The sequence below is a fragment of the Cervus canadensis genome, chromosome 13, assembly GCF_019320065.1.
Source record: "Cervus canadensis isolate Bull #8, Minnesota chromosome 13, ASM1932006v1, whole genome shotgun sequence".
In the NCBI taxonomy this organism is placed as follows: domain Eukaryota; kingdom Metazoa; phylum Chordata; class Mammalia; order Artiodactyla; family Cervidae; genus Cervus; species Cervus canadensis.
In genome coordinates this window covers 35,106,415-35,178,503 of record NC_057398.1, presented here as the reverse complement: position 1 = coordinate 35,178,503, position 72,089 = coordinate 35,106,415, and the positions used below count along the sequence as shown (strand labels likewise).

Sequence of the window (72,089 nt, the reverse complement as noted above, 5' to 3'; positions counted from 1 at the left end):
GAAGAAGCAAAGGAAAGTGTCTCCAAGGCCTGGTAAAGCATGTGAGTCAGGAGAAAGGGACAGGGCCTGGTGAGGAGTCAAGATAAGGACCAAGAGTTGACCACTGGCTTTGACTGCATGGAGGGCATGACTGACCTTGACAAGAGCAGCTAAGGGGAGACCTGGAGACAAAAGCTTGACTGGAGTGGATTCAGGGAGAATGAGCAGGGTGAAGGAGAGACAGCTTTTTGAAAGTGTTTTGCTACACAAGGGAGCAAAAAATGAAGCTTAGTGAAAGAGGAGTGGGTTGTGTTGGCTTTTTACAGGGCGAGAGTCATGTATGTATTGTGTTATGTGTGTGTGGGGGGGTGGGTGTGCACCCAGTTGCTAAGTCGTGGTCAATTCTTTGGACTGTAGGCCGCCAGGCTCCTCTGTCCTTGGAATTTTCCAGGCCAGAATCCTGTATTGGGTTGCCATTTCTTCCTCTAGGGGAGCTTCCCAATCCAGAGATCAAATCCACATTTCCTGAGTATCTTGCATTGGCAGGCAGATTCTTTACTACTGAGCCACTTGGGTTGCCCTTATTGTGATGAGAAGGATGCAGTAAAGATGGGCCAGTGATGCAGGACAGATAGGGAACATGTCCCTGAAAGGGCAAGAAGAGGAGCCAGTGTCTGTTCCCATTCATTTGGGTATATGAGTCCTGCAGTACTTTAAACATCACTGTCATTACAGGAGTTCCTTGGTGGTCCAGTGGTTAGGACCCTGTCCTTCCACTGCAGGGGGCATGAGTTCTAGCCCTTGTTGGGGAACTAGGATCTCGCAAGCAACTCAGTGTGGCTAAAAAAAGAAAAATCAATGTTATTAGCTTTTAGCTACACTTTATTCTGCTTTATAGGAGCTACTGCAGTAGTTGCTCAAGGATTATATATATTATACTAATATAATTATTACCATTGAAGGAACACTTATTCTCAATGTACCATCACTATATATATTACAGTGATTGCTGTCAAATTCTCTATTAAATACATATTATTTCTATAACTGATGAGAAAACTAAGGCTTATAAAGACAGAGCTCACACAGTCATACTATTAATAACAATATTTCTTATGTTGCCTCTTGTACAGTAAGTCTCTATGAAGTGAATTTTAACAGCAAATTTGTTTTAAAAAAAAACTCTACACCAAGACATATCATTGTACTTTAAAAATTTTTTTTGACCATACCGTACAGCTTGCAGGATCTTAGTTCCCCAAGCAGGAATCGAATCCAGGTCCCCTGCAGTGGAAGAGTGGAGTCCTAACCACTGGACCACCAGGGAAGTCGCAACAGTGAATTTTTAACAGCATTTTGTGCAGTCTGGTTCCTCATCTCACCCCATTGTACAGTAGGGTTTTTTAATCTCCAGCAAACAACAGAGAATCAACTGTGTCCTAAGAGTCCTGGCAGAAACATTCTTTAGTACAATGCTGCTGCTGGAGGCAATTAAGAATATTACCTCTTGGTCTCTCATGAGTTGCCCAGTATTCTTGGCTGTAGATAGGGCAATGTCTTCCAGGTCTTCAAGTCCTTTTATAATGAAACCTAGTTCAGGCAACATGGAGCCTTCATGGAAAGTCATGCTACTGCAGGGGTCCTGCACTGTGTCTGTTTCCTCTGGGTGGCTCAGTGGGGTCAGCACTAGTTTTTGGCCTGCTGGTTGATAAATGTGATAGGTTGAGGGGGAGGGGCTATTCTCACTCAAAATTCACATCAGTAAACCATGATGTTCTGGTGATCATGCATGTGATAGGGAGCTGTGTGACCTTGAAAATCAGGAGGCCTGAAGTCCAGCCCCCACTTTGCCATAGATATCATAACCTTAAAGGAAGTCCTTGAATTTCTTGGGATTTCTCCCCCTTGTCAGCTGCAAGGGAACAGCAGCCCCTCTGTCATCCACCTCGTGGAGGTGGTTCAGCCTTTGAGAGCAAAGTCTGGACGGTACTCAGCAGAGGGGCCTCATCAGTGCTTCTAGCAGGTGTTCAACAAATGCTTGTTGATTGGGTTTAATTCGAGGTCAGGTGACCCATGGCTCCAAGTTATAACAGCTGCAGTCTCTCCCTGTGCAGCCTCAATCATGTTGTTCTCTGAGGTGTGGGGTTCAGACTGGGTCACTTTACATGGCCCTGACTTGTGTCTTGTTTGAGGATGAAACATAGTTCTTATACTTTGCTTGGTTTACAGGGACTCACTGATCTTTACCCCTAAGCCCAGTTGCTGCAAAGACATGACTCAGCAGATAAGGAGGGATGCCCGGGTCAAGGTTCCCAGGAAGGAAGTGAGCCAAGGGCTCACGGTTAGGTCCCATGGGATTCCATTTGACCAGGTCTCACTCTTTGGAATTCACAGTTACACTTGGAGTTGACATGTTGGCATTTTGAAGGGAAGGGTGGGAAGTCCTCTAAAGAAAACTAGATTTTAAAGAACCATATCAATTCAGTTTTCATACATGAAAGAAAATATTGGGGAATTCTCTACCAGTCCAGTGGTTAGGACTCCTTCCTCTCACTGCCGGGTGACCAGGGTTCAATCCCTGGTTGGGGAACTAAGATCCCATAAGTGACAAGGCGTGGCCAAAAACAAAAAGACGAAAATATTAGCAATTGAAAGTCATTTATTGAAACAGGACTCATATCACCTCTTCTTATAGTTACTTGATTAAGAATTAATTTTCGGGACTTCCCTAATTGTTCAGTGGTTAAGACTCCTCACTTCCATTGCAGGGGGCATGGGTTTAATCCCTGGTAGGGGAATGAAGATCCCACATGCTATGTGATACAGCCAAAACAACAAACAGACAAACAAACAAAAAACCTGACTAATTTGCCATTTGTTGTAAACTTGAATGCAGGAAATATTCACTATATTGCAATTATGCCATAATCCAGACTTTTTGGAATTCAGAACATGCTGTTCTCAGCTATACCAGGAGTGACTGGATTGTTCCAGAAGCTTGTCCCCCTCCTCCTTGTCTGAACCCAGTGTCACAGAACTTGGAACTTCAGAGATGGCTTTATCATTGCCCTCATTCTGCAGATGATGACCCTGAGACCACTGGTGTGATGGAGCTGGCCTTGTCCTAGCGGGGTGTGGACAAGCCCCGAGCTAAGCTAAGCCTTCCTGTCATCAGGAAGGGGCTCGTGTGGGCTCTTTTTTCTCTCTGGGCCTCAGGTCTCCGGGCCAGCTGGTCCTCTGCCCTGAATTAGAGCTCTAGTGGCAGCTGTCTCAGGGGTACAGCCGCCCCAGGATGAGAAAAGAGGCCTGAGAAAACCAGTCTGTGTATCTGATGATTCATCAGTGTTGCCTGGCAGGGGACTTTGGTAGAACTCTCACAACTAACCCCACCGCCACCCCAGAAGTGGCGTCTGGGGCTCTGTTTAGAGATCTCTGCTCCCCCACTCCTGGCATCAGAGCCCCACCCCCCGGCTGCTGCACCTGGGTCAGTCAGGGTCCTGATGGTCCTCAGAGGTGGGCAGTGTGTGAAGACATCACCACGGGTGGTGCAGCCAGTGGCCACCCCTATAGCAGGGGCACCATCTTCCTGATCCACTGCTGTTTTCTCCCTTGGCAAAACCAAAGCCAAATGTGGGTATGAGGGGGCAAGGGAGCCACTGACACAAGTCAGCATGGGGCACAGAACACAGTGGGAAAGATAGGGGTGGATCCTGGGGGGCCAGCAGGGGACATCCAGCATTGTTCTATTTTTCAGACACCTCCTCCTTTCCTTCATAGACTCATGGGTCTTCAGCATTCAGTTCAGTTCAGTTCAGTCACTCAGTCATGTCCGACTCTTTGCGACCCCATGAATCACAGCACGCCAGGCCTGCCTGTCCATCACCAACTCCCGGAATTTACTCAAACTCATGCCCATCAAGTCAGTGATGCCATCCAGCCATCTCATCCTCTGTCGTCCCCTTCTCCTCCTGCCCCCAATCCCTCCCAGCATCAGGGTCTTTTCCAATCAGTCAACTCTTCGCATGAGGTGGCCAGAGTATTGGAGTTTCAGCCTCAGCATCAGTCCATCCAATGAACACCCAGGACTGATCTCCTTTAGGATGGACTGGTTGGATCTCCTTGCAGTCCAAGGAACTCTCAAGAGTCTTCTCCAACACCATAGTTCAAAAGCATCAATTTTTCGGCACTCAGCTTTCCTCATAGTCCAACTCTCACATCCATACATGTACACTGGAAAAACCATAACCTTGACCAGACAGACCTTTGTTGGCAAAGTAATGTCTCTGCTTTTTAATATGCTATCTAGGTTGGTTATAACTTTCCTTCCAAGGAGTAAGCATCTTTTAATTTCTTGGCTGCAGTCACCATCTGCAGTGATTTTGGAGCCCCAAAAAATAAAGTCTGACACTGTTTCCAGTCTCCCCATCTATTTCCCATGAAGTGATGGGACCAGATGCCATGATCTTAGTTTTCTGAATGTTGAGCTTTAAGCCAAATTTTTCACTCTCCTCTTTCACTTTCATCAAGAGGCTTTTTAGTTCCTCTTCACTTTCTGCCATAAGAGTGGTGTCATCTGCATATCTGAGGTTATTGATATTTCTCCCAGCAATCTTGATTCCAGCTTGTGCTTCTTCCAGCCCAGCGTTTCTTATGATGTACTCTGCATATAAATTAAATAAGCAGGGTGACAATATACAGCCTTGACGTACTCCTTTTCCTATTTGGAACCAGTCTGTTGGTCCATGTCCAGTTCTAACTGTTGCTTCCTGACCTGCAGACAGGTTTCTCTTCAGCCTCTTCAGCATTAGACATCATCTAATCCAACTCTGTCTCCTACCTGTCTTGGGGCTCCCATGTTCAACATTCCTGACAATCTTTCTTGTCTAGTCTTAACTCTGCTTGATTACCACCAGTGACAGGAAACTCCCCACCTGTAGAGACATCCCATTCTCTTTCTTTCCCTACTATTTTCAATCAGCTCCAATTGTTAGCATGCTCCCACTCCCCACCCAACTCCCGCTGACCCCAACCTCACTCTCTAGGACCTCTGCCCACCGTCTTGCTTTCTGTCCTTCCCAGCCATCAGCCCTTCTCCGGCACATTCTTGACACTTCTGTTGTGTGATAGATGCCCTGGAGAATAGGAGTTGGTGTTGGGAGAGCTTCTGCCACCCCAGCCCCCTGCCCTCTGGGCTCTGCTGTCCTTCCAGACAGGGACCCTGAAGATCAACAGTGTCTTCACCATCATCCCTGCCATCCTGATGGGAGTCAGCAAAGTGGCCAAGGCTTTCAAGCTGATCATCTTTTCTTGAGTGGTGCTGGGAGTCTGTGCAGGTACCTCAAGTGATGGCTGAAACCCTAGGCCATTCTCAGGGTCATCCATGGAAGAAGGTGCCACTAGTCCTTTCTCCTCTGAGATAAGCTGAAGATCTCTGGACAAATTTCCAGTTCCCAGGGAGGGCAGTTGGTGGACACAGCTCAGGTCAGGAGCCTGCCAGGCTCAGGCGTGACCATTGGTGGCATCACTCTCAGGGAATGTGGTTCTTTTGCTATAATTGCATCTGTCAATGGTGTGGGAAGATGAGTGGAGCTCTCCCAAAACAGAGATGGGGGCAGCTTCCAGAAACATCCAAGACTGGATAGGTAACCCAGATAGTGCTCAAGGAAAGTGTTGGAAAGAGGTGGCATCCGGCCCCCGGGGACTCAGGGATGCTCAGCAGGAGACATCGAGTGACGCACAGCACAGGCAGGAACCATAGCAGGTGTGGCTTTTGGAAGTGCTGCATTGCCCACATCCTTAGGGCTGGGCCAGAGGAGAAGCTGAACTTGGGGTTGGTGAGGCTCAGGGTAAAAGATGGGGCCTGAGATCGTAGACTAACAGAGCAACAGAGGGAAACCACTTGGGGTAGTCGAGCTCCACTTCACAGATGCAGAACCCGATGCCCAGAGACGGGAAGAGATGTAACCTGGGCTCCAGCAGAGCCAGGCTCCATCCTGGTCTCCTGACCTCAGGTCCCAGCTCTGTTCTCCCACCTGCTGCCTCCTTCCTGCCAAAGGGGTCCCCTGGGCTTTCAGGACTGTGTATTTCAGTCAGGAATCAGCCTGGGCCTTTGAGCCTCTCTTTACAGCCCCCATGCTTTTGTTTTAGGTCAACTACTACAGGGACCTATGCAATCACTGGTGTCGAGGCTTGCTCACTCCCCCTGTGTAACAGTGGGTGCTGGTGTGGTCAACATAGTGATTACCAGCATCTTGGTGAGAAACCCCAAAGTGTCCTCCCCAATGGGCATCTCTGAGCCAGTCACCCCCAGGTAGACAAGAGCCCCCCAGAGTCCACTGAGAGGTGCTGGTCCTGGGGTTACTGGGGGACATAGACTTTCAGATGTGCACATACTTACCACTTGTCTGACCTTGACCAGGCCCCTTGAAGTGAAGTGACAGTCATTCAGTTGTGTCCGACTCTCTGCGATCCCATGGACTGTAGCCCGCCAGGCTTCTTTGTCCATGGAATTCTCCAGGCAGGAATACTGGAGTGGGTTGCCATTCCATTCTCCAGGGGATCTTCCTGACCCAGGGATTGAACCTGGGTCTTCTGCATTACAGGCAGATTCTTTACCATCTGCGCCATAGGGGAAGCCCAACAAGGCCACTTAAATACCTTCAAATTCATGTTTCTTCTTTTGTACAATGGTTATGGCGATAATACTACCTAGCATACTGATGTAGGTATTATTTATTTTTGGCATAAAACTACTATTTCTGAGTTGTATATTTAAAATCTGAACTACTTTTGCCTGCATTAAAAAAGTGAATTGACAGAGGTGTGCTCATTTACAAGGTCAAGTGACCATGATGGTCCTTTCTCTAGAACTTTTCCATGTTATCTCACTATGCTTTTGGTTCCTGTTTCTTGAGTTACCTTGGAGGTGTTTTAGAAAATTATTTGATACTTATCTATATTTTCCCCAGAGCCAGTTTAAGCACCAATCAACTTTCAGAGTATTTAGCATGATGGGGAGGACCAAGTGAAGGAAAAGATCAGGAAATGGGAGGATTACTGGAGGGGGTAGGGGACCTCCAGGTCCAATTCTCCACCCTTCCTGGAGTATGTCCACCCCTTCCTCCTCCTGCTTTTAGGGCAAGGTCCACCCTCTGTCCTCATAGCCCCCTTCCTCTAGGGTACATCATGACTAGGACCCTCTTCCCCAACAACCTACCTGGAGAAACCCAAGCCAGAAAGACAGGGCACATGGTACTTACCTGGTGGTCCAGTATTTAAGACTCCCAACTTCCAGGGCGTGGGGTGCCGATTCAATCCCTGTCAGGTGAACTAGGATCCCACATGCCTCAGGTGAGGCCAAAATAAGTAAATTAATAAAATAAAAGCAATTAAAAAGAAAGAAAGAAAGGGCACCCCTCTCTCTCCCTGAGGAGCAGCATCTGGGTACTAAGCTTAGGAGCTGAAGTTGGTCTTAACTTGTAACTTGTTTACATAGTTTTCCTCCAGGATTGCTGTTCGGCTCTTGTTGGGCCCTGGCGAATGGCAGTGACAATCCCTGTCTGCAGGGTTTTTGGGAGGATGGAAGGGACACGTGTAAAGTGACGGTACAGGACCTGACATGATGATGACGGAGATGGTGATGCCTGGATGACGGCACTGTCGTGGATGCTGCTGGGGGCATGGAGTAGGATGATGACAGCATTAGAACAAGAAGGAAGTGAGGCAGGCTGGGCTGGAGCATGGCCCAAGCTCGGAATATCCGAGAAGGTATAGGCTGAGCAGGAGGTACATGTGGAAGAGGAAGTGTATGGAGTGAACAAGACCCTTATGTTGGGAGGCCAGATTCTGGGTAGTTTTGGTGTGAACTGAAGCTGCAGGTTATAGGAGGGGGCTATTTTAAAAGGTAGGTTTTATTATTTGGGGGGGTTGTGAGATGGTTGCCACTGAAAAGACAGTTTGTTGCTCACTGCTCCCAAGGGAGAGAGGGGCACACAGGGCCACATGGAGAAGCACCTGGGGTGGGGGCTGGGGGGTCAGGAGGTAGTGGGTTGGCACCTGGGCAAGAGCCTTCATGGTGGTTTCCGTGGGAAGGAACAGGCAAGGTAGGTTAAGCAGGTTTAGGACTGGCTAGTTTGAGGGATTTCAGAGATTTCCAGGGCATCGGTGCTGGGCTGTTCCTGGTTGTCCGGTACCTGCCCTGGGTGATCAGGCAGCGGGCACTGGCTGGGGCTGGGAGTGGCGGCGAGAGCCCGATGGAGCGGAGGGGGCTGCTCTGGGTTGGTTTCATGTGAAAGGTGCACACACAGGTTGAGTGGTCTGCTGTCTCTAGAAACTGGCTAACGGTAGGAGGGCAGTCCCTCCAGCGTCAGCAAGGCCCTCAGATGCCAAAGCTTCAAACTAGAAAACTTAGTAATTACGGTGGGGCGGGGCACGGAGCTGAGATCCAGAGTCTGTGGATGCCAGAGACAGGGAAGGGTATGGTGAGGAGTCTACACCACGGACCTCCGTTCACATCGGGATAAGGGCCTCTGCCCCACCGAGCAGGCAGCAGGGGAGAGACGGCACTTAAGGCGGGCTGAGGAGGGAGTGGGGGGCCCAGGCCCAAGAATTCGGGGCGCCCTCCGCCCCCACCCCGTGCCATCACCGCCCTCTCTTCTTCACTTGCAGGCCAGCACTGGCGCGCGACGGGAGCGGCGGCGCCTCCTGCTGGTCGGCCCCGGCATGTGCAGCGCGGCACAATAAAGAGCCCCCACTCCACAACTAAGCCCCGACACAGCCAAAAATTAAAAAATAAAATAACCCCCCAGGTTAAAAAATAAATGAAAATTAAAAAAAATTTTTTTAAGGGGAAATTCCCTGGCGGTCCAGTGATTAGAACTCGGCACTCTCACCACCAGAGCCCGGGTTTGATCCCTGGTCAGGGAACTAAGATCCTGCAAGCAGTGCAGTCAATAAATATAATAAATAAATAAACCCCCAGGTTATAAATGGGGCAGAGCTCTTATTTGAAATTCTACCACGTGTCAAGATGTATGTCAGTCTCTAATATAAAAATATCTCGGAGCCCAGATCAGAAAGAAGTGAGAAAAGAAGCAGTGAGAAACTACGGAGTAACTGGGAATTCCCGTGTGGCTCAGACGGTAAAGCGTTTGTGTCTGCAATGCAGGATCCCGGGTTCGATCCCAGGCTCGGGAAGATCCCCTGGAGAAGGAAATGGCCCCCCCACTCCAATATTCTTGCCTGGAAAATCCCATGGACCAAGGAGCCTGGTGGGCTACAGTCCATGGGGTCGCAAAGAGTCAGACAAAACTGAGCAACTTCATTTCAAGAATAAAATGGGGCTTCTCAGGTGACATTAGTGATAAAGAACCCACCTGCCAGCTGGGGAAATGTAAGAGATGCCGGTTCAATCCCTGGGTCAGGAAGATCCCCTGGAGAAGGGCTTCCAAGCAATTTGTCATTTTCTTAGCATATATTTATTATCTGTGTCCTACAAAAGTTTTGAAAATACATAGGATGGCCATTGTATGAGATATTCTGAAAACAGTGAGCATTTTATATATCCTTGGCTGCTTCTGCCCTGTCGTTGCTTTTGCAGTAGTTGAACCTTTACAAGTAAAGCTATTTACTTTACCACGAGGAAGCACAGGGCTTCCCTCGTGGTCCAGTGGTAAGTGGAGGTACACTGCCAATGGAGGAGACATGGGTTTGATCCTGGTCTGGGAAGATCCCACATGCCGTGGGATCTAAGCCTGTGCAGCACAACTATTGAACCTGTGCTCTAGAGCTTGGGAGCCACAACTATTGAGCCCACATGCCACAACTACTGAAGCCCACACACCCTGGAGCCCATGCTCCAAAACTAGAGAAGCTATCACAACAAGAAACCCACCCACAGCAAATAGAGTAGCCCCTGCTCACCACAACTAGAGAAAAGCCCAAGCAAAGCAATGAAGACCCAGCGCTGCCAAAAATAAAAAAAATAGATAAATAAATAAAAACTTAAAAACATTCTTCAAAACTGTGCACAGATGGAGTGAGTTTGTTTTTTGTTTTTAAAAATTATATACAGTTCCTCCTTGACTTACAAAAGGGTTACATCCCAATAAATCCATTATTTGTTGTTGATCAGTTGCTGAGTCATATCTGACGCTTTGGGATCCCATGGACTGCAGTGCACCAGGCTCCCCTGTCCTTCACTATCTCCTAGAGTTTGCTCAAATTCATGTCCATTGAGTCGGTGATGCCATCCAACCATCTCATCCTCTGCCACCTCCTTCTCCTCCTGCCCTCAATCTTTCCCAGCATCAGGGTGTTTTCCAACGAGTTGGCTCTTCACATCAGGTGGCCAAAGTATTGGAGAAACCCATCATAAGTTGATACTATTGTAAATCAAAAATACATTTAATACCCCAACCTACTAAACATCATCGCTTAGCCCAGTCTACTTTTAATGTGGTCAGAAAACTTACATTTGTCTACAGTTGGGCAAAATCACTTAACACAAAGCCTATTTTATAATGAAGTGTTGACTGTCTTATGTAAGGTATTGAATATTGTCTGGAAAGTAAAAAACAGAATGACTGTCACTGACCCTGGTGAGCACGTGGCTGCCAGGAGCTGCCCAGTATCACAAGAGAGGATCGTACTGCTTGGCGATAGCCCAGGGAAAAGATCAAAATTCAAAGTACAGTTTCTAGTGAATGTGTATCATTTCACACCACTGTAAAGTTGAAAAGCTGTAAGTCGAACCTGCTCGAGTCAGGGGACTGTATTTGAAAACACAATCATATTGAGAGAGTCAATTCTTAGGTAGGTTGATAAGAAGTCCGGGGTCCCCGAGGAGGAGAAAGGGGTATGGAACTCTTCAGGAGGAGAAAAGGACAAACTTTTTTCCTACATTCCTTCATCTTAGTCACATAAAACATTTTTTTCTTTAAGCCCAGAGCTAAACAACTCATCTTGCTCAAGGATATGTTTTTCCTTAAGCTCTGTGACAATAACTAAATAACAACGATGTATCTTGCCTGAGGACGTGTTTCTCCTTCTTAAGAATATTCTGACTAATTTGGTCATCTTAAAGTATATGTTGTGGGAGTGGGTCTGGTAAGACTTTTACAACCTTGAGACATTCTTTTGATTTACTGTAATAATCAATTGAAAAAGTATATAGTTCCTTTCCTAAGACTAGTGAGGGGGGTACTCTCTGTCCCTCTTCTTTTTTTTTTTACTATAAATTTATTTATTTTAATTGAAGGCTAATTACTTTACAATATTGTATTAGTTTTGCCATATATTGACATGAATCCACCACGGGTGTACATGTGTTCCCCATCCTGAACCCCCCTCCCACCTCCCTCCCCATCCCATCCCTCTGGGTCATCCCAGTGCACCAGCCCCGAGCACGCTGTATCATGCATCAAACCTGGACTGGCGATTAGTTTCACATATGATAATATACATGTTTCAATGCCATTCTCCCAAATCCGTCCCTGTTCTGATGTCTATATCAGAAGCTTTCTCTGTCCCTTTTTGTTTATTTTTTGTTTGTTAATTTTTTTAATTTAGGTTAATGTTTAATATCAAATACCAGACAAATGTAAACTATGCAAGATGAAAAGTAAGTTTAAAGCAATACAATATATACATATATATATGTATGTATGTATATATATATATATATAAATTCTGCAATGCAACCTAAAAATTCTATCAGTGTAATTACTGTTATGCTACAGAAGGGATGAAAGAAAGGAAGAATCATCCAAAATCCTACCACTTAACCCAGCCACCTTGCTCTTTTGGATCATTTAGTCAAGGGGAAGCCAGCTGCCATGAGTATACATTCATGCTTTGTTGGTGGTGGTGGTGATTTAGTTGCTACGTCTTGTCTGACTCTTGAGATCCCATAGATTGTAGCCTACCAGGTTCCTCTGTCCATGGGATTTCCCAGCAAAAATACTGGAGTTGGAGTGGGTTGTCATCTCCTTCTCCTTCTCTGTCCCTTTTTATACTTTAGTAAAACTCTGCTACACAAAAGCTCTTGAGTGATCAAGCCTAGTCCCTGGTCCCAAAGCTAAATCTTTTTCTTTGGAGATCATGAATCTGACACTGTTCATCATAAACTATCAACATGTGAAGATGAGAATGTGTCAAGAGATTATTCTTGTAATTCAGAGACAATGTCTTCATGCTTTGCCTTTTTTGCGAAGCCATCCTCTCTATCATGATTTCCTCCTTGATTCCTGGGTGCGTGCAAAGCCCTTCAGGTGGATGAAGCCTGGTTGTGTTCACTGAACAGCAGGGCCTGTGGAGGAACAGGTGAGGTGGAAGGTGATGATGAAGCTGGCAAAGAAAATACTAGTTACAGTCCTGTTTCGGTTTAATCAATGTTTCCCTTTTGTGGGGGGTGGGGCACATCATGCGGCATGTGGGATATTCCCCCACCAGGGATTGAACCTGTATCCCCTGCGCTAAAATTTGGAGTTCTGACCACTGGACCAGCAGAGAAGTCCCAAAGCATCCTTTTTAAGGACTTTATTTTCTCATTTTAAAACCAATTTAAGTTCCTAGTAAAACATTTAGGGACTTTAGACAAGTGAAAAGAAGTAAATAAAACCGGACTTTATCTACAGAGATAATTGCCAGCTGCTTTTGGAACCCTCAGTGACGTCCCCTGAGTCTTCTTTTCTCTCCCTCTCTCCAACTCATCGTCCAGTCCTGTTGGCTCTGCCTGAAAACATATCCAGCAGCTGCCCAGATGGCACCGGACCCAGAATGGCCCCTCCAGTCTCAGCCAACTTCTCTTTTGCTTCAAGTCTTGAAATGGACGCCATCCTGCTCACCTGCTTGCTCCCGCTTCTGCCCACAATTGTGTCTGTTGAATCAGAGCCTCTGCTCAGCAGCCCCGCTGGCTCTTCATCCCCAGGCCATCCATTCCGGGAGGCTGCCCCTCCCTCAGCTCATCCCCCACCTTGCAGCTCAGAGACAGCTTCATGGAAGGAGCAGTCCACCTCCATTGCTAGCCCTGTGCCAACCCCACCCTTGCAGCCTTTTTCATAATTGTAGTAAAAGGGTTACCTGCTCGGTTAGTTGGGTTGCAGTCTCTTCACCCCGAGTTCGTGCCATCTGTTGCCCTAGTAGTGGAGAGCTGGGAGAGATGGGGGTCTCTCTCCTGGCCCAATGGCTTCTAGAAGGATCCCGTCAGATGGGGCAGAGTCCCGGTCCCAGCTCCATGCCAGCTGATTATCTGACTTGAGCCATTGCTTGACCCCCTGAGGGACCCAGTGTCCTCTCGGGCTGTGTTCAGGCTCTCTGCTCTGATGCCATGGCTGCAGAACTGAAACTAACACCCTCACTCAGAGGGGATCGGGAAGATGGTGATGTTTGTGTGCTTAGTCACTCAGTCACATCTGACTCTGCGACTGCGTAAGAAGAACTGTACAAAAAAGATCTTCACAACCCAGATAATCACGATGGTGTGGTCACTCACCTAGGGCCAGACATCCTAGAATGTGAAGTCGGGCGGGCCTTAGAAAGCATCACTACATACAAAGCTAGTGGAGGTGATGGAATTCCAGTTGAGCTATTTCAAATCCTGAAAGATGATGCTGTTAAAGTATTGCACTCAATATGCCAGCAAATTTGAAAACTCAGCAGTGGCCACAGGATTGGAAAAGGTCAGTGTTCATTCCAATCCCAAAGAAAGGCAATGCCAAAGAATGTTCAAGCTACCACACAATTGCACTCATCTCACACGCTAGTAAAGTAATGCTCAAAATTCTCCAAACCAGGTTTCAGCAATACATGAACCATGAACTTCCAGATGTTCAAGCTGGTTTTAGAAAAGGCAGAGGAACCAGAGATCAAATTGCCAAGATCTGCTGGATCATCGAAAAAGCAACAGCGTTCCAGAAAAACATCTATTTCTGTTTTATTGACTACGCCAAAGCCTTTGACTGTGTGGATCACCATAAACTGTGGAAAATTTTGAAAGAGATGGGCATACCAGACCACCTGACCTGCCTCTTGAGAAACCTATATGCAGGTCAGTAAGCAACAGTTAGAACTGGACATGGACCAACAGACTGGTTCCAAATAGGAAAAGGAGTATGTCAAGGCTGTATATTGTCACCCTGCTTATTTAACTTATATGCAGAGTACATCATGAGAAATGCTGGGCTGGAAGAAGCACAAGCTGGAATCAAGATTGCTGGGAGAAATATCAATAACCTCATATATGCATATGACACCACTCTAATGGCAGAAAGTGTAGAGGAACTGAAAAGCCTCTTGATGAAAGTGAAAGAGGTGAGTGAAAAAGTTGGCTTAAAGCTCAACATTCAGAAAACTAAGATCATGGCATCTGGTCCCATCACTTCATGGGAAATAGATGGGGAAACAGTGGAAATAGTGTCAGACTTTAGGCTCCAAAATCACTGCAGATGGTGACTGCAGCCAAGAAATTAAAAGATGCTTACTCCTTGGAAGGAAAGTTATGACCAATCTAGATAGCATATTAAAAAGCAGAGACATTACTTTGCCAACAAAGGTCCATCTAGTCAAGGCTATGGTTTTTCCAGTGGTCATGTATGGATGTGACAGATGGACTGTGAAAAAAGCTGAGTGACGAAGAATTGATGCTTTTGAACTGTGGTGTTGGAGAAGACTATTGAGAGTCCCCTGGACTGCAAGGAGATCCAACCAGTCCATCCTAAAGGAGATCAGTCCTGGGTGTTCATTGGAAGGACTGATGCTGAGGCTGAAACTCCAATACTCTGGCCACCTGATACGAAGAGTTGACTGATTGGAAAAGACCTTGATGCTGGGAGGGATTGGGGGCAGGAGGAGAAGGGGACGACAGAGGACGAGATGGCTGGATGGCATCACCGACTCGATGGACATGAGTTTGTGTAAACTCCGGGAGTTGGTGATGGACAGGGAGGCCTGCTGTGATTCATGGGGTCGCAGAGAGTCGGACACGACTGAGCGACTGGAGTGAACTGAAGGAGGTAGACCTGGACTGTAGCCCTCCAGGCTCCTCTGTCCATGAGATTCCCCAGGCAAGAATACTGGAGCAGGTGCTACTTCCGATCTTTCCCACCCAGGGATCGAACTCACGTCTCTTGCATCTCCTGCACTGACAGGCCGATTCTTTACTACGGGTGCCACGTAGGCAGCACCTTTTGTGAAGGGCAGAGATTAGATAAGTGATAAGGGCAGAGGATAGATAACATTCCTCCTGTTCTCTCAAACAGGTATGGCTCATGGAAGTCCTTGTCGACTAGAATGCTAGGTATCACTCACTCTGTTGCCCTCAGAGCCCTGGGGGCCCATCAGGTGCTCAGAAATCCAGGCGTGGCTCCTCCCTGTGGCAGGAAGGTGGGGCCCACAGGTGGGCCCTTCTGCACGCGGGGCTCTTGGCCTCAGGCTCTCAGAGGCCCCAGGCCTGGGCCTCTCAGGCTCAGACAGCGCTTCCTCTCCCCACAGAGCTGTCTTATCTCGGTGTCATATGCATCTTTGCCTACATCTGGGACGTTGCATCGGGGCATCAGGCCCAGTGAGGACCTGCTCCCCCACAGCCCTCCAGGGCCCAGAAGCCCTCCAGGCCCAGCACATAGGAGGTGTCTGGTATTTGCTGAGTGAATGAATGCTCATGACTGGTGATACTATCATGTCCTCTCCACCTTCCCCCCTGTTCCTATACAAGCCCCACCCTCACTGGAATTTTCAGTTCAGTTTACCTTTTTCTTGAAAGGACATTCCAGCTCACATCCACTCATTCAGCAAACATTTCCTAAGTGCAAGCCAGTACCATGACCAAGCTGGGGCCACCCCGTCTCCTGTGACTCCCAGAGGTGCTGAGCTTCAGGTCCAATGCCCAACAAGGAGAGGGAGCTTGTGCCAGCCAGATGGCACTGGGGGACCCTCGGTTCACATCCAAACACTCTACACACTCATATTAGCCTCCAAGCCCACTGCCCACACAAGGCTCAGTTGTCTTTGGCCCCCTGGCCTCCAGCTACAGTTCCTTGATTCAGCCCTGAGTCCATATGCTGGCAGCCTTGGGCCTTCACCTGCACCTAGCTTGTGGGCAGACTCTAGAATCCCCCTCCTCTCTTTGTCCTCCTGAGAATCAGATACAGTTCTCGCTGCCTGGGGAAAGACCCCTCTGACTCCTAAGACTAAAATATTCCCTGCAGAATCTTGGTTTTGAAAGAGCTGTCCATAAACCAAAATAAAGGTACTGATTCACAGAACGCTCAGGCAGCTGTGAACCAGACCGACAGAGTTGAGTTCAAGGATATTTAAGTGGGATTTTGAGTTTCCCTAGTCACTCAGAAGGTAAAGAATCTGTCTGCAATGCGGGAGATCTGGGTTCAATCTCTGGGTTGGGAAGATCCCCTGAAGAAGGGAATGGCAACCCACTACAGTGTTCTGGCCTGGGGAATTTCATGGGCCCTATAGTCCATGGGGTTGCAAAGAGTTGGACACGACTGTGCGACTTTCACTTTCACTTTCCCCCTTCCGTGTTGGCGAATTTCAAAATGATTCCAACACGGGGGAGAATGGCATTGGTGTGACCTTGAGGCCCTCAGAGGCTCAGTTTGGAGCTCAGTGGTGAGTGTACCCAGGAGAAGCCGGTGGGGTTTGGGGATGGAAGCAGTGGGCTGAGAGACAGGAGCTCCCTCCTGGCCATCCAGAACATGTGCTTCTTCGAGGGCCCTCTGCACCCCTGTCTGCTCCACTGGCCCAGCTCTCTGCCCCGAGGTCCCACCCTCTCCAAGTTCTTCCTGTAGCCCTCGCTGGCCACCTACCTTCATGGTGGATGGTGTGTGTGTGGGGGGGCGCAGCGCAGGGGCTCACCACCTTCATTGTGGGCTTCGTGTTCCAGTCCGTCCAGGTGAGTGGAGGCGTCCTGCAGGGAGCACGGGGGTGGGGGGCACGGCCCCTTGCCCCTACTTCCTGCTCCACCTGCTCCCCGCCCCTAGGCAGATGGGACTCCAGGAAATAGGCAGGGGTCCCCCTTCTACTAAGAACATCTGTTAACTTGACAAGAGAAGGGGCGGCTCTCCAAGGTCCATAAAACAAAGGTAGCACCATCTCAGTCAAACCTACTCCAGTTTCCCACCTACTAAAGGGAGCTCGGGCACTCAGACCGTGAAGGGTTAAGTATGTAGGGGCTCTGGTCTGTCAAGTTCAAGCAAGCTAGAGCCAGGGGGGATCCCCCACCTCCCCACCCCCACCCCCCAATTCTGAGGGTGTGTAGTCAGATCATACTGTTCATACTGTCCCCGTTGTCACAAGGCTGAGTCCTTTCTGACGTGAGGCAGGATCTAATTTTCTAGCTATTCCACTCCCGGGAAGTAAAGCGAAACCAGCCACTGAGAGACTCCTGTGTGACTCACACAGGCCTCACCTGGCGTTGGCCCTGGAATGTCTTTCTTCCTCCATCCCCTCCTGTGTTCTTGTCTCTTGGCCCAGTAGGTCACTGGTGCCTACAGCCTCATTATCTCTGCTGCAATCTGCCTCCTCACCGCTGTTTACATCTACTTGGTCATTCCTGAGACCAAGGGCCGAACATTTGTGGAGATAAACAGAATTTTTGCCAAGAGAAGCAGAGCAGAGTTTCTGGGGGAGAAAGAAGAAATCGCAGATGCTGAGCCTCACGTACCATCCCTGTAGGCCACGGAGACTTCCTTTTGTGGCTGTGCACGTCCCCAGATGCCTCAAGACTTCCTTCTTGAGGATGTTCAAGACTTCCTTCTTTGAGGAAGGGACTCCCTGCCCCAGGCTGCGAGGGAGGAGAACCACTGAGGAATTTCTGAGCCCCTAGTGGTGGCTAGAAGATTTTGGAAAGTTTGGTTCCTGATTTAGTTGAGAAGCACTAAGCTTCCAATGCTGACCTGGGGAGGAATGACCTGGAAGGACAGGCAGGTATGTGAGTATTAATTAGCAAGAAGAGACTCACTGATTCTACAGCAGCATCAAGAAACTCAAATGATGGAGGCCCATGTTCTAACCCTGGACAGGGAACTAGATCCCACATACCGCAGCTAAGAGTTCGCATGCCTCACCTAAAGATCCCGAATGTTGAAACTAAGATCCAGTGCATCCAAATAAATATTGACAAATAAATTTTTAAAAAACAAGTGAAGGATGAATTTTTTTTTTCTTTTTGGCTGTGTTGGGTCTTCATCACTTTGTGCGGTTTTTTATATTGTGGTGGTGGTGGTGGTGAGTGGGGACTACTCTTTGTTATTGTGAGTGGGCTTCTCTCGTTTCAGAGCACAGGCTCTAGAGCTCGGGCTCCATAGTTGTGGTGCATGGAACATGTGGAATCCTGCTGGACCAGGGATTGAACTCATGTCCTCACTGGCAGGCAGATTCCCATCCACTGAGCCAACAAGGGAAGTTCTGGACTCACTTTTTTAAAGTATAACTTTTCGAGTTCAGTGTTTGATATGGAGGCCTAAATCCTGATCAAAGTTTTAAAAATTTTGAGAATTTAGAGAATTCAATCAGAATTTAGAGAATTCCTCCGAATTCAGTCAGTTAGAGAATCGAAGAACCAGATGCAAGGCTCTAGATTCCATTGCCTTTCTTGGGTGGCTTCCTCTCTCTGTGTGGCTGTGGTTCACGCAGATAACCTGGGTCAGCATTACATATTGCAGGATTCGTTCACTTGCATTTCTGATGGTTAATGCTGGCTGAAACTGACCCATGATTTTGGCTTCCTCATATTTGCTAACTGGATTCCTGTGGGTGGGAGGAGAGAAACAAAGCTGTAGGCACACTCACACCCCTGGGTTCAGATGTAGATAGCATCAGTTCTGCCACATTCCGTTCTTTAGAAACTCATCACTAATTCCAGCCCACCCTGAGGGTGGGTGGACTCAGACTGCAACACTTGAACAGAGGCGTGCCAAAAAATGTGCCAACATCATTTAAAACCACCTTAGGACCTTTTGGGTGGAGGGGCAACATTTTTACCTGCTCTGGTCCTTAATCAGGAAGGTTAATCTTGTTTGGCTTCAGTCTGTGCATCTCTGAGTTAAGGCTGATCATTCTTGCCTCATATAAACCAGGTGGAAATGCTAGGTAAGTTAAGAAGCATTTTATTAATGTCAGGGGCTATTTTTTTTTAAGCATAAGTAATTTTTAAAACTTTTATATATTTATTTATTGGTTGTGCTGGGTCTTCATGGCTGCTCAAGGGCTTTCTCTAGTCGCTGAGATCGGGGGCTACTCTCCAGTTGAGGTGCACATGCTTCTCATCGTGGTGGCATCTCTTGTTGCAGAGGGCCGGCTCTAGGTGAGTGAGCTCAGCAGCCATGGCACACGGGCCTAATTGCTCTGAGCCATGTGGGATCTTCCCGGACCAGGGATTGAACCAGTGTGCCCTGAATTGGAAGGCAGACTCTCAACCACTGGACCACCAGGGAAGCCCAGAGATTATCTTTATGGTTACTATTATAGCCTGTCTGCCAGCTGAATCCCCCAGCATGCTCATCATAGAACCCTTCCCCCCACCTCCCCAGGCCTCATTCTCTTTACAAGGATGTGTTCAATGCTCTGTGGCAGTGACGGAATGTTCAGGAGATTCAAGATGTGGCCCCAGCTGGTGCTGTGGCTCGTCCAGCCCAGGTACTCCATGCAGGAATTCCAGGAGCTCACCAGGACTCCCCCGGCCCCAAACGATGATTCCTCCCTCCTAGATCACATACCCGCATCTAGAGGTCTTCTCCACCAGCGTTTCCCACGACCCACAGATAAGCCCGTTCTGAAAGGGAAGCCCAGGTCTTATGCTGTTGGGCCCAGTTAGTGGTGCAAGAACAAAACCATAAAAGAGACACCTATCACAATGTTGGTGAATGATCCCAGGGTCGTCCAACACTAGCTGCCTCTGGAGTAAAACAGAAGACAGTCTGATGCATTCGTCGTTGGAGTGCGAATATAGTCTGGGCCTGAACAAAGCTGACTCACTGCTAGTCGATAGAATACAGCAAGGAGACAGGATAAGAAGGGGATATTATGAACAGTTCTGTGCCAGTAATTTGGTGACTTAGCTGAACTGTGGTGTTGAAGACTCTTGAGAGTCCTTTGGACTGCAAGGAGATCAAACCAGTCAATCCTAAATGAAATCAGTCTTGAATATTCATTGGAAGGACTAATGCTGAACCTGAAACTCCAATACTTTGGCCACTTGATGCAAGGAACTGACTCACTGGAAAAGAGCCTGATGCTGGGAAAAATTGAAGGCAGGAGAAGGGGATAACAGAAGATGAGATGGTTGGATGGCATCACTGACTAAATGGACAAAAGTTTGAGCAAGCTCTGGGAGTTGGCGATGGAGAGGGAGGCCTGGTGTGTTGCAGCCCATGGGTATGCAAAGAGTCAGACACAACTGAGTGACTGAAATGAACTGAATTAGATGAAATAGGCTCCTTAAAAGATACTAAGTACTAAAGGTTTCTCAATCTGAAATAGATTATCTGTTATCTCCATCAACTAAAGTCAGGACATTTCTGGTGGTGTAGTGGATAAGAATCCACTTGCCACTGCATGGGTTCGATTCCTGGTCCAGGAAGATTCAACATGCCATTGGAGCAACTAAATCTATGCACCACAACTACTGAGCCCTCACTCTAGAGCCTGGGAGCCACAATTACTGAGCCTGCGTGTTGCAACTGCTGAAGCCTGAGCATCCTAGAGCCTGTGCTCCACAACAAGAGAAGCCATTGCAATGTGAAACTCAAGCTTCGCAATGAAGAGTAGCTCCCACTTGCTGCAACTAGAGAATAGCCCGCACAAAGTAGTGAAGACCCAGCACAGCAATAAATGAATAAATAAAATTTAAAAAAAAGAAAAAAAAAACACCTTCTTACAAAGGAAACTCAAGGCCCAAATGGACTTACAGGTGAATTCTGCCAAACATTTTAGGAAGAAATAATACCAATTTGACATGAATTCTTCCAGAAAATTAAGAGAAAGGAATACATTCCTCATTTTAGAAACCATCATTTCTCTGATACCAAAACCAGAGACAGAAAACTATAGACTGATACCCTCATAAACATAGATACAAAAATTATTTTAAAATTTTCACAAATAGAATACAATAATGTGTTATAATAATAATAATATATCCTGATATATACAGCTCAGATGGTAAACAATCATTCTGCAATGCAGGAGACCTGGGTTCAATCCCTGGGTTAGGAAGATCCCCTGGAGAAGGGAATGGCAACCCACTCCAGTATTCTGGCCTGGAGAATTCCATGCACAGAGGAGCCTGGCAGGCTACAGTCCATGGGGTCACAAAGAGTTGGACATGACAGAGCAACTAATACTTTCACTTTCAATTATTTTATGTGTGGTTTAATTTGAGGTCAGGTGACGCATGGCTTCAAGTTATAACAGCTGCAGTCTCTCCCTCTGCAGCCTCAATCATGTTGTTCTGAGGAGTGGGGCTCAGACTGGGTCACTCCTCATGCCCTTGACTCATGTCTTGTTTGAGAATGAAGCATAATACTTGTACTTTGGTTAGTTTACAGGGACTCACTGATCTTTACTCCTAAGCACAGTTGCTGCAAAGATGTGACTCTGCAGATAAGGAGGGATGCCCAGGTCAAGGTTCCCAGGAAGGAAGAGAGTGAGCCAAGGTCTTGGTGAGGCCCTGTGGACTTACATTTGGCTGGGTCTCTCTGGAATTCACATTTACACTTGGACTTGATGTGCCATGGTTGTCAGTTTTTAGGGAAGAATGGGAAGTCCTCTAAAGAAAACTAGCTCTTAAAGAACCATTGTTGTTGTTTTGTTGTTGAGTCATGTCCAACTGTTTGTGACCCCATGGACTGAAGCATGCCAGGCTTCCCTGTCCTTCACCATCTCCTTGAGTTTGTTCAAACTCATGTCCATTGAGTTGGTGATGCCATCCAACCATCACATCCTCTGTCCCCTTCTCCTCCTGCCTTCAATCTTTTCCCAGCATCAGGATCTTTTCCAGTGAGTTGGCTCACTGAATATTCAGTACTGATTTCCTTTAGGACTGACTGATTTGATCTTCTTGCTATCCAAGGGACTCTCAAGAATCTGCCTTCTCTAGCACCACAGTTCAAAAGCATCAGTTATTTGGAGCTCAGCCTTCTTTATGGTCCAATTCTCACACCTGTGCTTGACTACTGGAAAACCATAGATTTGACTATATGGACCTTTGTCAGTAAAGTGATGTCTCTGCTTTTTAATACACTGTCTAGTTTTGTCGTAACTTTCCTTCCAGGGAGCAAGCGTCTTTTAATTTCGTGGCTGCAGTCAGCATCCACAGTGATTCTGGAGCCCAAGAAAATACAATCTGTCAGTGCTTCCACTTTAAAGAACCATTCTAGTTCAGTTTTCATGCATAAAAGAAAACACATTGGTAACTGAAATTGTTTAAAGCAGGACTCATAGGACTTTTTTTGTCTCAGCGTGCAGCATGCAGGATCTTAGTTCCCCAAACAGGGATCGAAACTGCACCCCCATGCAGTGGAAGTGCAGTGTCTTAGTCAGTGGACCACCAGGGAATTCCCAGAACCTCTTCTTGTACATGCTTGATTAACAATTAATTTGCCATTTGTTGTACGCTTGAATGGAGGAAACATTCACTATATTGTAATTATGCCATTGTTGTTCCGTTGCCCAGTTGTGTCTGACTCTTTGTGACCTCATGGCCTGCAGCATGCCTAGCTTCCCTGTACTTCACTATTTCCCAGAGTTTGCTCAAACTCATGTCCGTTGAGTCAATGATGCCATAATACAATTATGCAATTATGCCATAATCTAGGGTTTTTTTGTAATTCAGACTATGCTGTTCTCAACTAAACCAAGATTGACTGAACTGTTCTAGAAGCTTGGCCTCCTCTTCCTTGTCTGAACCCAGTGTCATAGAACTTTGTCAGTGGAGGAAACAGATTGGTCCCATCTCCTCCATCATTTTCAGGTGAGAATCCCAAGCCCAGAAGGAGCAGGATGGAGTGAACCTCATTCCAGTGGGATCAGAGCTTACCTGGGGCAAACACGGCTCCTGGTCATCAGAAACTGCTGGCAGACTGCACAGCTAGCAAGGTTTGAGCTCTGCTGAAACCCAGGGAGAGAAACTCAAAGTATGGAGCCAGGTGGCCACTGGAAAACCCACTCATTTGGGCCACATGATGCGAAGAGCTGACTCATTGGAAAAGTCTCTGATGCTGGGAAAGACTGAGGGCGGGAGGAGAAGGGGGCGACAAAGGATGAGATGGTTGGATGGTCACTAACTCAATGGACATGAACTTGGGCAAACTCTGGGAGGGTCAGGGAGGCCTGGCATGCTGTAGTTCATGGGGTCACAAAGAGTCAGACACGACTTAGTGATTGAAGAACAACAACAAAGAGAGACCCAGGCTTTAGTCCTTATTCCCCTCGCAGCCTGTTACAGTCCCTACATCTCATTCTTAGGTCCTGAAAGTCTCCAGTCTCCTCAAACTCTTAGACACATTCCAGTAATGATATTTTTTAAACAAACTTGCCATATTTCCTCTTCTCCATTTTCTTTGTGGAAATATTTTAAAGTAAATTACAGACATCATGCCATTTCATCCCTAAATATTTTTATGGCTTTTTAGAAAAGCTATCTTTTTATTAAATACTTTCTTATTCTTTTTTTTTTTTTCATCTCTGACCATGCCTCATGACATGTGGGATCTTAGTTCTCCAACCAGGGATTGAACCTTCGTCCTCTGCATTGGAAGAGCAGAGTCATAATCACTGGACTGCTAGGGAATCCCTTTATTAAATTCTTCTATTTTAAATACAAAAATTTTAAATAATTCCTTCATATCATCTAATATTCTTGCCATTTTCAAATATCTGCAATGGCCCCCAAAATATTTCTGGGTTTGTTCCCATCAGGCAGCAGGAGGTACCATTGAGTTTTTAGTTTCTTTTTTCTTTTTTGGTTTAGCTGTGGTTTTTTTTTTCCCTATTGTCTTCATTTATGTCTCCTTTTAATATATAGATAATGTGAATGTGAACACTAAAGTCAGGGAAGGGCCAGCTGGTGCTTATGGATATTTGCTCAAGGCCCACCTTCTCACCCTCCACCTCTAACTGAGACCTGAACACCTTCTCCCTTTATTGGGTGGACTTCATCCCTCTCTCCCTTTTGCTGAAGGCATTTTCCCCAGGGTCCCACTGTAGATACGGGGTCCCCATTCCCGTTCTCTGCCTTGGTTGCTAAGCCCAGAGGACCGAATCCTGGCGCTTCTGGCACCCACCATGAGGGAGCACTTTGGCTGTGAGATCAGGGCCAAAGGGAGGATGAACTCAGTTCTGATGATATCATGTGAGCTGGGATCCCACTGAGCCTGAATTTCTTTTGTGCTTCAGCTGAATGTCTTTTTTGTGCTTCACCTGAATTTTTCAGTTCAGTGAGCCAATAGATTTCCTTTGTTGCTGAACCTGCTTGATTTGGGTTTTCAGTCTCTGAAAACAAGTCTTGAGTGAAATAGGTTCTTTTCTTCTTAAGGAACAAAGCAAGTCACAGAAACTCTTCACAGTTGGCTGGAGGTTTAGACCCACACCCCAGTGCAGACTTCTGGTAAACTACATAAGCAATGCCAGTGATTCTTGACTACAGTGTCAGTCAGAATAACCGGGGAACTTGTTGGAAATACAGATTCTAGCCCCTCCACTCCCAGACCTGCTGAATCAGAAACTCTGTAGCAGAGCCCAGGAATCTGTGTTTTAACAAGGCTGACCTAACCCTAGGACTTCACTCAAATCTCACCCTAGGACCCTGTCAGAGTTCTATCTTAGAAAGGTTGTTCTACAGCTTGATTGGAATCAAGCTATCAAGTGTAGAAGTAAGGAGACTAAGGAGAAGTCTAGGGAAGAGACCATGGACTTGAGAGGTAATAGGAGAGAGTTAAGAGATATTTAAGAGATCAGATCAAAGGGATGGTGGGTGAAGAAGATGGAGATATTAAAATGTTTACTGTTTTGTTTTTTTACAACCTTCATTGGATGGCTGGTGGTACCATTTAGAGTTTGGGGTCACAAAAAGAATACTGGGTTTTATGGAGGAAAATCATGAATTTAGTTTTGTCTGTGTTGGCTTGAGTTCCCCCAGATTCTGGGATTGTCTCTGAATAGGCTACCTGGAAGCAATTCTTGTGGCCAGCAGGATGGATAGAGATGCTGACTGACCACCCCACCCAAAATTCATGGACTGAGCATTGGGGAGGAGGAATAGAGTTAACGGCTCTATTTTCACAAGACCTCTAAGGAAAGGGTGTCTGGCTCAGGATTCCTGCTGCCCTCAGCCAGTGCTAATGAAGCACCAACTTGATCACACCTCAACATCTCAAATACCCATATAGCTACTGATTCAACTTATTAATAGATTTAATACTCTTAGTCTTGAATTCTATATGAATATTGATATTGCCATCAAGACTTGCTTTTTGTTTGCATTTGCTTAGTATGTATCTACTCACCCCTATATTTTTAACTTCACTGTGTCTTATACTTTAGACGTGCTCTGAATTTTTTGTTCTTTGATTTAATCTGAGAGTCGGCCTTCAAATATCAGAGTTTAATCCATTTATACTTGTTGCAATCTTTGACATCTTATTTTGTGGTTTGCTTCTTATATGTTCTTGCTATTTTTTTTTTCAATTTCCAATCTCTTGCTATGCTGAGTAACTTTGCTTCATTTCTTCATTCCTTCTTCTTTTACTATTTTAATTTTTAATAGAATATAATTGCTTTACAATGTTGTGTTAGTTGCTACTGTACAAAAAATTGAATCAGCTATATGAGTCCCTTGGACAGCAAGGAGATCAAACCAGTCAATCCTAAAGAAAATCAACCCTGAATATTCATTGGAAGGACTGATGCTGCAGTTGAACTCCAATACTTTGGCCAACTGATGCGAAGAGCTGACTCATTGGGGAAAAAACCCTGATGCTGGGAAAGATTAAAGGCCGGAGAAGAAGGAGCCGACAGAGGATTGAAATGGTTGGATGTATCACTGACCCAATAGACATGAATGATCAAACTCTTGAGAGACAGTGAAGGACAGGAAAGCCTGGCATGCTGCAGCCCACGGGATCACAGAGTCAGATGTGACTAGCATCCGAACAACAACAATATGTATACAAATATCTGCTCCTCCTATTTTTGGCCACACCACAGGGCATGTGGGATCTTAGTTCCCTGACCAAGGATGGAAACTTCGCACCTCGCAGTGGAAGCTCGGAGACATAACCACTAGACCGCCAAGGAAGTCCCTACTGTGCTTCATTTTTACATCCACAATTTGAAGCCTTACATCCTATTCTTATTTTACTAACGATGCCCACAGAGCCCCTGAGGCCCAGGTAACTGCTCAGAACCACTCTCAGGTGTGGTTCCTTCCCCCTATGACAGAGGGTGGGACCCACAGGTTGATCCATGCACTCAGGGCACGCAGAGGCCCCAGGTCAGGCCCCCTCAGTCACAGACAGCCCTGCCTCAGCCCACAGAACCTGACCTCTGAGTTTTCTGACCTCAACTGTGTCTTCACACCCATTTCACTTGTGCTTCCCCTACATGCGCCCACCCCCTTCCAGGAACAGCTCTAGCAAACCTTCTCCTGTGGTCCTAGAGGCTCCTAGAGTCATATCCAGAGCCCAGTGAGGAGATGAGGCTCAGTATGGTGGCCTCAGAGCCCACTAGCTGCATGTGGAGGTCCCTCCAGCTCAGTTCTGAAGTCCTCTGAACCCTTGGCTCAGCTGATAGACCATGGCCACCACAAAGGAAACAGTTTCCAGCACTTTCTCACCTTCTAGACCTTTCATCACCATATCCATGAACCCTCAAGTCAACAACCTCAGGCCCTCACCCATCAATCCTAGCCCTGCTGGAGCAACCTGTGATAACCCAGATTACTCTTACCTCTTCCTCATCGAAAGCACCATTCTAAACCTAAAGGAAAGGTATTACGGTCCTTCATCCTGAAAATATTTATAGGTTTGAACTGTGCATTTAATTCATACTAAAATTGAAATAACTGGTAACAGCCTAATCTATGAATTCTCCCCATAGTGTTTCATTTTCAAAGAGAAGCTTCTTGACCATAAAGGATTTTAAATCACTGATGATATAAATTTCTGACGGGAGCCCTATGGTTCTCCTCAAATGAGAAATTAGTAGAAAGATAACTAACCTAAGAAACAGGAGACCTGGTTCTAGATCTTGCTCTCCCATTTGGTACCTGAAGCACCTGGAGCAAGCTGCCTAACCTTCTCATCTCTAGTCTTTGCTCTTAAATGTGTATCATTGCTGCTGTTCAGTAGCTCAGTCATGCCCAACTCTATGTGACTCCATGAACTGCAGCACACCAGGCTTCCCTGTCCTTCACTGTCTCCCCGAGTTTGCTCAGACTCATGTCCATTGAGTCAGTGATGCCATCCAACCACCTCATCCTCTGTCACCCCTTTCTCCTCTTGTCCTCAACCTCTCCCAGCATCAGGGTCCAGCATCATATGGGTGGGCGATCTTGTAGGCAAGGATACTGCACCCTGAAGGATGACATGGAGCTCACCAGGTGGAGAGGGGGTGACAGAGCGAGAAGTACATGTAACACCCTCCTTGGATCCTTTCATTCTTGGCAAAGGCTAGTGGTCCCATGTGGTGATATTTTTGACCCGGGGCCTAGTGATGGCTCTGTTTGCCCACCGTCTGCCTCTAAGCAAGATGTACATCAGCAGGCTTTCCCATGTCCCGCCATAGAGGGGCCAGTGTGTGAGCACCCACTGTGGAGCTGGCGGGGGCCCCTCTCTCTCAGCTTCCACCCCCCAGCAGCCTGTTATGCTGTCAGGGGTGGGGTGGGGAGCTCTGGAGCAGGGGCCAATGGGGCAATTTACCATGCATCTGGAAGATTCTGGGTACTGACACCCTAAAACTCACCCCAGGGATCTTCCTTGGTGGAGCTGAGGACACTGAATTGAACTCCTGAAAATAACCCCCTGCCTCTTCCTGACTTGTTCCCTAGGCCAATTACAGTGTTCCAAGGGGTCAACAAGAAAGTGGTAATTACACAGTACTTGGAGGTGTGTTCCTTGATATTGTTCAGTTGCTAAGTCCTGTCCAACTCTCCCAGAGTTTGCTCAAATTCATGTTCATTGAGTCCATGCTGCTATCTACCATTCTTTTCATCCTCTGCCAATCCCTTCTCCTTTTGCCTTCAATCTTTCCCAGCACCAGGGTCTTTTCCAATGAGTCAACTCTTTGCACCAGGTGGCCAAAATATAGAGGCTTCAGGATCAGTCCTTCCAATGAATATTCAGGGTTGATTTCCTTTAGGATTGACTGGTTCGATCTCCTTGCGGTTCAAGGGACTTCCAAGAGTCTTCTCCAGCACCACAATTTGAAAGCATCAATTCTTTGGCACTTAGCCTTCTTTGTGATCCAATTTTCACATCTGTTGAGTTCCTGCTTCCCCACTAAGATGCTGTGTTGGAGCACACTATCTGGTCCCAGTTAACTCAACTGGAGATAATCAAACCAGGTCCTCCAGCTGTTTGCTTTCTGAAGCTCCAACAAAATAAGAGACATGTTGTGTTTTAGTTGGGGATCGTGTGTTTGTGGAGAGCAAAAATGCAATCAACCTGTTCAGTCGAGGCCTGTGGCCAAGGGACTTCTAATGGCAGGAAGTACAGCCCAGTCCAGCGTTCACCACCCACCACTCTCAGCCACACTGAACCACCTCTCTGAGATGGGAGGTCCTTCTGTGCTTCTCTCCAGCAGCTTCTCTCTGGACAGCAGCTGTCCCTGGGAGGGCATGGCATCTGCTCCCCCTGTGTGAGGTTCGGGGTTGCCAGGTGCCGTCCTGGGCCCCTCTGCATGGCCTCGGTTGGACGGCAGCTGGGCCTCATGTCAGCTGGGCTCAAGTCGCCAGCTCAGGCCTGAGAGAGGGCATCTGAGTTGCCAGCCTGTCCATTCAGCAGGGGTGGGGGAGGTGGCCCCCCAGGTGACAAGAGGGTAGTTGGGAAGGGCTGGGTATCTATCATCCAGGGGTGATGATGCTTTGAAATTCTAAAAGCAGGACATGGAAGTAAGAGGGACCAGAGCCCAGTGAGTGCAACTCCACGTCTTTCATTGTGTGAAAAATGATGAAGTCCAGGGACTTGCACTGGAATGTTTGTCCCTGATATGCCTGTAACTTACAGAAGAACTCTCAGAGGTCCTTGGGCCTCAGGTTACCAACAGGAAAGATGGGAGAGGTGGAGGGGCTTGCCAAGGTCCCCTGGGCACAGGCCCCGCCATTCTCACAGTGGCCACTGGAGGGCAGCAGCTTCCCTTCAAACACAGCCGGTCCGCTCAGCCCTCTCTAATCCGTCCTTCACCAAAACCTTTGCTTTAGTTAGTCCCTCACAAAATGGCACCGGCACAGAAGGCCTTTGGGGAGATTCTGGCACTCTTGAGAGGAACGTCTACTGAGAGCACCGTGGAACAACTAAGGGGCTGTTTCTAAGGGATGTCTTGTTTTTCAAAACTTCTCTTGAGAACCACGAACTCATGGAAACCAGTTTTGGAATTCTGAAATCGCAGAGCCTGCAAAGGGGGTCCTCCCAGCGCTCCTGGGGGACCCAGGCTTGCCCCTGAAGGGGGCGGGTGGCCAGGTGGCTTTCTTCTCACTGACAGCAGGAGGCTGTTTTTGTGGCTTTTTAAAGAGCCACACTTTCTGCTGTCACTAGGATGCAATGTGCCCTCTGTCCTCCGCATCTCCCTCCCAGGACAAAACTTTTGGATCACAAAGTTGACAGCAATTTAGTTTTAAAAGGCTTCCCAGGTGGTGTAGTGGTAAAGAGTCTGCCTGCCAATGCAGATAGTTTTTAAAATGTTCACAATGACAATCTAGAGAAATAACATTAGCCCCAAATTAATATCACCTGAAACCATTTTACTTTTTTCCCTTGAGTGTTTTTGGCTTTTGTTGTTGTTGTTGTGTTGGTTTTTTTTTTAGTTTCAAGAACACTGGAGTGGGTTGCCATGCCCTTCTCCAGGGGATCTTCCCAACCCAGGGATTGAACCTGGGTCTCCTGTGTAGCAGGTGAATTCTTCCCTGGTCTGAGACACCAGGGAAGTCAGTTTTTAAGCTAAACTCAGCCAAATTCCTACTCTGCATTGTTGTAATAGTGAAAAGTTGGAAGCATAAATTAACAATAATAATACAAACAAACAATAGTACTTACAGTTTTCATAAAAGTTATAAAAATATCAGTTGTTGATTGGAAACTTTCATTTTTAACCTTTCAATAATGTCGGTGGGAACTTTTGAAAAAAGCTGGAAATCCCTCCCACCTTCATTTCTACCCCATCACCTGGGTCCCTCCCGATAGAGCAAAGAAACAATATTTGAAATGGCACAAAGGAATAGAAAAGATAAGTTTTTAAATAACAAATTTCCAAAGTTATTTTATTTCATCTAAATGCTATCAGGATTTCAGGTTGATTTCTAATTAAGACAAATTATTGTATGTGATTCGAGAGGAGGGTAGTTAAATTTCTATTCCAGTCAATTCCCATTGGTATCTTCTCGCTCAAACCCTTATGCATTTAAGCCATCTCACTTCCGTTCATGGATGATGGCTTCTCCTGTTTTAATCGTAAATTAAGCAGCTGCCTTGGTAGACGTGGTATGATCTGGACACCCAGGGCTTCTTGGACAGAAGGCAGGGCTCACTCTTCAGTGCCAATACCCTTGTCTTTTTCTCTTTGTTAACTGCTGTTCAATAAATCTTCTCAGGTACTCAAGGTTTTTGTCAATGTTGTTTAGATAAAAGTGGAGTTTGGAGCCTGAAGTATGTTCTATAAAAAGAAGAGTTAATAGGAAAAAGTCAGATCCTTGAAGAGATTCATGAAAACAGGGGACACAGGACTGCCAGACACCATTCCCTACATGTATACTTAGGAAAAATATTTTTGATTCCTTCATACGCCCGCCATATTCCCATCCCATTGGCTTCAGGCATCCTTGCTATGTCTGAATTTAGGCTTGTAAGCTGCCAGAATCCAAGGGGTGACATGTCAAAGATGGTTCAACTCTTGACCCTTGGTTTCTCATGTGAAGCTCAGTAGCCTTTACCTTAGAAAACACAGGTGTTTTCTAATAAATAAGTTGCAAGAAGGCCGATTTTGCTATTCTCCTGTGTTTATAACTGATCTTTGTTTCTCGGGTCATTCATCTTTGATGAGTTGATCATATTAACCCATCTGGTATGGATTCTATAGAACTATGAAATATCATGTGGATTGTGCAGTTGGGTTGCTACATAGAAGTCTGGGTCTGAGTAAATCTGGAGTGAGATGATGCCTAGTTCTCTGTTCTTTTCTCAGTAAAGGAAGGGCATTGTTCAGATCCCTTGGCTGGGGTTGGGAGGAAGCCCTCTTCCTATCTACTGGGAGTTGGTATGTTGTTGCTATTGTTATCATTGTCATTAGTTGCTAAGTCATGTCTGACTCTTTGTGACCCCATGGACTGTAACCTGCCAGGCTCCTCTGTCCTTGGGATTTTCCGGGCAAGAATACTGGATCAGGGTGCCATTTCCTTCTCCAGGAAGGAAACCCAAACCAGAGATGGAACCTAAGTCTCCTGCATTGGCAGGAGGATTCTTTACTACTGAGCCACCAGGGAAGCCTGGAAGTTGGTGTACTCCTCCTAAAGAGCAAGTCTCAGAAGTGACGGCAAAAATGACATACCTCCAGATGGAACATTCTGGACTAAGAAGTGGTTATTAGAACCTCTGAGATCGCTCATGAGAGTACATTGAAATGACACTCCTGCCCTGCTGCAATGGAAAGAGCATTTGAGAAGTGGCATATGGAGAATGATACAATCTGTGTTTGTTGCAAGAATAGCATAAAATGTTAAACAGGGACCATAGCAAAATTAGAACAAGGAGACAGATCAATGGATCTAAGCTCCCTTTGTTGAGTCTGCTAGATTGGACCTGTTTAGGAGGATGTCATCCTTTAGAAAAAGAAATTGTGACTGCTAACATCCAATACTTTGGCCACCTGATGAAAAGAGCTGACTCACTGGAAAAGACCCTGATGCTGGGAAGGATTGAGGGCAGAAAGAGAAGGTGGAGACAGAGATGAGATGGTTGGATGGCATCACTAACTCAATGGACACAAGTTTGAGCAAGTTCTGGGAGGTGGTGAAGGACAGGGAAGCCTGGCATGCTGCAATCCATGTGGTTGCAAAGAGTTGGACATGACTTAGTGACTGAACAACAACAATATTGTATAAAGTATAATATGGGGAAATTAAAATTATAGTTGGTGTCATTTTTCCTGTTAGTATTGTATGAAAGGAGCAGACTGATACAAGGGAAAATAATAAATGAACCAGGAGAGATGGGGAGAAAACTATAAATGGAGCTTTATTGTGCTGGGGAGTATGTATGGAAATTTTTAACTTTTGCAAGGTACATGTAGAGATAGGGTAATATTGACTGGAGACCAGGTCTATTTATTAGAGAATATAAAGTCATCCATGGAATTTTCCAAGCAAGAATACTGGAGTAGATTACCATTTCCTACTCCAATAAAGTCCTCAGGAATGGTTAATAGGAATATACTGTAAAGACAATGAATTCAGGGAATGTGTGTAGTTCACCACCACTTTACAGAGAATTGGACAAAATAAAATGGGAAATTGCAGAATATTTACATTCCTGTGACCACAGAAATGAGGTAAGTCAAACCAACACAGTTGAAGCCCCACCTCCTGGACTGGAAGGTCCAGGGGAAACTGGACCACTTATACCCTCTTCCAGCGTCCTGGCGTCTGCGGCTTCACCTGTGTGCATGCAGACGCGTCCATCACTTTGTGACCCTATGGACTGTAGCCCACCAGGCTCCTCTGTCCATAGGATTTCCCAGACAAAGATACTGGAGTGGGTTGCCATTTCCTCCTCCAGGGGGTCTTTCTGACCCAGGGATCTGACCTGCATCTTGCGCTTCTCCTGTATTGGTAGGCAGTTTCTTTACCACTGACCCACCTAGGAGGCTCAAAGGCCATTTGGTGGCTAATCCACCCCCAGTTTGATCCGCAAGAAAAGGTAATAAGCAGTATGTGGTCTAGTTAACCCCACCTTGAGGGAATTTATGGGAGGAGTTGAGGATGGGTTTGTAATGCAGACCAAGATAGAAGTGTGGGGGAAATAACTGAGTTGGACATGATGAGGTTAACATGAGCCGACACTCTATGGGAGCATCTTGTGTTACTGATATCTTGCTCCTCCCACTGTCTCTGGCCAATACTAGGTAATATTATGGAGCTGGTTCATTCTCATCACCCCCTCTGTCCTACTCAGTAGTACCACTACCTGGACTGGGAAAATGAGTCATCCTCTTTGTCCAAGCCCCATTCTGATTGGTCCAACTGAGCCCCCTGGTCCACCTGAGCCCCCTGCCGTTCAGATGACTCCCCTTCCCTTACTGTGGCCAGAAGAGATGGGCTTACCCAGAGAAGGAGGGAAACAGGAAATTATCATTGCATAGGGCAAAGAACAAACCAGAGTTGATCCCACTCACCCTGATGAGGGTGAGACACGAAGTTGGCCTCCACCACTCTGTGGTTCAGGGGCTGAGTCGTGCGGTAATCATTCTGGATGGTCTTGTTCTGGTGATTCAACAAGGAATTCTCTAGCTTCTCAACCTGCCAGCAACACGAAAGGAATTAATGAGAGGAGAGGCACTGGGTGACTTTTTTTTTAATTTAGTTAACAGTTGAACCAGCACTTGGATTTATATAACTCTGATAAAGGAGATCTCAAGTCCAGCAGTGGTTCTGGGCACTATGTGCCTTGGCATTCATCCACCCAATCATTCTTCTGACAATATCTTTCAATCTTTTTCTATGGGTATTTAGCCGATAGCAGAGAAGAGAGAAAGAAGTAAACAGAGACATACCAAGTAGCAAGCTCAATTTCTGTTTTTCTGAACATTCCTGTGTTTTTGTCTACATTTTTTTTTTTTAGAGTAAATTCTATTTAATTATTTTTGGCTCTGCTGGGTCTTAACTGCTGCACTCAGGCTTTCTCTAGTTGTGGCCAGTGGGGGCTACACTTTGTCGTGGTGTGAGGGCTTCTCAGCACAGTGGCTTCTCTTGTTGCGGAGCCGAGTCTCTAGGTTCACAGGCTCAGTGGTTGTGGCGCACAGGCTGAGTTGCTCTGAGGCATGTGGGATCCTCCAAATCCAGGGATTGAACCTGTGTTGCCTGCACTGGCAGGCAGATTCTTAACCACTGGACCGCCAGGGAAGTCCCTTGTCCACATTCTTGAGAGACATTTTTGCTGCCGTATGACTCGAGGTAAGCTACTCATTTCTCTCAGGGCTTTGAAAAAGTTGTTGCACTGCTTTTGACTTTCATTGTTGCTGCGTTGAATTAACTCTCAGTCTGACTGTATTTCTTTCATGAAAATATATCTTTTCTCTTTGGCTGATATTTAAATCTCCTCTTTGCTTTGATAGCTTGTGGCTTCACTGTGATGTGTTTAGTGTGGGCTTCTTTTTGTTTTCACTGACTCGTTGGGCTTCCTTAATATATAACATGGTGACTTTCAACCCTCTGGAAAATTGTCAGTCAACATTTCTCAAATTATTCCTCTTCTCTATGCCACCTCTCTTCTCCCACTATAATTTCAACTTGACATTTTTCAGGTCTTTCTGGTATTTTCTCTATACCTCTCTACTTTTTCATATTTCTACCTCTTTTTCTCTTTGTGCTGCATTTCGCATAATTGTCTCAGCTCTGTCTTTCAGCTTACTAATTCTTTCTTGAACTTGTCCTACATGCTATTAAACTCATTTGTTGGATTATTAATTTCAGTGACTATCTTTTCATTTCTAGAAATTAACAATTTACTTTTTTTCAAGTTTATGGTCATTTTTTTTTAAATATTTATTTATTTATTTGGCTGTGTCAAGTCTTAGGTGAGGCATGCAGGATCTTCAGTTATGGTATATGGGATCTAGTTCCCTGACCAGGGGTCGAACCCAGGCCCCCTGTATTGGGAGCTCGGAGCCTTAGCCATTGGACCACCAGGGAAGCCCTACTTGGTCATTTTTACACTTCATTCTTTCCTTGTATTTCAAACTCTTCTGCATATTAAACATATCAAATATGTTTAATTATACATATTATGCATTCTTTATACATATTAAACATACTTTATATTAATTGGCTGATAATTAAACAGTATCTGAAATCTTTGTAGGTCTGATTCTGCTGACACTCACTCATAGTGCCTTTTTCTTGGTATTTTGTGATTTTTTTTTATTTGAGTTCATCTCAGATAATTTTATTTGTAGAAACTCTTCTAGATCTGAATTTAAGGTGCATTATTCATAGATAACTAACGTTGACTTTTGTTAGGTATCTCAGGGCACTTTCAACCTGGTTGACATTGTTTTTATATGTGGATGTAAGAATGAGGGGTCTTTGCACTTTTTCCTGAAATAGGGAAATGGAAATTTTAAAAAGAAAAATATTCGCTTCTGAGGAAGCCAGAAGGTTTGCTTTGCAAACTCAGTAACATTTTTTCTTTTATTTAACTCAACAAATACTTATTATGCACCCATGCTAAGCTCAAGGACAAAAGACGATTGATACAGCTCTTCCCCTCAAAGGGCTACAGACATTTTTAGACGGTAAACGACTAAATCTGAAGCTGACCTTCTTGCATAAAGTCATTTATGAGGTTAGAATGTAGCCCCATAAGGACATGGAGTTTGCACATGTAAACCTGGTAAGAGCGGCACTCAATAAATATTTGCCTTCACTATGCAAATTTTCTCCTGACTTGGATCAGTTTCCAGTTTTTTTTTTTGTTTTTGTTGCATTGCCTATAGATTTCTTGGATTCTCTGATGCCTGTTGGCCCATTTCTGCCATAGCACAGCACTAGTAAGATCACCCATGGTGATACAGATGAAGCATTACAGCCCTGGACATAGAAGACACTATAGGAGCTCAGGTATGGGCATTAGGTAAGATTTAGGGGAACGCTCTTATTGATCAGGTCGTGGAAAGGAGAGACTTGGATATTAAAGCAATCTTGTACATTACCTGTGTCCTAGAGAGCTTGACAGTATCTGCTACCACAAACCAGTGGACGTTCTCTGTGCAGGGAGGAGTGGTGAGTGATCCCAAGTAGCTGTAGTAGTAGCGGAGGTCCCCAGGTAGCATGTCCCGGATGTCAAGGCCCCTCAGAACCGTGCTTTGTCCTAATAGAGGGGACGAGAAGGAATGCTGGGGACCGCTGCTGCCCCTTGGGAGGACAGCTCTGGCTCAGATCTCACCATCTTTAAATCTCCTGATTTAAGCAGAACTTAGAACCTGATCATTGAGAAACATCACCCAGTGTGCTGCTTCCTGGAAAGGGTTAAGAGCAAAGACTTTGGGGAGAAACCCTCTCAAGTACCTCCTCTGGCTGGGTGGCCCTGGCTGGATACTCACCTGTCTATAGAAAGGGGACACTCATGGGAATTCCCTGGTGGTCCAGTGGCTAAGACTCTGTGCTCTTATTGCAGGGGGTCCGGGTTCGATCCCTGGTCAGGGAACTAGATCCCACATGCTGCAACTCAAGATGATGCACGAGGCAGGAATTCTGCTTCTTTCCCTGAGCACTTCTGCATTTTTTTTAATGGCAAAGAGGATATCATTGTGATATATACATAGACAGGCTTGTTTAACCAAGGCTGCGAAGTCTACTAGTGCATAGCCCAATGAACAGGCAAAAAATTTCTAAGTTTTTTTTTTTTTTTCTGGTTACACTGCATGGCATGCAGGATCTTACTTCCCCGAACAGGGATTGAACCCGTGCTCCCTGCAGTGAAAATTGGGAGTCTTAACCACTGGACTGCCACGTTAAGAAGATGAGTGTCTGGCTACCTTCTCCATGAAGTGGGAAGTCAGGCATCCCCTTCAGGGGAGAAGCTGGGGCCAGGGAGGGGGTGCTTCGGGAGAGAGGAGAAAAGGTGATGCAATCATTGTGGAGAGGGGAAAAGAAAATGCCCAGAGGAGTATTTTAGGATTTCTGAGCAGTGTTAGTACTTGTTAATATTTTAGCTAGGAATGAAAGTAATACCAATTAGAAATATCTGTGTTTCTCTCAGGCGCATTCTCTATAGGCTGTTTGGCTACAGGCTCTGAGAAGGTAGAAGTTGGCCTAGGGCTTTACCAGGTGAGTTTGTGGAGGGCTGGAGAGCATTTGCATGGGTGTGTCAGAATGATGGTCCGTGGCATCCAAGCCAGGTAAAGAGAATTGAGAGGCAAGAAGCGTGACTAGTAGTGAAAACATGGAAGCCCATGAACTGGAAGTCAGGAGATTCCTGGAGAGAGTGAGGACTGAGGTCAGGGAACTGGAGTCCAGAATATGGGGCAAAGTGAGATGCCCAGAACCAAGGCTGCAGCAGACGTGGTTACAGCTTAAGGTCAAGAGTTGACCATGCTGCTGCTGCTGCTGCTAAGTTGCTTCAGTCGTGGGAGTGGGCAAATGCTTTGACAAGAACCCTGCCTTCTGGAGGCAGAGAGAAGGGAGACCAGCGCCGTGACTGCATTCACAGACACCATGACAAGAGGCTTCACCCTTGAGACTCTTCTCGACTAGAAACCAAGGAGCTCATCTCTGTCTAAGGACCAGGATCATCATTACCAGCTGGGGCCAGAGGTGAGGGTGACTTAATTGAAAATATCCCTCATTCATGGAACTCTGGCCATTCAGACATTCCAGTAGTGGAAATCGACAGGTAGTTTATGAACGGGTCTCTCAGAGGTGTGCACAGCCTGAGCCAACCACGGGAACTGCTGGAGCCAGTGACCTTGCACGGGGACTGAAGTGTCCCCTGGAAGGCTTCTCTGCCACCCTCCCTACCCATGACTTTCCCGGCCCCCCGGCCCCATCACACTCAGGCTCAGGCCTCCGCCCCGGTGCACCTTCTGGTGGTTTCTCTTACCTGCATACCTGATGTCCTCCAGATGAGAAATGAAGTTGCTGTAGTAAGCATTTTCAGCGTAATCCTTTACCTGCGGGGGAAACGGAGCCATTAACCTGAGGGAGGTGGGGCCTCCCTCTGGCACTCTCCCTTAATTCAGCTGTTCGGTATCCTGGCTGGCTGGGCAGAGCTATGAGGGCAGCGAGGCATCTGGGGAGACAGTCTGGCTGCTCTTTGCACCAACTGCCTTGGCTCACCAGTTTCTTCCAGAAAGACAAGATCTGAAGCATTTTGGCAGCTTCCCTGGAAGAGACCTTCTTGGCAGTATCTAGTGATATCCTCATGCAATGGCCAAAGTCACTGTTAAAATATCCCCAGTGACCTTGTTTTGGGCAATGTCAGCCACAGTCAGATTCACTGTGGGTTTTTTTGTTTTTGCTTTTAGCCACTGCCACACAGCATGCAGAATCTTAGTTCCTTGACCAGGGATCAAGCCCATACCACCTGTAGGGGAAGCGTAGGGTCTTAATTGCTGGACCAACAGGGAGGCCCCCAGATTCATTATGATGAGGGGACTTGGTCTCAAGTGCTCCCTTCTTCATCCTCAGGACTTTTGACTGGATGGACTAGAGCCAGATGTCCAAGGCAGAACTGCTCCAATGCTGACCTCTGACATCCTCTATTTTTTGAATGAGTGTTTACTTGTTAGAAGTCAGAAAAGTTGCTTTTGGTGAAAAAGATCTATGGACAATGGTTCTTTTCAATCAGTGATGCTGATCCATTCTTCCACTGGGTGAAAATTCAGACTTTCTTGGATTTCTTCTTTTTCTAATCTTAAATTTATTTTTTAATTGATGGATAATTGCTTTACAGAATTGTGTTGGTTTCTGCCAAACATCAACATGAGTCATCCATAGGTATACATATGTTCCCTCCCTCTTGACCCTCCTTCCCACCTCCCTCCCCATCCCACCCCTCTAGGTTGTTACAGAGCCTAGGTTTGAGTTCCCTGAGTCATGCAGCAAATTCCCATTGGCTATCTATTTTACTTATGGTAATGTAAGTTTCCATGTTACTCTCTCCCATACATCCCCCCCTCTCCTTCCTCCCAACCCCCTTCCTTGGATTTCTGACTGTTGTTTATCTGTTTTCTAAATGTGTCATCTCTTTCTCTGTTTTTCTAGCTACCTTTCATAAGCAAATACTTTCAGTGTACCATTTAGCAATTTTAAGTTATTGATTGCTCTAGTGACTTCAATGTGCAACTTACATCAGTTTGTGCTAGAGAGCATCCCAGGTGGTGCAGTGGTAAACAATTCACCTGCCAATGCAGGAGACACAAGAAACTTTGGTTCAATCCCCAGGTCAGGAAGATCCCCTGGAGGAGGGCATGGCAACCCATTCTAGTATTCTTGCCTAGAAAATTCCAGTGACAGAGGAGCCTGGAGGGCTACAGTCCATGGGGTCACAAAGAGTTGGACACAACTGAGCATTTTCTCCTAAATACAGATCACATTTTCCTATTTGCATGCTGAACTTTTTCCTCAATTACTAGACGTTTTACATAATATATGGTAGCAAATCTAAATTCTGGTTTTTTAAAAACTGTCCTGTGGGGTTTTTGTTGTTGTTCCCGTAACTCTTCAGTGACTTGCCTGGGCTTTATCTGCAGAATATGTGTCCATAGTAGTGTGTAGCAGCTGATGAGTCTGCTCAGGTCTAAAGTCTTATTTTTATTTTTTTAGCCTAGGACCATCTATGGTCAGCACAATTTTACAGTCACTCAGCGATTTTAGCAGAGGTTGTGCTCAGACCCCAGGAGCCCAAGATGATGGATCTGTGTGTGGGTTGAGGAGCACATTCAAAGGTCGGCCAGTTACCAAGTCAGACTCAGCTTTCACTTTCTATCAGGCCTGGGGAAGTGGACACAAACGCTCTGTGGGTCTCTCACTTTCAGCATCTCCCAGTTGGATTTCTGATTGGTCTGCCCCTTGCCGCTCACCTCAGTTAGGACGTGATAGGACTCCCAGAGCTGCGAGTTTTCCTTTTCTGTCTTTTCTGTTGTTTGCTGCTTTTATCAGCAATGCCCCTCAGGCACGGGTTTTCAGTCTCTACTTCAAATCTAATGAATCCCTGTACCAGGCAGTGAAGCTGCTGGTTTTCCTCTTCACCTGCTCTGATGAAACTACCTTGCTGACCAAGTTGTTGTTGTTCAGTTGCTAAGTTGTGTCCGACTCTTTGCGACCCCAGCGATTGCAGCACTCCGGGCTCCCCTGTCCTTCACCATCTCCCGGAGTCTGCTTATACTCATGTCCATTGAGTCAGTGATGCCATCCAACCATCCTTTCCTCTGTTGTCCCCTTCTCCTCCTGTCTTCAATCTGGCCCAACATCAGGGTCTTTTACAGTGAATCAGTTCTTCCCATCAAGTGGCCAAAGTGTTGGAGCTTCAGCTTCAGCATCAGTCCTTTCAATGAATATTTAGGTTTGATTTCCTTTAGGATTACTTGCTGACCAAGTTAGCAGATGGAAAGAGTGCCAGGCAAGAAAGCCCACAAACTCCCATTGTTCTTACTCAAAATTCTCACCATTTGTCATAAATAAGTGCTTTACCTTGTTATTTGTCTTTGGTCCATTTCCAGAGCACTGATATGCTTGTTTTTGATGTATGTGTGTTTAGTCGTGTCCAGCTCTTTGTGACCGCATGGACTGTAGCCTGCCAGGCTTATCTGGAATTTCCCAGGAATGGAATTTTCCAGGCAAGTATACTAGAGATGGTTGTCATTTCCTTCTCCAGGCAATCTTCCTGACCCAGGGATTGAACCCGTGTTTCTTGTGTCTCCTGAATTGGCAGTTGGTTTCTTTACCAGCTGAACCACCAGGGAAGCTAATATAATACTTGTTTTGGGAGGGGACCGTATTCACTGACCACTTCTTGCTGCCTAGACATAAGTCCCACCCTCCAGACTTTCTGAGGAATGCACAGATGTGGCCTCTGTCTACTGGGCCACAGGCTTCCTTGTGTCCTCACACCAGTTGTCAAGTCAGCCCCTCTGGGATCAGCTCTTCTAACTCAGCTTGTCCAGATCATCCATGAGGTTGGTGACCCAGAAGCACCACAGTAATTGTGAGCAAGGATTGGGGAAAGAGTAGGTCTTTCAGGGACTTCCCTGATGGTCCGGTGGTTAAGACTCCACACTCCCAATGCAGCAGGCCCAGGTTTGATCCCTAATCAGGGAACTAGATCCCACATGTCTCATAGATGCTGCATGCTGCAACAAGGGACAAAGATTCTTCGTGCCACGACTAAGACCAGATAAGTAAACAAATGTTTTTCTTTAAAAGAGTACATCTTTTATCAAGTCAGTGTTTCCAAGAACCGTGAGCTCGGGAGCACATGAGGAGAGACAAGTAGGAAAACCCTTTGTCTACACGTTTATAACTTCGAGTGTGTAGGTTCAGCCTACCTCAACCAGGGCCGCCAGCACAGCCAAACCATCAGGCTCTTTCTGGGCTTCCTCATAGCTGTCGTATTTAGAATTGTAGTGGACGACGTGAATCTGTGGAAGCGAGAAAGGGAGTGAAAGTTGCTCAGTTGTTTCTGACTCTTTGAGACCCCATGGACTACACAGTCCATGGAATTCTCCAGGCCAGAATACTAGTGGGTAGCCTTTCCCTTCTCCAGGGGATCTTCCCAACCCAGGGATCGAACCCAAGTCTCCCACATTACAGGCGGATTCTTTACCATCTGAACCACCAGGGAATCCCCAGAATACTGGAGTGGGTAGCCTATCCCTTCTCCAGTGGATCTTCCCAACCCAGGAATCAAACCAGGGTCTCCTGCATTGCAGGCAGATTTTTTACAGGCTCAGCTATTAGGGCAAGTCAAGGGCAATTCCTATAACCTTCAAACGCTTCAGGTTTTCAGGAAGGAGGAAAATGAAAAAAAGACGCTTCATCTGGCACCTCTGCTTGACTGACAAACACTGTTGACCACCATCTCCCTCCATCTGGGCTACAAGATCTAAGACCAGAAAGTTCTGAGAAGGACATGAGGAGAGGGCTGAGAAATGTTCATGGGGAGAAGCTCTGATTAATACAGGCTTGTATTGCTTGTATTAGCTGATTTTGCTTTATATTTGCAAAGTAATGAACATTTCTATTTATTGCAATAGCTTAATTTGCATAGCCTATACTCAATACAAAAAAATAATGTATACCACTTGCTTGCTTAGTAAGAATAAGTGCTAGATTTTTAATTAAAAAAAAAAAACAGATACACAACAAGCAACAAAGGTTTACTGTATAGCACAGGGAACTACAGTCAATATCTTATAATAACCTATAATGGGAAATAATATGAAAAATAATATATGTATATATGTATAACTGAATACTCTTGCTATACACCTGAAACATGGTAAATCAGTTATACTTCAATAATATATATACATCAATAAAAAAGAGTAATGTATAAAATATGTGAATCAAGTTTAAATTAAAATTTTGACCCTAAAAAAAAAATTCTCCAAGAATGCAAAGAACACGAGTAGGGTTATGTGTGCTGTGTGCTAATTGCTTCAGTCATGTCTGACTCTTTTTTTTTTTCATGTCTGACTCTTTGTGACACCACAGACTGTTCCTCTGTGTCTTCTTGACACAGTGATCAAACCTGCATCTCTCATGGGGCTATGGCAATTCACCTTCCCCCAGGCAGACAAGTTGGCAGAGTCCAGGAGATCATATGAGGCCATGGGGTTCTCCTGAGGTCTCCCTAGAGTGGGCATGTGCCCCCTTACCTCAGGAGGCCACTGTAAACCCGTGGTCATCCAAAGCAGTAATAATCTTCACTAGCCATATCTTTTTAGGTAGTGTCTCATCAGTTTTCTCTTTTGAAGTAGAATCCAATAGGCTTTCTTTATGAAGCCTCCCAGGTGGCGCTAGTGGTAAAGAATCCACTTGCCAAGGCAGGAGCCTTAAGAGACACGAGTTCAATCCCTGAGCCGGGAAGATCCCCTGGAGGAGGGCTCGGTGACCCACTCCAGTATTCTTGCCTGGAGAATCCTATGGATAGAGGAACTTGGCGTGCTACGGTCCACGGGGTTGCAAAGAGTCAGACATGACTAAAGCGACGTGGCACGCACCCATCCTAAGCAAGAGAGGAAACCAGCAGATCTACCAGGCAGAAATCCAGCTGAAACTAAAGAGGGCTTGCCCCACTCTGTGGGCTGTACACTCCTGCTTCGGGCTGACTTCGTGAAAGCGGGGACCCAGCCCGAACCCCCAGCACAGAGCAGTGATGAGTGGTGAGTGAACGAAAAATAAATTTAACCTCAGGGTGACCTGACTCACCACTGCACAAAGCGTTTTTGGCTGTTTTAGTGAGAAAATAGGGCTTCCCTGGTAGTCCACTGGTTAAGAATCTGCCTTGCAACACAGAGGACACCAGTTCAATCCCTGGTCCAGGAAGATCCCACGTGCCGAGGGGCAACTCAGCCAGTGCAGCACAGCAACTGAAGCCTGCAAGCCCTGGAGCCCGTGCTCCACAACAAGAGAAGCCACCGCAGTGAGAATCCCATGCAGCATGACTAGAGAGTAGCCCCCGCTCACTGCAACTAGAGAAAGCCTAGAAGCAGCAAGAGCCGCCAAAAAATGATAGTGATAGTACATTAAAAATAAATTACACAGGCCTTCCCTGGTGGTTCAGTAGTAAAGAATCTGCCTCCAATGCAGAAAACCTGGGTTTGATCCCTGATCTGGAAAGATCTCACATGCTGAGGAGCAAACTAAGTCTTTATGCCACAACCACTGAGCCTATGCGCTAGAGCCCAGGAGCTGCAGCTACTGAGCCCACACACCACACTAAGGAAGTCTGAGTGCCCTACGGTCGGGCTCCACAGAGAAGCCACCGCAACGAGAAGCCCAAGCACTGCAACTAGAGAAAAGCCCTGGCAGCGATGAAGACCCAGGACAGCCAAAAATGAAATAAATAAGTATTTCTTAAAACAGGGCTTCCCAGGCGGCTCAGTGGTAAAGAATCCACCTGCCAACACAGGAGACCTGGGTTCAATCCCTGGGTTGGGAAGATCTCTTGGAGGAGGAAATGGCAACCCACTCCAGTACTCTTGCCTGGGAAATCGCATGGACAGAGGAGACCGGCGGGCTGCAGTCCATGGGGTGGCAGACTAGAGAAAAGCCCTCGCAGCGGCAAAGACCCAGGATGGCCAATAAATAAATAAATATTTTTTAAAAAATAAAGTAACACAAACATGACTACGGGGTTTGAAAGAAAGAGGAATCTGAAGGTACCTCAATTACGTATCGCATCCCATCCACGGTGTGCTCAGAGCCGCTGATCTCCGAGGAGGCTCCGCCCCAGTGGAAGTGCATCTGCTTGGCTAAGTACTGTGTGCCATCGGAGGTTGTCATGCGCATGGTGGACGGCAGGCTGATCTGCACTGGAAGAGAAGACGAGGGGCGGGGAGTGTGCGGATGGGTGAGGAGGGGAAGTCAGCATCCCTCCTCACCTGCCCACTCCTGGGGCAAGCTGGTGCTATAGACAGGCCTAGACTGCCATGGGCAGGGTGACCCCTGGGGAGGAGGCAACTGGCACACAGGGCCGGTTGGGGACCAGGCCCTGAGCTGGGCTGGACAGGCACTTGTCCCTGGGCACACACCTTCCCACTCAGGACCAGTAGGTCAGGCGCAGGACACCAAGCGGCAGGTCCAACTGATTATCCCTGAAAAAATAGGGCTAGTGAGTGTGGAAGTCAGAATTCCACTCTCCACCTGTGGCCAATTTTGGAATTTGCCCATAGGCTAGGGAACAGGAAGTGGGGCCTCTTGGGACTGTTTTGATTACTTTTACTACCAGACGTGAATACCCTGGAAGGCCGAGTTGAGGTCATTCTCTTCTCCACGATGTGGTTAAAATCTTCAACCCATGTTAACTTCTAGAACCAGCCCAACTAACAACCCATTCCACTGCATCCCTGAGGGTTTCAACACTTTTTTTGTTGGACTGCTCTGGGTCTTCATTGCTGCTCAGGCTTTCTCTAGTTGTGGTGTGCTGGCTTCTCATCGTGGGGGCTTCTCTTCTTGTGGAGCACAGGCTCTAGGGCGCGCGGGCTTCAGTAGCTGTAGCTTCTGGGCTCTAGCGCACAGGCTCAGTAGTTGTGGCGCTTGGGCTTAGCTTTCCCGTGGCTTGTGAACTTTCCCAGACCCGGGATCAAACCTGTGTCCCCTGCATTTGCAGGCAGATTCTTAACTACTGGATCGCTAGAGAAGTCCTTTTATTTTATGGACCAAAAAGCCAACCCGGGGAGGTAGAAAGATTTGCAGTCACTCAGTTTGTAGGTCCAGGCAGAACCAGGCCTGGACAGGACATTATCACTGCAGGCCTCAACTTGTCTTCAGAAGACAAGAGATCAAATTCTGCGGCATGTCAGGGAACACGCGGACGCTCAGCATGGGACTGAATTTGATGTAATCATCAATAGTTTCAAATGTTAGGTTCTTGCCGACAGAAAATGGTTCAGTCTTCTAGCTAACTCGTGCCTTGGGCCCTACAGACTTTCTGCGGGGAAGTCACTCTGGTCAGGCAGCTGTCTTGTTTATTCCACTGGCTCAGGCCTGAGAGAAATCTTTATATTTCGGAATGAGTCAGGCAAAAGGGAGACATGGAGAGTGATCCCAAAAGTGACCAAGAAAAATATCTATAAGAGTATAATTTAAGACTTGGAAAGGGACAGTCGGCATCTGTCTTGTTAACAAGGTTTTTCTATTTAGTCATCGATGATAAGGTTTTTCTATTTAAAGTCATCAATGATAGTTATAAACAAGTACATTTTCTTAAAGAGCAAATATTAGGTCTTTGAGGATTTCCCTGGTGGTCCAGTGGTTAAGACTCTGTACTTCCCATGCAGGAGGCATGGGTTGGATCCCTCGTCAAGGAATTAGATCCCACACATCACAAAGTGTAGCCAAAAAAAAATCAGGAATTTGATATCTGTCAAATACCCCCCTTCTTCCCTTCCAGAAGCAGCAGGAAGCTGTGATGACAGCTTCATAATATGCCAGGAGGCAGGAATCAGGCCTCTGAGGTTTTACACGCCCTTTGGCAGAACAGGTGTTTTGTGTTCAGTGCTTAAAATGTGGCCAGCTTCTAAGTCAGTGCTCCCATGGGAAAAATGGAAGAGTTTTTCAAAGAAGATGTTCAGTCTTCTGTGTCCAGAGACTGCAGAGCTGAGGAGAGTTAGTACCACACGAGCCGTAACAGAGATCCCAATAAGTGTTTCCCCAGAAACACAATCCCCTGCAGACAGAATGTCTCAGTTCTCAAGCTGTATTAACAGGATCGCACAGGACAGATTGAAAAATGGCAGCAGTACTGGGCTTATCACTCTGCTTTTGAAAAGGTGAGGCCAACTACCCATCCTCCCCAAAATCGATTTGCTGAAACTTCTGGGTTCTGACAATTGATTTAACTTCCAGAACTGACTCCTCTTTGTTTGGAACTGATTTAACCAGATTCTTATCAGCACAGAAAAACCACATGATCTGAGCATTTTCTGTGATCACATCTACAACAAAATAGAGACACTGAAAACAAGTGTTAGAAGGACTTCTCTGGTGGTCTATGCTCCCAACGCAGGGGGCCCTGGGTTCTATCCCTGGTCTGGAACTAGATCCCACAAGCCGCAACTGAAGATCTTGCATGCTGCAACTAAGACCTAGTGCAGTCAAATAAATAAATAAATACTCTTTTTAAAAGAAGAAAATAAGTTTTAGGAACTTTTGCAGCACTTTATCTCAACACCCAAGCGTGTTTTCGATAAAATGTAATTTTATATCTGTATTCTAATCTAATAATAAAAATGGAAGGATGTAAATATAAAATAGACATATAAAGCAGAATTTTAAATTAAAAACACAATCCCATTGACCATCTACAAATCAATGAGAAAGGCCTCGAAATAGAAACTAACCTTGAGACACTTGATCTTGGACTTCTACCCTCCAGAACAGTGAGAAAATAAGATTCTGTGTTTTAAGCCACAAAAACCCCACAATATCATTTACATTAGCACTCCCCTCCCAATTAAATAATTAGGTATAAATCTAATGAATTATATACAAGATCTATATGAGGATAACTGAAAAATTTTGATGAAAGGAGTCACAGAATAAAAAAATGGAGAGGTAGTCCATATTCCTGGATAGGAAGACTCACTATTGTCCAGATGTCAGTTCTTCTCAACATGACCCAGAGACTCAGTGTGGTCCCAATCAAAACACCAACAGGAAAAAACAAACAAACAGACAAAAATCCCAACAGGTTGTCTTATGGATGTCAACAAACTAATTCTGACATTCACATGGAGAAGCCAAATATTCGCATGGAGAAGTCAGGATAGCTGACGCAGTGTTGAAGAAGGGAAATAAAGTTGGAGCACCAATGATACCAAACTTTAAGACTTATTGTAGAGCTACAGTTGGGACATATGGTGGTCCAGTGGCTAAGATGCTATACGCCCCATCCAGGAGCCCGGGTTTGATCCCTAGTCAGGGAACTAGATCCCACATGCAGTAACTAAGATTCAGTGCAGCCAAATAAATAAATAATTTTTTTTTTTTTTTTTAAAAAGGCTTACTAAAAAGCTACAGTAGGGACTTCCCTGGCAGTTCAGTGGTTAGGACTCTGCACTTCCACTGCAGTGGGCATGGGTTCAATCCCTGGTCATGAACTAAGATCCCACATGCCTCTCCACAAGGCCAGGAAGAAAAAAAAAGCTACAATAATCAATGCAGTGTGGTCTTGGTGGAAGAATACACAAATAGATCAGTGAACTGAAAAGAAAGTCCAGAAATAGACCCCTATAAATATATTCAACTGATCTTTAACCAAGTAGCAAAAGTGATGTTGTTATTGTTCTTTTCTTGCTGAGTCGTGTCCAATTCTTTGTGACCCCCATGAACTGTATAGCCTGCCCAGCTCCTCTGTCCATGAAATTTCCCAAGCAAGAATACTGGAATGGATTTTCATTTCCTTCTCCAGGGGATCTTCCCGACCCAGGAATCGAACCTTCATCTCCTGCATTGACAGGTGGATTCTTTACCACTGAGCCACCAGGGAAGCCTATGGCAAAGGTGATACAATGAAGCAAAGAGAGTCTCTTCAACAAATGGTGCTGGAACAACTGGTCATCCACACACAAAAAAAAAGAAATAAAAAGAATCTAGATAAAGACCTTATACCCTTCACCAAAATTAATGCAAAATAGATCACAGACCTAAATGTAAGGTACAAAACTATAAAATTCTTAGAAGATAACATAGGAGAAAATCTAGATAACTTTGGGTTTGGTACCTTTTTAGATACAACACCAAAGACGCAATTCATGAAGAAAGAATTGATAAGCTGGGCTCAATTACAATTTAAAACTTCTGCAAAAGAGAGCATCAAGAGAATTAGACAACAAGCCATAGACTGGGAAGAAATATTTGTACAAGACACATCTGATAAAGAACTGCCATCCAAAATACACAATGAAGCTTAAAATTCAACAATAAGACACATAACCCAGAGACCATAACAGATACCTCCCCAAAGAAGATACACAGATGGCAAATAAACATATGAAAAGATGTTCCATAGCACAGTTCATCAAGGAAATACAAATTAAACCAACCATGAGATGCCACTACACACCTATGAAAATAACCAAAATCCAGAACACTGACACCACCAAATGCTGGCAAGGATGTGGAGCAAGAGGAACCCTCATGCATTGCTGGTGGGAATGCAACATGGTGCAGCCACTTTGGAAGAGAGATGAGCAGTTCCTTAGAAAACTAAACATACTCTTACCATACAATCCAGCAATCACGCTCCTTGCTGTTTTCCCAAATGAGTGGAAAACTTATGTCCACACAAACATCTACACATTGGTGTTCATTGATGTTTATAGCAGCTTTATTGTTATTGCTAAATCTTGGAAGCAGCCAAGATGTCCTTAAGTTGGTGAATGGATAAATGAACTTTGGTGCATCCAGACAATGAAATATTATCCAATGCTAAAAAAGAAAGGAGCTATCAAGTTGTGAAAAGACATAGAGAAACCTTCAATGCATATGACTAGGTGAAAGAAAGGCTTTCCTGGTAACTCAGCTGTCAAAGAATCTGCCTGCAGTGCAGGAGACCCCAATTAGATCCCTGGGTGGGAAGATACCCTGGAGGAGGGCATGGCAACCCACTCCAACAACCCACTCCCATGGACAGAGGAGCCTGGCGGGCTGCAGTCCATGGAGTCTTAAAGAGTCAGACACGACTGAATGACAAAGCACAGCACAGCACAGGTGAAAGAAGCCAATCTGAAAAGGTCCCACTCTTCTGCCAACCTCCCAGATGCTTCAGAGAGTGATGTTGGAAGCAGGATCTTGACATTTGTGGTAAAATGATGCTTTCATGAATTATTTGTGGAGGTCAGTGATCCAAATCATAGGTATCTGAGGGCTGCTACCTTTGCCAGCCTCATGAAGAGCAATGGGTTTTATTTTCTCAATAGAGCAAAGAGGAAATCTGAGTCCTATGACCCTACCCCCATAAGCCTATGCAAATAGACAGTAATGGGAGTAGAAAGGGATGTTTCCAAGGAGGACACGGTGGAGGAATCAGACATCTAGGACCTGGGTCCAGCTTGACCATTAGAGACTGTATGACTGGAAGTCCCTTGGATTCTCAAAGTCCCTGGTTTCAGCCTAAAAAATACCTCCCTCTGGGCTTGTCTTGAGGCTTAGAGGAGACGAGCCCACTTGGTGAAAATGAGAAAGATGTGTGCCAAGCTATAGCCGGATTTTATAAGTGTCCAGTCTAGACTTCTACCATAGAGGGGCACCAACACCCAGCCTTTCTTATCTGACCTTCATACATAGAAAATGTGGCCAATCAGACCAGGGCACAGATCAACAGAACACACAGTGGGTCATGCAGCTTCATTGCATCACCTCTCTGTCCGCTGAATTTCCCTCTGGTTGGGTCAGAGTGGGCTTGGAGAGAGGTCAGTGCAGAATGAAGAAGTGAGTGGGGAACCAAGTCTACAGACAGATGCTGTGCTATCTGGGACGAAGTGCCAGGACTCAACACCTGCAGCCCCCAGGCCACACTCTGCATCTCGGCATGTCTAACTCTGGGCAGCCCTGCCAGCCTCCCCCACCGCCCGCTTCCCCAGCTACCCCCCAAGGGACAGAAGCTGGTCTGTCGCCCATCCTTACCCGTGTGGCCGTTGTTGGTCATAGGGAACTCCTCGTGCTGGAGTCCGTAGCCTGTGAGGTTCAGAGCCCTCAGGGAAGGGTTGTACTGAACTTTCTTCACCTGCAGGTCAATGGGCGACTGTCTCGTCCCCCCACAGTCCGGGTACTCCAGAGACCAGTGTGCTTCGTCCAGCGCCCCCTCTGACATGGGAGAGAGCCAAGGGGATCACAGTGAGAGATGCTGCCCAGCCGGGCCCTCTCTATGGGCACCTCACTCAGTATAGAGGCCAGAGCTGGTAGCTCACAGCAGGGCCTGGCCAGGGAGGCCGGCAGAGGCTGAGACCAAGGCTGGAGGTCTGCCTTCTAGAAAGCAGGGCAGGGCCTCCAGGAGGTGGGTTGTTGTTGTTTAGTTGTTCAGTTGTCCAATTTTTTGTGACCCCATGGACTGTAGCCTGCCAGGCTCCTCTATCCCTGGGATTGCCCGGGCAAGATTACTGGAGTGGGTTGCCATTTCCTTCTCCAGGGGATCTTCCTGACCCAGGGATCAAACCCGCATCTCCTGCAATGGCAGATGGATTCTTTACCACTGAGCCATCTGGGAAGCCCAAGGAGGCAGGAAGGGCATGTAAATCAGCTTCACAGACCCTGGGGGGCTTCGGGGCTGGTTCCTAATTTTTCTGTTGCAACCACTGGCCCTGAGAACATGACTTAGTATTTTGAAAGCAATGGCTATCTGTAAGACCAGCTTTGGTTTTTCCTTCGAGTGACTGTCAGCTGATGAATATGGGATGTAACTACGGTGCTAGTGGTAAAGAACTCGCCCGCCAATGCAGGAGATATAAGAGACACAGGTTCGATCCCTGGGTTGGGAAGATCCCCTGAAGGAGGGCATGGCAGCCCACTCCAGTATTCTTGCCTGGAGAATCCCATGGACAGAGGAGCCTGTGGGCTGCAGTTCATGGGGTCACAAAGAGTCGGACATGACTAAAGGTACTTGGCACAGCACGCAGCTGATAAATGGTCCTGAGGGCTCCTTGGCCTTGGCCTTGGCCTTGGCCTTCCTGTGTTACTTTTAAGGGCCTTTCCTCACTTCTTCTGAGTGCAGTTCCCTTTCCCAGCCCTCAACACTATGAAAGCCCCATCCACACCCTACGGCAGAACCTTCCCACCTCTTTTCTTTCCCATCCCCGCTTCACTGGTTCCCAGTATTGTAAAGACCACCTGGGTGCCTACACTGTGGATTTAAGGCAAGAAGGGAAGCATCAGGTTCAAGGATGACCTAGAATAATTAGTTGAAAAAATGTCAAAGAAAGGAAATTTATCTTTTTAAAGGTAGTTACTAATCACAGAAAAGAGTGATAAAAGCAAGTCATCATAGGAATTCCCTGACAGTCTAGTGGTTAAGACTGTGCACTTCCACAGTTAGATACCTGGACTGGGAATTGAGATCCCACATGCTGTGTGGCACAGCCAAAAAATTAAACAAAAAACAACAACAAAAAAGCAAGTCTTTGTAATGGGTGATTCAGCCTTCAAACAGTTGTGGAGTCTGGTCTCACCCATTTGCAACAGGGACTCCAGCTCTCTTTCCCCCTCAGTGGGCAGCTGTGTCATCCACAGGTTATTTTGAGAAAGATGATCATATCTGGGCCTTTTACAGTTTCCTGGTTCAATAAAAAGTCAATTCTTTATTTCTCCTCCTCTCCTCATTATTCAATAATACACACCAAATTGTAGGCAAGTCTTTCCTAGAGGCAGATGTAAGCATCAAAGTCAGAATTGTTTTTTGTTCCACTGCATGGCATGCAGGATCTAAGGTCTGGGACCAGGGATCGAACCCAGGCTCTCTGCATTAGAAGTGCAGAATCTTAACCACTGGACCCCAGGGAAGTCCCAAGGCCAGATGTCTTGAGCACAGCCCCTTCACGGGCCAAAAGGCTTTTTGCCAGCATGGGGGTTTCTCAAGTGTTTCCAAGAGGTATTTGCGGTAGCTTTCCTGGACTCCTGGTGCTTCCAGAAGGCCACAGTCTCAGGCTATGCTGAGCTGAGAGGGACAGTCTGCACTGTGGGAATCCTCGCTTGTCTTTACCCTACAGCCACCCTCAGCATCTATGGGCCTGCCCAAGCAGAAACCCTGGGGTCTCATGGCGCTGAGCCAGGGAGGGATCCTCTGGGTCAGACAGAATGACTGGTCAGTTGGCTGTCCTGACCTGTGCTGCCAGACTTCTTGAACCTTCCAATGATGTCCCTAACTCTGCTGCCCTTGACTTAATAGGACACACATCCACCCTCGGTGGACACTCCCCCCAGTATCTGAGGCCAGGGTGGACTGTGCAGAGAGCAGGTTCAAAACCGGCTTGCTCCTGACTCCAGCAGCCCTGGGCATCTTCTTGGGCCCCATGCCTCCCTCCAGGACATGCAGGAGGAGGACCAGGCAGGTGCTTTTGCTCCTGCCACACAGAAGAGGTGTTTCTTATCTGAACCCCACAGTCTTCCTCTCTTTGGCTCACATGTGGGCAAGGACCTGTGGTAAATATCAGAGGTTTTTTTTTCCACTTCATGTCCTGTAAGTGGGGTTCAAGGTGTGAGTCTGGGGCCTCAGCAGGGCTAGGCAATGGAGAGAGGCCAGCCTGGAGGCCGTGTAGTGGTCACTGGGTTCTCGGCACATTGAGATGTTCTAGATAAACTGTGTATCATGGAATTTCCAATAAGAAAGTTCTTGCAAATCCCACACATTCTCAGTGGGACTGCAGGGAGCTCCCTTCAACCACTTTTTTTTCCTATTGGAGGATAATTGCTTTACAATACTGTGTTGGTTTCTGCCATACATCAACATGAATCAGCCATAGATATACATATGTCTGGGCTTCTCAGGTGACGCTAGTAGTAAAGAACCTGCCTACTAATGCAGGAGACATAAAAGACAGAGGTTTGACTCCTGGGTTGGGAAGATCCCCTGAAGGAGGGCCTGGCTGTCCACTCCAATATTCCTGCCTGGAGAATCCCATGAACAGAGGAGCCTGGTGGGCTACAGTCCATGAATCAGACGTGATTGAAGCGACTTAGTACACATGCATTCATATGTTACCTCCTTCCTACACCGCCCTCCCATCACTCATGCTATCCCACCCCTCTAGGTTGTCACAGAGCACTGGACTGAGCTCCCTGAGTCTCACAGAAATTCCCACTGGCAATGGATTTTACCTATGGTAATGTGTTTGTTTCTATGCTATTCTCTCAATTCACCCCACCCTCTTCTTCCCCTTCCTGTGTCCACAAATCTGTTCTCTATGCCTCCATCTCTCCTGAAGTGGAAGTGATAGCTGCTCAGTCATGTCCGACTCTTTGTGACCCCATGGACTGTAGCCAGCCAGGCTCCTCTGTCCATGGAATCCTCCAGGCAAGAATACTCGAGTGGGCAGCCATTTCTTTCTCCTGGGGATCTTCCCAACCCAGGGACTAAACCCGGGTCTCCTGCATTGCAGGCAGATTCTTTACCGTCTGAACCACCAGGGGATCCCCCCTTGCTGTCCTACAAATAGGTTCATCGGTACCATTTTTCCAGATTCCATACATATGCGTTAATATACAGTATTTGTCTTTCTGTTTCTGACTTACTTCACTCCGTATAACTGCTTTATTTTATTTTTTTTTGTCCCCCCCCACCCCCAAAATGTCAACCGCTTTATTTTTTATCTACACAGACAGAGTGCAAATGGCTTTGCTGTCAGAAGCACTGAGCGAGTTGTCAAGCCAGCAGCAGGAGTGGGAAAGCAGAAACCCTGTGGTTGATTCAGGGATCCAGACATGGGGAGAGCTCTGCCCTACTCTCCGTAACTGAGGTCTCCCCCAGCCTGAGATGTGGAGCCCCCAACAGCACCACACACAGTCATCACACGCGGTCACCCCTGACTGACCAGGCTTCACCCTTGAGAAGTGGGTGCCACCCCTGGGCCTTACCTGAGTAGGTCCACTCGGCCCCGTGCTGGGCCTGGGCTCCCAGCACGAGCAGGGATAGCAGGGTGACCAGGGGCGTCATGTTGCGGCAGGTCTGGAGTCAGGGCCGATGCTGCAGAGGCTCCTCTTTTAAAAGCTCAGAAACTGTAAATAACAATTTACCGGGTCTGGCCAGCTGATCCACCCTTTGCTGCGCCCACTGAAAAACAGCACGCCCCTCACACCCGCTTCCCCGGCCAGGTGATGCGCACCTGCCCCATCACCTCTGGCACAAGCACCGAGTCCACGTGGCCTGAGGGTTTGGTTGTCTGCTGTCTGATTTATGAAAACTCACTCAGAGGGTCACACAGCGCAGCCTTTGTGGGCAAGCGACTACCTCGGGCCAAGCAGATGGCCCCAGGCAGAGGGCTGCAGAGTGGGGAGGTTTTTTCAAAACAATGGCATTTTCTGTGACCTCGCTCCTGGCAAGCGGGGCCCAGGAAGGGAACCGGTGAGGAGCATCACCAGTGCCTAAAGCCCCAGCCGGATGCTGCGTGGTATTTCCTGCCTGCCTCAGCAGTAGACACCTGCCACTCACGCAGACTTAGGGCTGCCCTCAGCCGGACAGCTGGAGAGATGGCCTGGGCCCCATGCGTGCTCAGTCGCTCAGTCATGTCGACTCTTTCGAGACTCCATGGACTGTAGCCCACCAGGCCCCTCTGTCCATGGGATTCTCCTGGTAAGAATACTGGAGTGGATTGCCACTTTCTCCTCCAGGGGATCTTTCTGACCCAGGGATCAAACCCACGTCTCTTCTGTCTCCTGCATTACAGGTGGATTCTTTATCTGCTGAACCACTGGGGAAGCCCCATGTTTGAGCATAAAATGAAGGATCCAACTGCAGGCTGTCCTGTTCTAATCCTCTTTTTTTTCTTAAGCCTTTTTTTTTTTAATGTGGGCCATGTTTAAATTCTTCATTGAATTTGTTACAACATTGCTTCTGTTTTTTGATGTTTTGGTTTTCCGGCCACAAGGCATATGGGATCTTAGCTCCCAGACCAGGGATCAAACCTGCACCCCCTGTGTTGGAAGGCAAAGTTTTAACCACTGGACCACCAGGGAAGTTCCTCATCCTAACTCTTGAATCACTGGTGGATGCTGAGTCCCAGCTCATGAGCCACATCCCAACACGTGTCCTGAGTTAGCCCAGCTGCTGTGGGTGTCTGAGTTGCTCTATGGAATGGATTTGCTCTGACAGCCACAGTGCGCTTGGTCACACCCAAACCCATCCAACACACCGGATCAATGAATTGCCTAATCCTCCTGTGTCCACTTGGGTAAACAGTCCTTGAAATTAGCTGAGAGAGAAATTTTAGAGGTTATACTTGCTGACAGGCTCATACTTCCCATGCCCTTCAGAGAGGACACAGGAAAAGGGCAGCAATGTTCTTGGCCTGAAACAAAGGACAGTCCTGTTCTGCAGAACAGAGCTAATGCCCTCTGCAGCTTCTTTAATCTCATGGCCTACTTTTCCCTGGAATCTGAGGGATGCTGCAATGGCAGTACAGTAGCATGATTTAACTCTGGTGGAGAGAAAGGATTCTGTGGCCAGACCAACAGAGTTCAGAACTCTGCTCTGCCACTTACTAGCTGTGTGAATTTCAGCAAGTTACTCAACTGTTTCTTTGCCTCCATTCCTTCAGTTTAATAGGACTTAAGGATAGTACTTCCTCATGCAAGGAGATCAAACCAGTCAATCCTAAAGGAAATTAACCCTGAATATTCATTGAAAGGACTGATGCTGAAGTTGAAGCTCCAATACTTTGGCCACCTGATGTGGAGAGCCGACTCATTGGAAAAGATCCTGATGCTGGGAAAGATTGAGAGCAGGAGGAAAAGGGAGCAACAGAGGATGAGATGGTTGGATGGCATTACCGACTTGATGGCCATGAGTTTGAGCAAACTCTGGGAGATAGTGAAGGACAGGGAAGCCTGGCATGCTGCATTCCATGGAGTCGCAAAGAGTTATACATGACTGAGCAACTCAACAACAGCAACCTCCTCCTGAGGATACAACAACAAATCTGTATGTAATACTCAGAGTAGCACGTGGTATGTGGCAAACAGGGTTGTTATTTTATGGAGAAAGGAAGTGACATCATTGTCACCTAGCCTGTTGGGGAGGGAACAGAGGTGAAAATGCAGAACTCGATCTCCAACTGAAACAGCTTTCCAGGTTTTCAGAAATAGGAAACCCACTGCCCAGTCTTTGCTAAGGAAGTTAGATCCCAGCCTGCTGGGCCCAGGTCTGGCTAAAAGGGCCACCTTGTAAGACCCAGTTCTGCTGAGGATACTGAGACGGGCATCTACCTTTAGGACTTTTAGACATGCCAGGGAGCCCTGATACCCAACTGGCAGGAAAACAAAAACTGAGCCATCTCAACTCTTTTCTTAAGAATCACAGAAAGAATTAGAGAACCGTGGAGGGAGCCAGAAGATCCTAATGTGGAGAAGCCAAGGAGCTTTGCTGAGGTGAGAAGGAACTCAAGTAAGTCAGAGTGTAAGACAGGGGAAACTGCAGAGAGAGGGAGGCAGAAAGGAGAATGAGAGGAGACGGGAAGAGACCTACAGAGAAAGGAGGGTTCCTGGAGCCACATGGTCTGGCCTGAGTGTTGGCCGCTTCCAATGGCTCCCACGCTCCATCTCTCATTTGTGAGAAGTGTGGTCCTGAGGCTAGCGCTTTGGGATGCCTGAGAGAGCCCTGGTGCTTTTATTGCCCCGCAAAATCTTTGAAGTAAGTGCACAGTTGCTTTGGGGCATCTGTAATGTTAACATCCCTCGCCTGGAACCCTACTGCAGAACATGCATCCATCCATCAGACCTGCAGCTTTGCCCGGGTTTCTCTGTCTCTTTGGCCAGCTACTAGCCTGTACAACTGGCTAACACTGCGAATAAGTGGTTAGGGTGAATGATTAAGTTAATAAAGTAATCAGACTAGTCAAGTCCCATCTGCTAATGAGGGCACCTTACTAGAGAGGGATGGGGTCTGGGTTGCCTCCCAGACTCCAGTGACCTAATCCACATAGAATCGGTCAAGGTCACTTTTGTTGCCTACTTTCTAGCTCACTGTCTTCTTTGACCCTAAAATTTTCCATTAACCTTGAACATGTTTCCGCCCTGTATTTGAAAAGCACATTGTTTCGATTTTTATAGTGTGCCACATTAGACTCTGAACTTGCCTTTTCTGCTTTCATCCAACCACATCTCCACCTCATCAAAGATGTGTCTTATTCGCAACTCCTGTTTTTCTGGATACTGTGATTTGGGTGGTTGTCTGAGATGAGTTGACAAGTATGCCATTTTTAATCACAACATAATGTCAGAAATGACAAAGGAGACTTGTTTCTCCTTGGTGCCACCACAGCTGCGTGAAGGAGACCCACTGAGGCAAAGAAAAAGGGAGGGCAGTGAGGTGAGGTCAGCCCAGATAAACAGGGAAGTACCACCAGTCCAGGGAGGCAGGGAGGGGTGATCAGGCCAGGGGAGCAGAGAGGGGTGATCTGTCCAGGCGGGCAGAGAGGGGTGATCAGTCCAGGAGGGCAGGCAGGGGTGATCAGTCCAGAGGGCAGAGAGGGGTGATCAGTTCAGGGGGCAAAGAGGGGTGATCAGTCCAGATGAGCAGGGATGGGTGATCAGTCCAGGTGAGCAGGGAGAGGTGATCAGTCCAGGTGAGCAGGGATGGGTGATCAGTCCAGGGGGCAGAGAGAGGTGATCAGTTCAGGGGGCAAAGAGGGGTGATCAGTCCAGATGAGCAGGGATGGGTGATCAGCCCGGGTGAGCAGAAAAAAGTGATCAACACAGGTGAACAAGGAGGTATGGTCGGCCCAGGTGAGCAGGGAGGGATGATAAGCCCGGGTGTACGGGGAAATACTATCAGCCCACATAAACAGGGAAGTACTGTCAGCTCAGGAGAGCCAAAGCTCAGGTTTGCATAGGACTGGCATGGAAAGATGAATTTGGCTACACAAGAACACGTACATTTTGGCTGTAAGTAATACAGACAGGCCATTGTTCTGTTTCATTTAGGAGTTCCAGCTCTGGAATCCTGAAGACTGAATCATTCTCAACAAGTTAGTTGTCTAAATAAGTAAAGGTTCAATTCTATATAAGCACCTCTAAGACGCTTAGTCCACTTTGGATTAAAACTTTTAAGGCATACCATGCTCTTGCCTGTTGTCTGCAGTAGGTCAAGCTGAATGCAATTAAACTTTTCTTAATGACCAAGACCCACTAATTTAAATATCAATTATTATCCTTTATCATAATGTATTTATGCCCAGTGGGCCTATAATTATATGAGTCCTCTCCCTACATGAAACAACCCTAACTGTTACACTTTTGGATTTCTTGTTTTAGATGTTGAGAGAGGAATTTCATCTTTCAATTATTAAAGCAATGTACACCCATGTTCATGGGTAAAATAGTCAAATTATTAACATACAGAAGGCATGTAACATACAGAAGGCAGTATAGTAAAAGCTACGGCTTTTCCAGTAGTCATGTATGGACGTGAGAGTTGGACCATAAAGAAGACTGAGCACTGAAGAACTGATGTCTTCAAACTGTGGTGCTGGAGAAGACTCTTGAGAGTCCCTTGGACTGCAAAGAGATCAAACCAGTCAATCCTAAAGGAACTATTCATTGGAAGGACTGATGCTGAAGCTGAAGCTGAAGCTCCAATACTTTGGCCACCTGATTCGAAGAGCCAACTCATTGGAAAAGACCTTTATACTGGGAAAGACTGAGGGCAAGAGGAGAAGAGGGCAGTAGAGGATGAGATGGTTAAAGAGCATCACTGACTCAATGAACGTGAATTTGACCGAACTCTGGGAGACAGTAAAGGGCAGGAAAGCTTGGCTTGCTGCAGTCTATGAGGTTGCAAAAAGTTGGACACAACTTAGCCATTAAGCAACAACAACAGAAGACCAATTGATACAGAGATGAGACTTGGTGCTAAGGCAGGGTCTGGAGGACTCTGCTTTGCTAGAAGTTAACTCTTTAGTTGATAGATTATAAACAGGTTTGGAAGTGCTGGGGAAAGGCTGGGAGGCTGGAGCATCTGGAGGTACCAATGTGTATGTTCACTTTTTAATAGTTAATGCTTCCCTACTGGTGGCTCAGTAGTAAAAGAATCTGCCTGCCAGTGCTTGAGACATGGGTTCGATCCCTGGTTTGGGAAGATCCCCTGGAGAAGGAAATGGCAACTCACTCCAGTATTCTTGCCTGGAAAACCCCATGGACAGAGGAGCCTGGCAGGCTACAATCAATGAGATTGCAATGACATGGACACAACTTAGCGACTGAACAACAATGACAAACTGTAACATAGGCTGTCAGCTGTTGCTTCTCAATTGTCCACTTGGTACCCTCACTTCCTGGCTTCTTGCTGCTTTTTATCTAGTTGGTCAGCGATCAGATAATTATACTCCTTAGAATTATATGCACAAGAAGAATGGAGACAGCTGAACCAAGAGCACTGAGGCTGTTGTAAAACCAAAGAATGCAAACACTGAAATATTCATTTTGACTACTCATGAAATGTTTATATCCTTTCTGACTTTTGGTTATACCCATGTAAGTGAAGCATTACTAACCTGTCAAGCTAAATAACCTACTTGCAGAATATTCGACCACATCTAGCCCTCATTCAGTGAGGCCCATGAGTTCTTTCCCCAGCCTCTTGGTGGATGAATTCCCCAGTCTTACAGGGAACCTCCAGTCTCATCTGTCCTCCTAGAATTCAGCACCTACTGTTTAGTCTACCCGCAGGCATTTTCCTCCATTGTATCTATCCTTCTTCCTTACTGGGTACCAGTATCCCACATCAAAAAACATCCAGACTAGGACTTCCCTGGCAGTGCAGTGGTCAAGAATCCACCTTGCAATGCAGGGGACACAGATTTGATCTCTGATCAGGTAACTAAGATCCCACATGCAAGGAAGCAGCTAAGTCCACATGCTGTAACTACTGAATCTACGTGCCACAACTGGGGAGTCTGTGTAGCACAACAAAAAATCTCACATGACACATGAAGATTCCCATGTGCTGCAACTAAGACCCATCAGACAAATAAATAAATATTAAAAAAAAAAAAACATCCAGACCAAAACCCTTGTGGAGATTCTCTTCTCCATTATTAATATGGGAATAAGCAAAATAGAGAGCTTCCTGGGTGGTGCTAGTGGCAAAGAACCTGTCTTCCAATGCAGGAGACATGAGACTTATGGGTTCAATCCCTCGGTTGGGAAGGTCCCCTGAAGGAGGGCAAGGCAACATACTCCAGTATTCTTGCATGGAAAATCCCCCTGAAACGTTGTTGCTGAACCATGAAAAGACGCCGGGATTCTTGGTCTCTGGAGGAGAAGAATTTAATCCAGGGCCAGAGATGAGGCTTGATCACTCAGCGCTTTTGTGTAATAAAGTTTTATTAAAGTATAAAGGAGATAGAGAAAGCTTCTGACATAGGCATCAGAAGGGAGCAGAAAGAGTACCCCCCTCCTAGTCTTCAGCTGGATGTTATATAGTCACTGCTGCTGCTGCTGCTGCTGCTGCTAAGTCGCTTCAGTCGTGTCCGACTCTGTGCGACCCCATAGACGGCAGCCCACTAGGCTCCCCCGTCCCTGGGATTCTCCAGGCAAGAACGCTGGAGTGATTTGCCATTTCCTTCTGCAATGCATGAAAGTGAAAAGGGAAAGTGAAGTCTCTCAGTCGTGTCCGACTCTTAGCGACCCCATGGACTGCAGCCTACCAGGATGATCTGTCCATGGGATTTTCCAGGCAAGAGTACTGGAGTGGGGTGCCACTGCCTTCTCCATATAGTCACTAGCAGTTTGTTAATGAAAGAAAGGAATGTCTTAAAACTCAGAATGGCACCAGGCCCCTCATCCATAAGATGTATTTTGGGATAATCTTGGCACCAGAGGAGTCATCCCGGGCCATAAACCGATTGACTTGAATCTTGTAGAAGGGCAGATTACCATACAAATAGTTTTGTTTACATAGATTAGGGAAACAATGTCTGAGTATAACGTAATGGTTTGTCAAGTAGGTGGAACCAACTTGAACACAGAGTCTGGGGTAAATGCATAGTACATTAACATAACTTAAGACAAACATTTCTGTGAGAAAAATGCATAGGTTGACTCAAGGTTTGAGAATAATTAACTTCAGGTAGAACCAGGTGTCATTATGGCAACACAGTATTTTAAGAGAAACCTCCTTTTAAATTTGTATAGAGAAGGAAAAAAATATCGCTAGTTTGTTTCCTCCTGCCCTTTAAGAGAGAGAAAAATGTCTGACACTTGCAGCCTATTTCCTCTGTTTGGAGACCCCCGGCCTTCCTACCTGTTACCCTCGCACCATGGACAGAGAAGCCTGGTAAGCTATGGTCCGTAAGGTCGCAAAGAGTCAGACATGACTGAAGAGACTTAGCAAGCACACACACATGCAAGCAAGATAGGATCCAATATCTAAAAATATTTACTGCTCAGACTTCCATCCACATTTTGTGGCCCTTGTCTGTGCAAACTTACCATAGGACCTGTTGGAGTTGGAAGTCCCATTAACCTCTCCTGCTGGCTGTCTCTTCAGCTCCTTGGAAGACACCTGGGCCAGGTCTTGCTTCAAGCCCTTTTATGTACTCCTCCCCTGGTCTATTTCTGTAGGACAGGTTTGTGTGCTTCCAGCTCCACCCTGAACTGGTCAATAAGTAATTCCAGATCTATACTGAGTCCTAACCCTCCCCTTACACCCAAGAGACTGGTTTCACAAGTAGATTATTCATTTCCTGTCACCACTGTAACAAATTACCACAAATTACTCAAAACAAGATGTTTTTCTCTTACAGATCTGGAGCTCAGAAATCCAAAATTGCTTTGCCCAGGCTGAAGTCAAGGTGTCAGCAGAGCTGGTTTATTCTAGAACTTCAAGGGAGAATTTGAGCCTCCTGCTTTTCAGCTCCCGAGGCTGCCTACACTACTTGGCGCACAGCTTCTTCCTTGAATCCCACCGATCTCTCCCTTCCATCATCACATCTCCTACTTCCTCATTTGATCTTCTAGCTTCCCTCTTATGAGGATTCTTGTGATCACATTTAGGGTTCATCCAGGTAATCCAGGATCATCTCCCTATCTCAAAATCTTTAACTTAATCACACCTGCAATTCTTTTTTGTACCTTTGACAGGTTCTGGGGATGAGGATGTGGACATCTTTGAGGGGAGCACTTGTTCAGCCTACCACAAGGGTTCAGGGGACTACCAAGTGAAATTAAATCATGAGTGGCTAAAAATGGGATTTAAACTTTAAAGAACAGCAAAACAAATCCACAATGCCATGAAATATACCAGAAATGGAGAGGACTACAGGAAAACAAGATGGACAACAGCTGATCTGTCAGGAGAATACATTGGCTTGGCCAAAAATTTCACTCAGGGTTTTCGGCACGATGTTATGGAAAAACCCAAAGAAACTTTTTGACCAACCCAATACAATTGCCAGGGGCTTACCTGGTGGATCAGTGGTAAAGAATCTGTTTGCCAATGCAGGAGACACAGGTTCAATCCCAGGGTTGAGAAGATTCCCTGCAGAAGGAAACAGCAAGGGAGAATAAGATGATGGAGGAGTAGGCAGACGTGGAGTATATCTCTCTCCACAGATACATCAAGAATACACCTTCAGAGACAAAAGATCTTGCAGAACACCAGCAGAGAGCAGGCAGGAGTACCTGACCACTGGAAAAGAATATATAGAGCATGCGAAATTCACTAGGATGAAGGAAGCAGAGGGAGAAGAGGAGAGTGAGCAGGACTGGACCTGCACCTGGAGGGTGGGGGAACTGAAACAGGGGTCAGATCCTCACATCGGGGCAACTGTCCAGGACAGAGGAAAAGCATCCGAAGCTGAGAGTGAAGCAGCTGATTTGTGGCAGTCTGAATGGAATAAGAATCACACAGAGAGTCCTTGCCACAGCCATATGTACCCCAGACAAGGATGCAAGTCCCCTAAAAAGCATAGTGGCTGGGAGCTGACATGTAGGGATTGGAGAACAGTCCCAGGGCAAGGTCTGCTACTGATTGTGTGGAGACAGCCCGAGGGGACGTGAGGGGGGAGATCACATGGAAAATGTCTGTGGAGGAAAACTAGGTAGCCACTGGAGGCAGGGCAATACTGCTGAGTCAAGTGCAGTGGGTGGAACCATTACTGTAGCCTCTCTCTCCCCACACACCAGCACCAGTAGCTGAACAATGAAGACCCCAGAGAGGCTGTCCCTTTAAGCACCTGATGCACCAAGCAGCAGAGAAGGATCAGTCAAAGAGGCCCTCTGACTGCCAGCTGCTAGAGCCTAGAAGACTCTGATAGGGTTACAGCTCCTGAGGCTAAGGTGGTTGGTGCACACTTGGCACTGCCAGGGTCCCCAGGATACAAACAGACTTGGCACCATCAGGGTCCCCAGGATACAGACTTGGTACCACCAGGGTCCCCAAGATCCAAGCAGCTGCGCCACCTCCGTGCTCAATTCTCACTGGTGCAAAGCAGCCAGAGGCTAGAAAAAGCCCTATTAGTGCCATATCTCATGACAATAGCCACTGGCCCCCCCTGAGTACCTGGCACTGCCGGGATCCCCGCAATCCAAGAAACCCCACCACATTCACACTTGATCCCCACTGGGACAGAGCAGCCAGAGGCTACAAAAAACCCTAAGAGCACCATATTTCCTGCTGACCTAGCCACTGACTCCCCTGAGTACCTGGTGCTACCAGAGCCCCTGTGAACCAAGCAGCTATGCCACCTCCACACCTGGGCCTCATTGGGGCAGACCAAAGTCCTCCAGGGAAGCCTCAGGAGCAAAGCCCTGTGGACACTCACATGCAGAGGTGGAGATAAAACCACAATAGAAACCCAGGGGCAGTGTGGCTAAGGAAGAGGACCCAAAACCTTTCCACCAGCTGCTCAAGCTGCAGATTAAGTCCACATGATCAACTAGGCAGACTCTGTGTCTATGGAGTATATAAAAGGACAATGAGAGCTCCCACAAAAGAATATGCAATAGTTCTGGCAGGTGTGGACACTGGAGGCAAGAACACACAGGAGTAGAACCAGATTAGAGTCTGAGCAGCCCCCACAGCAGGTCCAGAGATCAGCCCACTCTTGGAGGGTATCCTAAGGAGGCAAGGTGGATTGTGACTTACAGCAAGGGAAAGGATGCTGACAGCTGAGATTCAAGAAAAACATTTATTATTCTTTTATGTTGACTAGTTCTGTAGTTGCTTCTGGATTTTTTTCCCCCCTCTGTTGCTGTAGTTGTTGATTTTATTAGTACTATTAAATCTATTTAAGTTTTTGAGAATTTTTTTTAATCACATTTTTTATTTCTTTTATATACTTCTGCCTCTGCATTAGCCTTTTGCTATTTTGTGGGGCTTTCCTTTTTTTATTTAATTTTTTTTTTTAAATTTATTGTCTTTTTCAACATTTTTTGTTTCGTTTGCTTTTCCTATTGCAGTTATTCTTTAATATATGTAAATTTTCTTTATCTATCTCTACTTAACTTTGTATCTCTATTCTTTCTTTTCTTTTTTTTTTTCCACCATGTTTGTTTGTTTTGTTTTCATTGCTTTATTCCCCAGTTGGCACCTTGATTTGGTTTTGTTTTCCAGTTTGTGCTATTAGTTTCATTTTTAACTGGTTGATATCATTTTTTGTTTCTTTTGCTTTCTGGGCCAACCTATTGTACTTTTTTTTGGTGGGGGAGATTGTTTTGTTTTTTTCTAATGTTGTATATGGCTGTGTGTATATTTCATTGTTTTTGCTATTATTTGCCTGATTTTGTATTTGCCATTTGTCTGGGGTTTGCCTTTTGCTTTTTCTTTTTGCGTGTTTGTTTTAATCCCCTTTAATCCCATAACAAACCACCTGTGGAATCTCCATTCCCTGGCCAGAAATTGGGCCCTGAGCCTTTGGAGTAGGAGTGCTGACTCCAAGACCCTAGACTGCCAGAGAACTCCTAACCCTAGGGTGTATTAATTAGCAAGAACTCCCACATAGGCATCCACAGTATACAAAATCTGGTATCCCCAACTGCCTGCAGCACTCAGTGAGGACACCTCACCCAAACAACAAAGGCAAAAATACAAGCCTAATCATTAGCATATAGGATTACCACCTCACACAGCTCTGTCCATCAGAGGTTAAAAAAAAAGAACACCTCACCTTTCCCACCAGAACATAAGCACATGTCACAGCCTACATGAAGCCTACACAAATCACTGGACCAACCTTACCCGCAGACAAAGGAAGAAAGAACTTGATCTTAAAACCTAGGAAAAGGAGACCTCAGACACAATAAGTTTAAAAAAAAAAAAATGAGGAGAAGGAAATGGCAACCCACTCCAGTATTCTTGCCTGGAGAACCCATGGACGGAGGAGCCTGGTGGGCTACAGTCCACAGGATCGCAAAGAGTCGGATATGACTGAGCGACTTCACTTTCACTTTCAACCCTCAGCTGAGAAGACTTTCAGCTCTTGTGTTTGCTATTGATTGTTTTCTTGAGTTCTCAAAGACCTGTGACCATATTTTTTTTTAAGTTGCCTGTTTTCTAATAGCATCACTTTACACACTGTTGTCTAATAATATGTTGGTGTTTAGAATGCCTTCTTAATTATTTTGAGCAGCCATTGCCTGTATTTTCTTAGCACCTCCTTGGTTTTCTTACGTGAACTCATCTGACAGGGAAATGCAGCTTTTTTGTTTGCCCTCTCTGCATACTGGACCGTCTTGAGTCAGTGTTCTAACTAATCCTTGATGGTCTCTGAGCTACTGTTCTACCAGACTCAGTAGTTATGTGCTTCAGGAATTTTTCGGTAGAATTGGTCCTATTAGGAGACTCTTGGTGTCACCTTTGTTATCTTAAAAGCTGGTCCCTTCACTGAGGCTCTTAATTTTTTGAAAACTTGATTCTATTTCAGCTGAAAATTGGCAAGGCTATTTAAAAAATTGAGGGAAGTCATTTAAGAAATTGAAAAGTAATTGCAAACAACATTGGATAGTTGTGACTTCCAGTTCTGTATCAGTTGAATTCTTGTGCTCTTTTCCCTGTGTATGTGGAGGTTCTATTTTTCTCCAATAAAAGTTTTTATTTAAAACAAAAAAATGCAAAGGCAGAGAAATACTGCACAAATGAAGGAACAGCCTAGAAACACACGAGTCCAAATAAATGAAGAGGAAATTGGCAAATTAACTGAAAAAGAATTCAGAGTAATGATAGTATAGATGATCCAAAACCTCAAAAATAGAATGGAGAAAATTCAGGAATCAATTAACACATTTAACAAGGACCTAGAAGAAATAAAGAATAAACAGAGATGAACAACACAATTACTGAAATTAAAAATACTCTAGAAGGAATCAATAGCAGAATATCTGAGGCAAAAGAACAGATAAGTGAGCTGGAAGATAGAATGGTGGAAATAACTGCTGAAAAGCAGAATAAAGGAAAAAAATGAAAAGAACTGAGGATAGTCTCAGAAACCTCTGGGTAATATCAAACACACCAACATTCAAATTATAGGGGTCCCAGAAGAAGAAGAGAAAAAGAAAGCATATGAAAAAAAATTTTAAGAGATTATAGTCAAAAATTTCCCCAGCATGGAAAAGGAAATAGTCAATCAAGTCCAAGAAGGGCAGAGAGTCCCATAGAGGATAAACCTGAGGAAAACACATGAAAACACATAATAATCAAACTAACAAAAATTAAACACAAAGAAAGAATATTAAAAGCAGCAAGGGAAAAGCAACAAGTAACATACTAGGGAAACCCCATACGATTAACAGCTGATCTTTCAGCAGAAACTCTGCAGGCCAGAAGGGAATGGAAGGATATATTTAAAGTACTGAAAAGGAAAAATCTACAACCAAGATTACTGTACTCTAATGAATTAAAGAATTCATTAAAAATTGATAGATAAATCAAAAGCTTTACAGACAAGCAAAAGATAAGACAATTTAGTACCACTAAACCAGCCTTATAATAAATGTTAAAGGGACTTCTATAAACAGGAAACACAAGGGAAGAAAAAGACCTACAAAAACAAACCCCAAGCAATTAAGAAAACGGCAACGGGAACATATATATCTATAATTACTTTAAATGTAAATGGATTAAACACTCCAACCAAAAGACACAGACTGGTTGAATGGTTACAAAACAAGACCCATATATATGCTGTCTACAAGAGATCCACTTCAGACCTAGAGACTCAAACAGATTGAAAGTGAGAGGATAGAAAAAGATATTCCATGTAAATGGAAATCAAAAGAAAGCCAAAGTAGCAATCCTCATATCAGACAAAATAGACCTTAAAATAAAGAATATTATAAGAGATTAGGAAGGACACCACATAATGATCAAAGGATCAATCCAAGAAGAAGACATAACAATTATAAATATTTATGCACCCAACATAGGCACACCTCAATACAAACACTCACAGATATAAAAGGAGAAATTAACAGTAACACAATAATAGTAGGGGACTTTAACACCCCACTTACACCAGTGACTTGATCATTAAAACAGAAAATTAATAAGGAAACACAAATCTTAAATGACACATTATGAAGGTAAATCTAACTAATATCTTCAGGACATTCCATCCAAATGCAGAAGAATACACTTTCTTCTCAAGTGCACAAGGAACATTCTCCAGGATAGATCACATCTGGGGTCACAAATCAAGCCTCAGTAAATCTGAGAAAATTGAAATCGTATCAAGCATCTTTTCTGACCACAATGTTATGAGACTGGATATCAAGTACAGGGGAAAAGAAACTGTAAAAAACACAAACACATGGAGATTAGACAATACATTTCTAAATAACAAACAGGTTACTGAAATAAACCCTTTTGATTTCAAAAGGGAAATAAAAAATTCCTAGAAACAATTGACAATGAAAACACAACTCAAAACCTATCAAGTGCAGCAAAAGCAGTTCTAAGAGGGAAGTTTATAGCAATACAATCCTACCTCAAGAAACAAGAAAAACATTGAACAGGCAGCCTAACTTTACACCTAAAACAACTGGAAAAAGAACAACAACAACAAAACTAGAAGGAAAGAAATCATAAAGGTCAGAGCAGAAATAGATGAAAAAGAAATGAAGGAAACAATAGAAAAGATTAATAAAACTAAAAGCTTGTTCTTTAAGAAGACAAGCAAAGTTGACCAGACTCATCAAGAAAAAAAGAGAAGAGTCAAATCAACAAAATTAGAAATGAAAAAGGAGAGGTTACATCAGACAATGCAGAAATGCAAATGATCATAAGAGGCTATTACGAGCAACTATATGTTGATAAAATGGACAACCTGGAAGAAATGGAGAGATTCTTAGAAAAGCTCAATGTTCCAAGACTGAACCAGGAAAAAAAAAAAAGAAATTATGAATGAGCCAATTACAAGCAGTGAAATCAAAACTGTGATCAAAAATCTCCCAGAAAACAAAAGCCCAGGGCCAAGGGGCTTCGCAGGTGAATTCTAGCAAACATTTAGAGAATAGTTAATGCCTATCCTTATAAAACGCTTTCAAAATATTGCAGAGGAAGAAACACTTCCAAACTTATTCTACAGGGCCACTATCACCCTGATACCAAACCAGACGAAGACAACCCACAAAAAAGAAAATCACAATATTACTGATGAACATAGATGCGAAAATCCTCAACAAAATTCTAGCAAATGGATTTCAACAGCACATTAAAATGATCATACACCATGATCAAGTTGGGTTTATCTCAGGGATGCAAGGATTCTTCAATATAAGCAAATCAATCAATGTGATACACATATTAACAAACTGAAAGACAAAAAATCATATGATAACTTCAATAGATGCAGAAAAAACCTTTGACAAAATTCAGCACCCATTTATGATAGAAACTTCTCAAAAAATGGGCATATAATGGACCTACCTCAACATAGTAAAGGCCATATACAATAAACTCACAGCAAGCATTATTCTGAATCGTGAAAAACTGAAAGCATTCCCTCTAAGATCAAGAAAAAGACAAGGATGCCCACTATCACCACTATTACTCAACATAGCTTTAGAAGTCCTGGCTATGGCAATCAGAGAAGAAAAAGAAATGAAATGAATTCAGATTGGAAAAGAAAAGGTAAAACACTCACTGTTTGCAGACAACATGATATCATATATACAAAACCACAAAGATACTATCAAAAAATTACTAGAGCTAAGCAGTGAATTTAGCAAAGTCACAGGATACAAAATCAATACATAGAAATGACTTGCACTCTTATATACTAACAATGGAAAATCAGAAAGAGAAATTAAGGAATCAACCTACTCACCATTGCAACAAAAATTTTAAAATATCTAAGAATAAACCTACCTAAGGAAACAAAAGAACTGTACACAGAAAATTATAAGACACTAATGAAAGAAATCAAAGAAAACATAAACAGATGGAGAGATATGCCATGTCCTTGGTTGGAAGAATCAATATTGTGAAAATGACTATACTACCAAATACAATCTCTATCAAATTCAATGTATCCCTATCAAATTACCAATGGCACTTTTTACAGAACTAAAACAAATACCTCACAATTTATACAGAAACACAAAAGATTCTGAATGGCCAAAGCAATCTTAAGAAAGAAGAATGGAGCTGAAGGAATCAACCCTCCTGACTTCAGACTATACTATAAAGCTACAGTAATCAAGACAGTATGGTACTGGCACAAAAACAGAAATATAGACCAATGGAACAAGAAAGAAAGCCCAGAAATAAACCCATGCACCTATGGGTACCTCCTTTTTACAAAGGAGGCAAGAATATACAATGGGGCAAAGATAGCCTCTTCAATAAGTGGTGCTGGGAAAACTGGACAGCTATGTATAAAGGAAATTAGAACACTTCGTAACACCATACACAAAGATAAACTCAAAATGGATTAAAGACCTAAATGTAAGATCAAAAACTATAAAACTTTTAGAGGAAAACATAGGCAGAACACTCGATGATGTAAATCACAGCAAGATCCTCTATGACACCTCCTAGAGTAATGGAAATGAAAACAAAAATAAACAAGTGGGACAGTTAAACTTAAAAACTTTTGTACAGCAAAGGAAACCATTAACAAGGTGAAAAGACAACCTTCAGAATGGAAGAAAATAATAGCAAAAGAAACAATTGACAAAGGACTGCATGCATGCATGCTAAGTTGCTTCAGTCATGTCCTACTCTTTATGACCCCATGGACTGTATCCTGCCAGGCTCCTCTGTCCAAGGAATTCTCCAGGCAAGAATACTGGAGTTTGTTGCCATATCCTCCTCCAGGGGATCTTCCCAACCCAGAGATTGAACCCAAGTCTCCTGCAACTCCTGCATTGCAGGCAAATTCTTTACAGCTCCAAAACATACAAGCAGCTCATACAAATCAATACCAGAAAAACAAACAACCCAATCAAAAAGTGGGAAAAAGACCTAAACAGACATTTCTCCAAAGACATACAGATGGCTAATAAACACATGAAAGGATGCTCAACATGGCTCATAATTAGAGAAATGCAAATCAAAACTACAATGAGATATCACCTAACACCAATCAGAATGGCAATCATCATAAAGTCTACAAACAATAAATGCTAAAGAGGGTGTGGAGAAAAGGGAACCCTCTTGCACTATTGGTGGGAATGTAAATTGATACAGCCACCATTGAAGACAGTATGGATATTCCTTTAAAAGCTAGAAATAAAACCACCATATGACCCAGCAATCCCACTACTAGACATATACCCTGAGGAAACCAAAATTGAAAAAGACACATGTACCCCAATGCTCATTGCAGCACTATTTACAATAGCTAGGACATAGAAGTAACCTAGATGTCCATAGGCAGATGAATGGATAAAGAAGGTATATATGTGGTACATATATACAATGGAATATTACTCAGCCATAAAAATGAATGCATTTGAATCAGTTCTAATGAGATGGATGAACCTAGAGCCTATTATACAGAGTGAAGTAAGTCAGAAAGAGAAAAACAAATATCACATACTAATGCACATATATGGAATCTAGAAAGATTGTACTGATGGCATCATTTGCAGGACAGCAATGGAGACACATGGCTTACCTGGTGGCTCAGATGGTAAAGAATCTGCTTGCAATGCAGGGAAACTGGGTTCGATCCCTGGGTCAAAAAGATCCTCTAGAGAAGGGAATGGCAACCCATTCCAGTATTCTTGACTGGAGAATTCCATGAACAGAGGAGCCTAGCAGGCTATAAAGTCCATGGGGTCACAAAGAATCGGACATGGCTGAGCAACTAACACTTTCACTTTCACTTTCAATGGAGCCACAGACACAGAGAGCAGACTCAAGGACACAGTGAGGGGGAAGGAGAGGGTGGAATGTATGGAGAGAGTAGCATGGAAACATACATTACCATATGTAAAATAGACAGCCAATGGGAATTTACTATATGACTCAGGGAACTCAAACCAGGGTTCTGTCACAACCTAGAGGGGTGGGATGGGGAGGGAGGTGGGAGGGAGGCTCAAGAGGGAGGGGACATATGTATACCTATGGCCGATTCATGTTGTTATTTGGCATAACCCAATACAATACTGTAAGGCAGTTATCCTTCAATTAAAAATAAATTTTTTTAAAAAAGGAAACAGTGATCCACTCCAGTATTCTTGCATGGGAAATCCCATGAACAGAGGAGCCTGGTGGGCTACAGTCCATAGGGTTGCAAAGAGTGGGACATGACTTGTCAACTAAACAACAGCAATACAATTGCCAGGCACTTCATTGAACTTTTAATGG

The 72,089-nt window shown here is 45.5% G+C and overlaps 1 protein-coding gene and 1 non-coding gene across 2 annotated transcripts; one reads left to right on the top strand and one right to left on the bottom strand.

Annotated features, from left to right (window-relative positions):
- Positions 1-30,431: 30,431 nt before the first annotated feature.
- CA6 (carbonic anhydrase 6) lies at positions 30,432-61,920 on the bottom strand. Its single transcript, XM_043485522.1, has 9 exons — positions 61,769-61,920; positions 54,200-54,340; positions 50,261-50,440; positions 44,297-44,445; positions 41,455-41,547; positions 38,010-38,079; positions 36,121-36,278; positions 33,586-33,709; positions 30,432-30,852 (listed from the first exon to the last, which is right to left on the bottom strand). Exons 2-9 carry the CDS (start codon positions 54,276-54,278, stop codon positions 30,731-30,733), a joined length of 975 nt encoding a protein of 324 aa, XP_043341457.1. The 5' UTR covers positions 54,279-54,340; positions 61,769-61,920; the 3' UTR covers positions 30,432-30,730.
- Positions 36,542-36,614, top strand: TRNAK-CUU. The gene has a single exon. It is a non-coding gene; the product is annotated as a tRNA-Lys (tRNA).
- Positions 61,921-72,089: the final 10,169 nt, after the last annotated feature.

Coding starts and splice junctions, on each gene's coding strand:
- CA6 (XM_043485522.1), bottom strand. CDS start 54,278: ATGACGCCCCTGGTCACCCTGCTATCCCTGCTCGTGCTGGGAGCCCAG. Junction 50,441..54,199: donor GGCCGAGTGGACCTACTCAG/GTAAGGCCCAGG, acceptor CTCCCATGTCAG/AGGGGGCGCTGGACGAAGCA. Junction 38,080..41,454: donor TGCTGGCGGCCCTGGTTGAG/GTAGGCTGAACC, acceptor TTTCCCCCGCAG/GTAAAGGATTACGCTGAAAA.